This window comes from Triticum aestivum, chromosome 2D (assembly GCF_018294505.1).
Source record: "Triticum aestivum cultivar Chinese Spring chromosome 2D, IWGSC CS RefSeq v2.1, whole genome shotgun sequence".
Classification (NCBI taxonomy): Eukaryota; Viridiplantae; Streptophyta; class Magnoliopsida; order Poales; family Poaceae; genus Triticum; species Triticum aestivum.
The window spans coordinates 285557952-285630040 of record NC_057799.1 but is presented as its reverse complement, the minus strand read 5'-3'; the positions used below and the strand labels follow the sequence as shown (position 1 = coordinate 285630040).

The 72089-nt window shown below is 43.3% G+C and overlaps 2 protein-coding genes and 1 long non-coding RNA gene across 4 annotated transcripts; 2 read left to right on the top strand and 1 right to left on the bottom strand.

Moving 5' to 3' along the window:
- Window positions 1-21972: 21972 nt before the first annotated feature.
- LOC123049232 (uncharacterized) lies at window positions 21973-23195 on the top strand. Its single transcript, XR_006423500.1, has 3 exons — window positions 21973-22230; window positions 22310-22562; window positions 23135-23195. It is a non-coding gene; the product is annotated as an uncharacterized lncRNA (long non-coding RNA).
- Window positions 23196-34303: 11108 nt separating this feature from the next.
- LOC123052776 (uncharacterized) lies at window positions 34304-35884 on the top strand. The gene is made up of 2 exons (XM_044476115.1): window positions 34304-34799; window positions 35791-35884. The coding sequence occupies exons 1-2, from the start codon at window positions 34436-34438 to the stop codon at window positions 35805-35807; spliced, it is 381 nt and encodes a 126-aa protein (XP_044332050.1). The 5' UTR covers window positions 34304-34435; the 3' UTR covers window positions 35808-35884.
- A 3231-nt stretch (window positions 35885-39115) lies between these two features.
- On the bottom strand, window positions 39116-54072 carry LOC123052774 (splicing factor 3B subunit 3). Of its 2 annotated transcripts, none has more exons than XM_044476113.1 (15): window positions 53698-54072; window positions 52973-53107; window positions 52773-52852; window positions 51748-51831; window positions 50558-50646; window positions 50278-50416; window positions 48257-50168; window positions 45113-45423; window positions 41877-42192; window positions 41161-41316; window positions 40913-41051; window positions 40484-40560; window positions 40062-40183; window positions 39722-39830; window positions 39116-39614 (listed from the first exon to the last, which is right to left on the bottom strand). In XM_044476113.1, the coding sequence occupies exons 1-15, from the start codon at window positions 53938-53940 to the stop codon at window positions 39441-39443; spliced, it is 4086 nt and encodes a 1361-aa protein (XP_044332048.1). In that variant the 5' UTR covers window positions 53941-54072; the 3' UTR covers window positions 39116-39440. The 2 variants fall into 2 exon arrangements, with proteins under 2 accessions (XP_044332048.1, XP_044332049.1); XM_044476114.1 differs by having other exon boundaries at window positions 41877-42189; window positions 53698-54071.
- Window positions 54073-72089: the final 18017 nt, after the last annotated feature.

Sequence of the window (72089 nt, the reverse complement as noted above, 5' to 3'; positions counted from 1 at the left end):
TGTCAGTGCAGCCGAAGATTATGTCATCCACATAGATTTGGCACACAAACAGTTCATCATCATATGTCTTCATGAAGAGTGTGGGATCCAGGGAACCAGGTTTGAAGCCTTTGCTCTTCAGGAAGTCTTTGAGAGTGGCATACCAAGCGCGAGGGGCTTGTTTGAGGCCATACAGTGCCTTGTTGAGCTTGTATACCATGTCAGGATGCTTTGGGTCTTCAAAACCAGGTGGTTGTGCAACATACACTTCTTCTTCAATTTTGCCATTGAGAAAGGCACTCTTTACATCCATTTGATACAGAAGGATGTTGTGATGGTTGGCATAGGCTAGCAGTATGCGAATGGCTTCAAGCCTAGCCACCGGAGCAAATGTTTCATCGAAGTCAATCCCTTCTACTTGAGTGTAACCTTGAGCAACGAGACGAGCCTTGTTTCTGACGACTTGACCATGCTCATCTTGTTTGTTGCGATAGATCCATTTGGTGCCTATGATGTTGTGCTTGCGAGGATCAGGACGCTTTACTAGTTCCCAAACATTGTTCAGCTCGAACTGTTGAAGCTCTTCTTGCATAGCTTGAATCCATTCAGGTTCCATGAAGGCTTCATCAACTTTCTTGGGTTCAGATATAGAGACAAATGCAAAGTGCCCACAGAAATTTGCTAGCTGTGTTGCTCTTGAACGAGTGAGTGGACCAGGTGCATTGATGCTATCGATTATCTTCTCAATATGTACTTCATTTGCAACACGAGGATGAACTAGACGAAGATTTTGCTCTTGCTGATCATTGTCTTCATTTCAGCATTGACTTCAGGCTGAGCAGTGTCTTCGGGTTGATTAGGTGCAAAAATAATGATTTCTTCTTCAGCCTGTGCCTCTGAAGGTATGATTTCTCCAGTACCCATAAGCTTGATAGATTCACTTGGTGAGGCTTCATCTAGCACATTTGGCAGGTGCTCTCTTTGCGAGCCGTTAGTCTCATCGAACCGCACATCTACAGTTTCAACCACTTTATAGTGAAAGAGGTTGAAGACTCTGTAGGAGTGCGAATCCTTTCCGTAGCCAAGCATAAAACCTTCATGTGCTTTCGGTGCAAATTTTGAAGTGTGATGTGGATCCTTGATCCAGCAACTAGCACCAAATACTCTGAAGTAACTAACGTTTGGCTTCTTACCAGTTAGAAGCTCATAGGATGTCTTCTTTAGAAGCTTGTGAAGATAAACACGGTTGATGACGTGGCATGCAGTATCAATGGCTTCAGGCCAGAACTTTCTTGGAGTCTTGTACTCATCAAGCATCGTCCGTGCCATCTCAATGAGGGTTCTGTTCTTGCGCTCCACGATGCCATTCTGCTGAGGTGTGTATGGAGCTGAGAACTCATGTGTGATGCCCAATGTATCAAGATAAGTGTCGAGGCCGGTGTTCTTGAATTCTGTGCCATTGTCACTTCTGATGTGCTTGATCTTGATGCCATAGTTCGTCATGGCATGATTGGCGAATCGTCTGAAGACATCCTGCACTTCATTCTTGTAGAGGATTATGTGCACCCATGTATATCTTGAGTAATCATCAACAATGACGAAGCCCTAGAGGCAAGCAGTGGTAGTAAGGGTAGAGTAGTGAGTAGGGCCAAATAAGTCCATGTGAAGCAGCTCGAAGGGACGTGACGTCGTCATGATTGTCTTCGAGGGATGCTTGGCCCTAGTCATCTTTCCAGCTTCGCAGGCACCACATAGATGATCCTTCTTGAACTTGACGCCCTCGATGCCTACGACATGCTTCTTCTTCGCGAGAGTGTACAAGTTCCTCATGCCAGCATGCCCTAGCCTCCGATGCCAGAGCCAGCACTCTGAAGCTTTTGCTAGAAGACATACGGCCAACTGTGGTCCTGCTGAGAAATCTACCATGTACAAATCGTCTTTTCGATACCCTTCAAAGACTAGAGATTTGTCAGATTCCATAAGCACAAGGCAACGATATTTTCCAAATATCACAATCATGTTCAGATCACAAAGCATTGAGACAGACATTAAGTTGAAACCAAGGGATTCAACAAGCATCACTTTATCCATGTGCTGATCCTTTGAGATTGCAACTCTACCTAGACCCAATACCTTGCTTTTACCAGTGTCAGCAAATGTGATGTGACTCTTGTCAGATGGACGTAGGGTTGAATCCATGAGAAGACTTCGATCACCAGTCATGTGGTTAGTGCATCCACTGTCCATAATCCATTCTGAAGCCTTTGGTGTCATACCCTACAGTGCAGTTTGGGGGATAGGCTTCACCAAGGGTATTGTGAAGCATAAACATTTGACGAACAAGCGGATTATGAAAGTTCAGATCTTGGTTAGGGTAAATAGGATGTTTGTCAAGGAATCCTGGGACGAAATACATAGTAAGACCATTTGGCATTTTATCTTGCGTCCCACAAGATGTTTTAGGTCCCCAGCATAAGCATCAGAAGCCTTTGATTTCCGGCTGGAGACCTTTCCCTGCAAAAGAGAGTTAATTTTTCTTAACCACCCACATCTTCAGGGGTGGCTTAGAAGCAATGAGTCTAAGTGCAGCATCTGAGAACTTCGGCTTTGGAGCCCTAGCAAATAGCCTTGCAGGAGGTGAATAATACTCATAAGAATAAGCAGAAAAGTTCTTGGTCTTATGAACATAGCGGTTTGATGAAACACGCTCATATTCATAAGTCTGAGTATGGTTTCCCTGCAAAACATTGGCGTTAGGGTGACTCTGGTGAGTCCTCTGTCTGTATGAAGCCTTTGGACCATATGAAGCCTTTGGTCTGGGGTTTGTCTTCTTCCCAGGTGGTGTCATGATGACATTCACAGGAAGTTCTCAAGACAACTTTTGGGCACCCAGATCTTCTTCAAAGGTGGTCCATTCCTGCAGTTAGTACCAATATACCTGGCAAACACTTCACCATTCTGATTCTTAAACAGTTTATAGTTTGCATCAAAGGATTCATCAATGATAATCGGGTTAGCACAAGTGAAGCCAGATAAGGTAGATGGATCCACTGAAGGTCCCTTTGCAGCAACCCATGTGGTTTTGGGGTACTGCTCAGGCTTCCAGTAAGAACCATCAACATTCATTTTCCTCTCGAACCCAACACCCTCTTTCCTAGGGTTTCGGTTCAGAATCTGTTTCTTGAGGACATCACATAGTGTCTGATGCCCTTTGAGACTTTTGTACATTCCTGTTTCAAGCAATGTCTTCAACCTGGCATTCTCATCAGCAATAGTAGTGGTATCCTCAGCAGAGGGGTTAGTTACCACATCAGCAGTTGAAGATATTGCAACAGTAGCAGCAGTAGAACATTCAGCAACAGAGACAGCATTATCACGCTCAAGACATTTTAGACATGGTGGTTCAAACCTTCCTGAGCGGAACTGATCTGTTGAGCGCGAGTGACTCGTTCTCCTTTTGAAGATCTTCATGAGTCGCTCTCAAGTTCTCAAGTTCTTGCTTCCTTTGAAGATAATCATAGGAAAGCTTTTCATGAGTAGTTGAGAGCGTTTCATGACGACTTTCAAGTTCCTCGTACTTAACATGAAGATTTTTAATGTCTTCAATTAAGGACTGAGTTCGGGTCATTTCCGCGTCCAACAGGTCATCGCTTTTGTCTAGCAACTTTTGAATATGTTCCATAGCAGTTTGTTGTTCAGTTGCAATTTTAGCAAGTGTTTTGTAGCTAGGTTTAGATTCACATTCAGAGTCATCTTCACTTGATGTTTGAAAGTAAGCATCGCGTGAGTTTACCTTGGCACCACGTGCCATGAAGCAGTAGGTGGGAGCAGAGTCATCCTCATCATTAGCATCAGCGTTGGTGACGAGGCCATTGTCTTCAGTGTTGAAGATGGACTTGGCGACATAGGCTGAAGCTAGAGCCAGGCTTGCCACGCCTGAATCGGACTCCTCCTCAGACTCCACCTCCGCCTCCTCAGAAGCAGACTCCTCCTCTGAATCCATCTCCTTGCCAACAAACGCACGAGCCTTGCTTGATGAGCTCTTCTTGTGTGATGAAGACTTTGACGAAGACTTGAAGAAGACTTTGAGGATTTCTTCTTCTTCTTGTCATCAGAATCATATTCCTTGCTCTTCTTCTTCTTCTTGGTTTCATTGTCCCACTGTGGACACTCAGAGATGTAGTGACCAGGTTTCTTGCATTTGTGGCATGTTCTCTTCTTGTGGTCACGAGTGGAAGCTTCATCATTTCTTGAGCTGGATCTTGAAGACTTTCTGAAGCCTTTCTTCTTGGTGAACTTCTGGAACTTCTTCACAAGCATAGCAAGCTCCTTTCCAATGTCTTCAGGATCCTCAGAACTGCAGTCAGATTCTTCTTCAGATGAGGAAACAACCTTTGCCTTCAAAGCGCGAGTTCGGCCATAGTTGGGACCATAGATATCTCTTTTCTCAGATAACTGGAACTCATGTGTGTTGAGCCTCTCAAGTATGTCAGACGGATCGAGAGTCTTGAAGTCAGGGCATTCTTGAATCATCAGGGCCAGGGTGTCGAATGAGCTGTCAAGTGATCTCAGAAGCTTCTTGACGATTTCGTGCTTGGTGATCTCAGTGGCGCCGAGTGCGCGAAGCTCATTTGTGATATCAGTGAGGCGATCAAACGTGAGCTGGACATTCTCATTGTCGTTTCTCTTGAAGCGGTTGAAGAGGTTGCGAAGAACATCAATCCTTGAGTCTCTCTGGGTTGAGACGCCTTCGTTGACCTTGGACAGCCAGTCCCAGACTAGCTTCGCAGTTTCCAGAGCACTCACACGGCCATACTGTCCTTTGGTCAGATGACCACAGATGATGTTCTTGGCGGTCGAGTCCAGTTGAATGAACCTCTTGACATCAGCAGCGGTGACACCTTCACCGACCTTGGGAACGCCGTTCTTGACGACATACCAGAGGTCGACGTCAATGGCTTCAAGATGCATACGCATCTTATTCTTCCAGTAGGGGTAATCAGTGCCATCGAAGACAGGGCACGCAGCGGAGACCTTGATTATCCCTGCAGTCGACATAGCTAAAACTCCAGGTGGTTAAACCGAATCACACAGAACAAGGGAGCACCTTGCTCTGATACCAATTGAAAGTGCTAGTTATCGACTAGAGGGGGTGAATATGCGATTTTTATGATTGTCTTCAAAACACGGGGGCTTTGAAGACAAACAGTAGAAATGAACCTATTGATATGCAGCGGAAGGTAGACTACACTAGACAAGCCATAGTCAAGTAAGCAATGAAGTGAGAGAACGAAGACTATCAGCAGCTAGGTAGTATGGATCAGGATGGAAGATAGTATGAAGCCAAACAACAAACAGTCTTCACACAGTGAAGACAATCAGATCATGCAAGCAGGCAATGACTTCACGAAGACAAACTGTAAAGTAAAGAGATGGGAAGGATAGAACCAGTTGCTTGGTGGGGAGAAGGATTTGGTAGACCAGTTCCAGTTGTTGTGACAACTGTACGTCTGGTTAGGGAGGCTGAGATTTAACTCAGAAGACCGCATCTTCACCTTATTCCCCTTGAGCTAAGAACACACAGTCCTCGCCCAATCACTCTGGTAAGTCTTCAAGGTAGACTTCCAAACCTTCACAGACTTCGTTCACTGGCAATCCACAATGGCTCTTGGATGCTCAGAACGTGACGCCTAACCGGCTGGAGGATTCACAGTCCTCAAGTGTAACAAGTCTTCAGATCACGCGGACAGAAAGACTTCAGTGATGCCTAACACTCTTTGGCTCTGCGTGTTTTGGGCTTTGTCCTCACAAGGATCTCTCTCTCAAATGCTTCGGAGGTGGGTTGCTCTCAAACGACAAAAGTCGTGCACTAACTCTGAGCAGCCACCTATTTATGGTGTAGGGGGTGGGCTATTTATAGCCAGGAGGCAACCCGACCTGATTTGTCCGAAATGACCCTGGGTCACTAAGGAACTGACACGTGTCCAACGGTTAGATTTCAAACACACGCGGCAGCTTGACTTGGGCTATAAGTAAAGCTGACTCATCCAGCTCTGGATAAGATTTGCTCTCATTGTCTTCGCTCGAAGACATAGGATTTGGTTGAGCATCACATCACTCATACTGACTTTGTTCACTTGGACCCCACTTAATAGTACGGTGGTTCCTATGACTCAACAAAGAAGAAAACAAAAACTACGAAACAACTATGTCTTCGCCCTCATAGTCTTCACGTGAATGTCTTCTCATGTCATAATCTTCACTATGAATATCTTCAGAGACCACCATTGTCTTCAATATCTTCACACATTTTTAGGGGTCATCTCTGGTAGGTAAACCGAATCAATATGAGCCTAGTACCTGTGTTATCCTGCAATTCTCACAAACACATTAGTCCCTCAACCAAGTTTGTCGTCAATACTCCAAAACCAACTAGGGGTGGCACTAGATGCACTTACAGGTGTACCCAACAGTTTCCTTTGGGTATCCTATGAAGACACATTTCTCCGATTTGGGTTCGAGCTTATCAGGTTGAAGCTTTTTCACATAAGCATCGTAGCCCCGAACTTTAAGAAACGACAGCTTAGGTTTGTTGCCAAACCACAATTCATATGGTGTCGTCTCAATGGATTTAGATGCTGCCCTATTTAACGTGAATGCAGCCGTCTCTAAAGCATAACCCCAAAACGATAGTGGTAAATCGGTAAGAGACATCAGATCGCACCATATCTAATAAAGTACGGTTACGACGTTCGGACACACCATTACGCTGTGGTGTTCCAGGTGGCGTGAGTTGCGAAACTATTCCACATTGTTTCAAATGAAGACCAAACTCATAACTCAAATATTCTCCTCCACGATCGGATCATAGAAACTTTATTTTCTTGTTACGATGATTTTCCACTTCACTCTGAAATTCTTTGAAATTTTCAAATGTTTCAGACTTATGTTTCATCAAGTAGATATACCCATATCTGCTCAAATCATCTGTGAAGGTCAGAAAATAACGATACCCGCCGCGAGCCTCAACACTCATCGGATTGCATACGTCAGTATGTATTATTTCCAATAAGTCAGTTGCTCGCTCCATTGTTCTGGAGAACGGAGTTTTAGTCATCTTGCCCATGAGGCATGGTTTGCAAGCATCAAGTGATTCCAAAAGTCCATCTGCATGGAGTTTCTTCATGCGCTTTACACCATATGACCTAAACGGCAGTGCCACAAATAAGTTGCACTATCATTATTAACTTTGCATCTTTTGGCTTCAATATTATGAACATGTGTATCACTACAATCGAGATTCAACAAAAATAGACCACTCATCAAGGGTGCATGACCATAAAAGATATTACTCACATAAATAGAACAACCATTATTCTCTGATTTAAATGAATAATCATCTCGCATCAAACAAGATCCAGATATAATGTCCATGCTCAACGCTGGCACCAAATAACAATTATTTAGGTCTAAAACTAATCCCGACAGTAGATGTAGAGGTAGCGTGCCGACGGCGATCACATCGACTTTGGAGCCATTTCCCACGCGCATAGCCACCTCGTCCTTAGCCAATTTTTGTTTAATCTGTTGCCCCTGTTTCGAATTGCAAATATGAGCAACAGAACCAGTATCAAATACCCAGGCATTACTACGAGCATTAGTAAGGTACACATCAATAACATGTATATCAAATATACCTTTCACTTTGCCATCCTTCTTATCCTCCAAATACTTGGGGTAGTTCCGCTTCCAGTGACCAGTCCCTTTACAGTAGAAGCACTCAGTCTCAGGCTTAGGTCCAGACTTGGGTTTCTTGCCTTGAGCAGCAACTTGCTTGTTGTTCTTCTTGAAGTTCCCCTTCTTCCCTTTGCCCTTTTTCTTGAAACTAGTGGTCTTGTTAACCATCAACACTTGATGCTCCTTCTTGATTTCTACCTCCGCAGCCTTCAGCATCGCGCAGAGCTCGGGAATTGTCTTTTCCATCCCTTGCATGTTGTAGTTCATCACAAAGCCTTTATAGCTTGGTGGCAGTGATTGAACAACTCTGTCAATGAAACTATCATCAGGAAGATTAACTCCCAGCTGAGTCAAGTGGTTATGGTACCCAGACATTCTGAGTATGTGTTCACTGACAGAACTATTCTCCTCCATTTTGAAGCTGTAGAACTTGTTGGAGACTTCATATCTCTCAACTCGGGCATTTGCTTGAAATATTAACTTCAACTCCTGAAACATCTCATATACTCCATGACGTTCAAAACGTCTTTGAAGTCCCGATTCTAAGCTGTAAAGCATGGCACACTGAACTATCGAGTAGTCATCAGCTTTGCTCTGCCAGACGTTCATAACGTCCGCAGTAGCTCCTGTAGCGGGTCTCGCACCTAGCGGTGCTTCCAGGACGTAATTCTTCTATGCAGCAATGAGGATAATCCTCAAGTTATGGACCCAGTCCGTGTAGTTGCTACCATCATCTTTCAACTTAGCTTTCTCTAGGAATGCATTAAAATTCAAGGGAACGGTAGCACGGGCCATCAACAACATAGATTCAATGATGAACATCACTATGTTGATCATATCTACTATATGATTCACGTTCGACCTTTCGGTCTCAACGTTCCGAGGCCATATCTGCATATGCTAGGCTCATCAAGTTTAACCCGAGTATTATGCACGTGCAAAACTGGCTTGCACCCGTTGTATGTGAACGTAGAGCTTATCACACCGGATCATCACGTGGTGTCTCGACACGATGAACTGTAGCAACGGTGCATACTCAGGGAGAACACTTATACCTTGAAATTTAGTGAGGGATCATCTTATAATGCTACCGCCGTACTAAGCAAAATAAGATGCATAAAGGATAAACATCACATGCAATCAAAATATGTGACATGATATGGCCATCATCATCGTCTGCCTTTGATCTCCATCTCCAAAGCACAGTCATGATCTCCATAGTCACCAGCTTGACACCTTGATCTCCATCGTAGCGTCATTGTCGTCTCGCCAACTATTGCTTCCACGATTATCGCTACTGCTTAGTGATAAAGTAAAGCAATTACATGGCGATTGCATTTCATACAATAAAGTGACAATTATAAGGCTCCTGCCAGTTGCCGATAACTTTTACAAAACATGATCATCTCATACAACAATTTATATCTCATCACGTCTTGACCATATCACATCACAACATGCCCTACAAAAACAAGTTAGACGTCATCTACTTTGTTGTTGCAAGTTTTGTGTGGCTGCTACGGGCTTCTAGCAAGAACCATTCTTACCTACGCATCAAAACCACAACGATTTTTTGTCAAGTTTGCTGTTTTAACCTTCAACAAGGACCGGCCGTAGTCAAACTCGATTCAACTAAAGTTGGAGAAACAGACACCCGCCAGCCACCTGTGTGCGAAGCACGTCGGTAGAACCAGTCTCATGAACGCGGTCATGTAATGTTGGTCCGGGCCGGTTCATCCAACAATGCCGCCGAATCAAAGTAAGACATTGGTGGAAGCAGTATGACTATTATCGCCCACAACTCATTGTGTTCTACTCGTGCATATCATCTACGCATAGACCTGGCTCGGATGCCACTGTTGGGGAACGTAGCAATTCAAAAAAAATCCTACGATCACGTAAGATCTATCTAGGAGATGCATAGCAATCAGAGGGGAGAGTGTGTCCACGTACCCTCGTAGACCGAAAGCGGAAGCGTTATGTTAACGCGGTTGACGTAGTCGAACGTCTTCATGATCCAACTGATCCAAGTACCAAACGTACGGCACCTTCGTGTTCAGCACACGTTCAGCTCGATGACGTCCCTCGAGCTCTTGATCCAGTATAGGGTCGAGGGAGAGCTCCGTCAGCACGACGGTGTGGCGATGGTGTTGGTGATGTGATCCGTGCAGGGCTTCGCCTAAGCACTACGACGCTATGACCGGAGGAGTAAACTGTGGAGGGGGGCACCGCACACGGCTAAGACAAAGCTTAGTGTGCCTTTAGGATGCCCCCCCGCCCCCATATATAAAGGGGCGGAGGAGGAGGCCGGCGGCCTAGGAGGGGCGTGCCAAGGGGGGAGTCCTACTTGGACTCCTAGTCCAAGTAGGATTCGCACCCCCCTTCCTTCCTTCCAACGGAGTGGGAAAGGGGAAAGAGGTGGAGAGGGGGAAGGAAAGGGGGGGCGCGCCCCCCACCCCTTGTCCAATTCGGATTGGGCTTGGGGGGCGCGCCACCTCCTGTGGCTGCCTCCTCCTCTCCACTATGGCCCATGAGGCCCATTAACTTTCTCGGGGGGTTCCGGTAACCTCCCGGTACTCTGAAAAATCTCCAATCTTCTTTCGAACCATTACGGTATCCGTATATAACCTTCTAATATATGAATCTTTACCTCTCGACTATTTCGAGACTCCTCGTCATGTCTGTGATCTCATCCGGGACTCCCAACAAACTTCGGTCACCAAAACACATAACTCGTAATACAAATCGTCATCGAACGTTAAGCGTGCGGACCCTACGGGTTCGAGAACTATGTATACATGACCGAGACACATCTCCAGTCAATAACCAATAGCGTAACCTAGATGCTCATATTGGCTCCTACATATTCTACGAAGATCTTTATTGGTCAAACCGCATAACAACATACATTATTCCCTTTGTCATCGGTATGTTACTTGTCTGAGATTCGATCGTCGGTATTCTCATACCTAGTTCAATCTCGTTACCGGCAAGTCTCTTTACTCGTTCCGTAATGCATCATCCCGCAACTAACTCATTAGTCACATTGCTTGCAAGGCTTATAGTGATGTGCATTATCGAGAGGGCCCAGAGATACCTCTCCGATACACGGAGTGACAAATCCTAATCTTGATCTATGCCAACTCAACAAACACCTTCGGAAACACCTGTAGAGCATCTTTATAATCACCTAGTTACGTTGTGACATTTGACAGCACACAAAGTATTCCTCTGGTATTTGGGAGTTGCATAATCTCATAGTCAGAGGAATACGTATAAGTCATGAATAAAGCAATAGCAATAATACTAAACGATCATAATGCTAAGCTAACTGATGGGTCTTGTCCATCACATCATTCTCTAATGATGTGATCCCGTTCATCAAATGACAACACATGTCTATGGTCAGGAAACTTAACCATCTTTGATTAACGAGCTAGTCAAGTAGAGGCATACTAGGGACACTCTGTTTTGTCTATGTACTCACACATGTACTAAGTTTCCGGTTAATACAATTCTAGCATGAATAATAAACATTTATCATGATATAATGAAATATAAATAACAATTTTATTATTGCCTCTAGGGCATATTTCCTTCAGTATATGGGGGGTATAAGCCATGGTGAAGTTATAATAAAGTAGGTATAATGCAATAATAACATATGAATCGGTTTACAACAGTACCTAAAGTGGTGATTTGCTTTGTTATACTAATGGATCTCATGAGTTTCTATTGAGTTTTGTGTGCTGAAGTTTTCAAGTTTTGAGTGAGATCACGATGGATAAAGGAATAAGGAGTGGCAAGAGCCTAAGCCTGGGCTTGCCCGAGGCACCCCAAGGTAATATTCAAGGACTCCCAAGCATCTATGCTTGGGGATGCCTCAGAAGGCATCCCCTCTTTCTTCTACCAACTATCGGTAATATTACTTGGAGCTATATTTTTATTCATCACATGATATAAGTTTTGCTTGGAGTGTCATGTATTATATGAATCTTTGCTTTGTTTTCTTTTTAGTTTGTCACAATCATCTTTGCTGAACACACCTTTTTGAGAGGGACACATATTATTCATGATTTGTTAGACTACTCTATGTACTTCACTTATATATTTTGAGATAGGCAGTTGCTCTAGTGCTTCACTTATATCTTTTAGAGCACGGCGGTGGTTATATTTTAAAGAAATAGTTGCACTCTCATGCTTCACTTATATATTTTTGAGAGTTGATAATAGTAGTGGCAATTAGTACAAGTTATGAATTTAGTCCTAGTATGATAGGTATTCAAGAGGGATATAATAAAAACTTTCATGTAGATCACTAAATATGATAAGTTTGATTCCTTGTAATAGTTTTGCGATATAAAGGTGGTAATATTTGGGTTGTGCTAGTGAGTCATTGTCGTTTAGTAAGAATATTGGTGTTAAGGTTTGTGATTCCTGAAGCATGCAAGTATAGTCTCTTGTTATGCTATGAAGCTGGAGCATGATTTATTATTGAGAGCCTTACCTTTTCGTGAAGGTAGGGGGTGTCCGATGGTTAACTCCTACCAACCTCCCCCCCCCCCCCCTCGGAGCATGAGTAGTAGTACTTTGCTTCCAGAGCTAATAAATGTTTGCAATAAGTATGTAAGTTCTTTATGACTAATGTGAGTCCATGGATTATACGCACTCTCACCTTTCCGCAATTTGCTAGCCTCTTCATTACCGTTCATTGCCCTTTCTCACCTTGAGATGTGGTACAAACTTGACCGGTGCATCCAAACCCCGTGATATGATACACTCTATCACACATAAGCCTCCTTTTATCTTCCTCAAAAACAGCCACCATACCTACCTATTATGGCATTTCCATAGCCATTCTGAGATATATTGCCATGCAACTTTCACCGTTCTGTTTTTATGACACACATCATCATTGTCATATTGCTTTGCATGATCATATAGCTGATATAGTATTTGTGGCTCAGCTACCATTCATCATTTTTGTATACATGTTACGCTAGATCATTGCACATCCTGGTACACCGCCAGAGGCATTCATATAGAGTCATATTTCGTTCTAGTATCGAGTTGTAAGTAAATAGAAGTGTGATGATCATTATATTCATTATTAGAGCATTGTCCCAAGTGAGGAAAGGATGATGGAGACTATGATTCCCCCACAAGTCGGGATGGGACTCCGGACAAAAAATAAAAAAAGGCCAAAAAGTGCCCAAGGAAAAAAGAAAAAGAAATGAGAGAAAAAGAGAGAAGGGGCAATGTTACTATCCTTTCCACACTTGTGCTTCAAAGTAGCACCATGTTTTTCATATAGAGAGTCTCCTATGCTTTCATTTTCATATAACTAGTGGGAATTTTTCATTATAGAACTTGGCTTGTATATTCCAATGATGGGCTTCCTCAAATGCTCGAGGCCTTCATGAGCAAGCAAGTTGGATGCACACCAACTTAGTTTTCTTTCCGAGCTTTCATACACTTATAGCTCTTAGTGCATACGTTGCATGGCAATCCCTACTCCTTGCATTGACATCAATTGATGGGCATCTCCATAGCCCGTTGATTAGCCTCGTGGATGTGAGACTTTCCCCTTTTTTTGTCTTCTCCATATCAATCTCTACCACCATACTCTTCCACCCATAGTGCTATATCCATATCTTGCGCTCATGCATTGCGTGAGAGTTGAAAATGTTGAAGTGCGTTAAAAAGTATGAACCAATTTCTTGGCTAACACCAGGGTAGTGCATGATTTATACTGTGTGTTAAGAATATGGACGTGATTTTGTAGGGATAACGTTCTTTAGCATTGATATTTTGAAAGGCATGATTGTTTGTTGGTATGCCTTATTATTATCGTTTTTTATGTCAAATTATAGATGTTGCTTTGAATCATTCAGATCTTAATATTCATGCCACAAAAGAGAGATTACATGATGAACATGTTAGGTAGCATTCCACATCAAAAATTCTGTTTTTATCATTTACCTACTCGAAGTTGAGCTTGGGGATGCTTGATACGTCTCCAACATATCTATATTTTTTATTGTTCCATGCTAATCAATCTTAGATGTTTTATATGCAATTACATATCATTTTTTGGGACTAACCTATTAATTTTTTGCCAAGTGTTGGTTGCTATTTTTTGCTTGTTTTTGGTTTTCTAGGAAATCAGTACCAAACGACGTCCAAATGCCACAAAACTTTCTGACGATTTTTTCTGGACATAAGAGACCCTAGAAGTTTCGGGTGGAAGTCAGAAGGTGAAGGAGGTGGCCACGGGCCACCAGGGCGATCCCAGGGGAGGTAGGCATGCCCTGGTGCCTCGTGGGCCCACCTTTGCTCCGTTTGACCTAATTCTGCCTCTATAAATTCTCTAAAATCGTGAAACCAACGGAGAGCCACTCAAAACACTTTTTCCGCCATCGCAAACTTCTGTTCTCGCGAGATACCATCTGCGGGCCTTTTACGGCACTCTCCCGGAGGGGGAATCGATCACGGAGGGCTTCTACATCAACCTTGTTGCCCCTCTGATGATGTGTGAGTAGTTTACCATAGACCTGCGGGTCCATAGCTAGTAGCTAGATGGCTTCTTCTCTCTCTCTAGTCTTCAATACAATGTTCTCCTTGATATTCTTGGAGATCTATCGATGTAATCTTTTTGCGGTGTTTTGGTTGGGATCCAATGAATTGTGAGTTTATGATCAGATTATCCATGAATATTATCTGAGTCTTCTCTGAACTATTTTATGCATGATTATTATAGCTTTGCATTTCTTTCTGATCTATTGATTTGGTTTGTCCAACTAGATTGATTTATCTTCCAATGGGAGAGGTGCTTTGTGATGGGTTCAATCTTGCGATAATCTATATCCCAGTGACAAAAGGGGACAAGACACGTATTTGTATTGTTGTCACTAAGGATAAAATGATGGGGTTTATTCATATTGCTTGAGTTTACTTTGTCTACATCATGTCATCTTGTTTAAGGTGTTACTCCGTTCTTTATGAACTTAATACTCTAAATGCATGCTCGATAGCGGTCGATGTGTGGAGTAATAGTAGTAGATGTAGGCAGGAGCCGGTCTACTTGTCTCGGACATGATGCCTATATACATGATCATTGCCTTGGTTGTCATGATTATTCGCTTTTCTATCAATTGCCCAACAGTAATTTGTTTACCCACTGTATGTTATGTTCAAGAGGGAAGCCTCTAGCGAAAACTATGGCCCTCGGGTCTATTTTATCATATATTAAAATCCAAAAATACCTTGTTGAATTTTATTTACTTTATTTCATTTTGTATTTTTGTTCATCTATCTATCACTACGAGATTTGTTCCTTCCAATTAAACGCAAGGGATTGACAACCACTTGTTTGCTTTGGGTGCAAGTATTTGTTATTTTGTGTGTAGGTACTATTAATGAGGTGTTGCTTGGTTCTCCTAATGGATTGACAACCTTGGTTCTTAACTGAGGGAAATACTTATCTCTACTATACTGCATCATCCCCTCCTCTTCGAGAAGATCCCAACGTAGCTCACAAGTAGCAATACTTTCATGGTCTAAGGAGCAAAATCACACGTTAACACCCTATGTTGTTACCATTGATTATAGATGATGTTAACTTAATTCATAACATACAAGATCGGGTCGATTCAATATGACCATTCTCTATGTCATAACCTCAATGTTATTTTAGTACTATCGCTACTCTTAACGATATCCTAAGATCCGGAAAGAGTAAAATGCACTCTTGGTCATTAAGCTTGTCGCGTACACGCACTTTGGTCACTGTACTTAAGAATACGGTCAATATGGTCACTATATACACGTTAAGGTGATTATACGGTGACTGCCAGATCATATAGCTCCGTATTTTATCTATTTTGACCGGCCAAACAATCCACAGGGTGTCACTCACTCTCTCTATCATGTGGGTCCTACCTGTCAGTGGGTGGAAGAAAGAAATCGAGGGAAAATAAAATTACAAGCGAGTGGGGATTCAAACCGGACTCCTTGCGCTTATGGAAGAGGCAGGCAACCAGCTGCACGAGTCAAGCGTTCTGATTACTATGAGGAAACAATTCTTTTTATACGGCTCTACATCCCTGCATTCACGTGGCAGCCATTGGGTGCATTTTTTTGCGTGCGTGCCATTGGGATTTACTCCTAAATCATAATCGTTTCATGTGGTTTCAGTGGTTGGCCCTTTTGGGATTTAAAGCAGTGTTGGTAGTACTCTGTATTCGTACATATTTTTTATTTTTTCAAATCTACTCATACATAATACATAGGATTCACCGTCAAGATTGCATTATCACTTAAATTTCTTTTGTTTAGTATGGACGTACCTACTATTGTTTGAACATTAAGACTATGCATACGTTGGGAACAAACCACAAGGCAGGAAAAAAATCCCAATGGCCGAATGTTGACAACCTGAATGTTACAATCATAATCATAATCCCGAAATGCCCAACCACTGAAGCCACACGAAACAATTATGATTTAAATCTGAATTTCTCCTTAGCAAAAAAACACTCAACGGTTGTCACGTGAATTCAGAGACGGTATAAAAGTATATGTTCCTCTAGGTCATCACAACGTGAGGCAGGTGTAGCCGGTTAGCCTACTAGCACATAAGACTTGAGTTCTGGGGTTCGAATCCCCCCACTCGCGCAAATTTTATTTTCGCTCGACTTCTTTCTTCCACCCATTGATAGGTAGGGCCCACATGACAGAGAGAGAGAGAGTGAGCTAATGAGGCGCCGAGTGGGTTGGTTGACCGGTCAAAATGAATGCATACGGAGCTATATGGTCTGGCAGTGACCGTATAACCACGTGAACATGTATATAGTGACCATATTGATCGTATTCTTAAGTACAATGACCAAAGTGAATGTATAGGATACGTTCAATGACCATAAGTACAGGAGTTAGTCCTAGAAGCAAAACTAGGAACCTTTTGTTTAACTGTTTATCATTCCATGCGTGCATATGAGTTTTCCACTGAATCGCAGATTCCAGGATCATAGAAGTTATATCATAGAATATAAACACTATAATTGTGAATATATAAATATAATAATATGAATATTATAGCCTCTAGGGCATATTTCCAACAGATATTTACTTGCCACCAAATCTGATATTGATGATTTAGATTTTAGAAAATTTGTTTGCTATGCTTTTGTGTGCAAAGAGGCATTATTTTCATTCGAGGACGTGTGTCCATCTCTGCCTCTTGTTGTCACTAACATTTTGCAGGAGTTCATTGACATCTTTCCACAAGACGTGCCACCGGGATTACACCTATTCAAGGGATTAAGCATCAAATTGAGTTCATTCCCGGTGCATCACTGCCCAACCATGCGCCATACCATACCAATCCAGAGGAGATAAAGGAGATTATGTGTTACGTACAGGAGCTGCTCGACAATGGTTATATACACGAATCTCTTAGTGCTTGTGTTGTTCCTATTATACTAGTGCCGAAAAAGGATGGTACATCGCGTATGTGTGTTGATTGTAGATCCATTAATAATATTACAATTCGTTATCGTCATCCTATTCCTAGGCTTGATGAATTAAGTGGTTCTACCATATTCTCCAAAGTTGATTTGCATAGTGGATACCATCAAATTCGTATGAAATTGGGAGATGAATGGAAAACTGCATTTAAAACTAAGTTTGGCCTATATGAGTGGTTAGTCATGCCTTTTGGGTTAACTAATGCACCTAGTACTTTCATGAGATTAATGAACGAAGTTTTACATGCTTTCATTGGACGATTTGTGGTAGTCTATTTTGATGATATAATGATTTATAGCAGATCTTTGGAGGAACATTTGGAACATTTACGTGTTGTTTTTATTGCACTATGTGTTGCACGTTTGTTTGGTAACCTTGGGAAGTGCACCTTTTGCACCGACCGAGTCTCTTTTCTTGGCTATGTTGTTACTCCACAAGGAATTGAAGTTGATAAAGCCGAGATTGAAGCTATTAAGTGTTGGTCGCAGCCCAAAACGGTCACACAAGTGAGGAGTTTTCTTGGCCTCGATGGTTTCTATATGCATTTTGTGAGAGATTTCAGCACCATTGGTGCACCTCTCAGTGAGATTACAAAGAAGGATGTGCCTTTTGGTTGGGGTACCACACAGGAAGAAGCCTTCAGTGTATTGAAAGATAAGTTAACACATGCTCCTTCACTCCAACTTCATGATTTTAATAATACTTTTGAGCTTGAATGTGACGCTAGTGGAATTGTATTAGGTTATTACATGATGGTAAACCTGTTGCATACTTTTCTGAAAGGGTTTTTATCATTTATGCCACTAGTTGGGTCCCACTACTCAGTTTTTCCACTAGGAATTTCAATTGCTCAAAAATGCCATCTCTTCGTAGGCACATGCTCAAAAATGCCCGTGGACACCATTACTTTTAGCTCAAATGACGTTTGCCATGTTATAGTGACATAAATACCTATGGACCAACAACATGTCAACTCTCCCTCTATCTCACTACAATAAAGTGTTGGTCCCACTTGATCCCAACAGCGTTCTTATTTTCTTGTAAAATTATTTGCTTGCTTAGTCCTAACAAGTGGGCCCCACACTTATCATTGTGAGATAGAGAGAACTGGCATGTGGATCTAGTGGTATTTTGTCATATAACATGGTTAACGGGTTTGACCCGACAATAACGATGTCTAATGGCATTTTTAGCACACATATAATGGAATGAGCGTTTTTTAAATATCTAATGGCATTTTTTAGCAAGTATCTCACAGAACAATGGCATTATTGAGCAGTTGTAACTTCTAGTGGCAAAAGTGAGTAGTGGAACACAACTGGTGGCATAAATGATTAAAAAAACTATAGAGTTGAGTGGCCCTAGTCTGAATTATTCTACTTATGATAAGGAATTATATGCTCTTGTTTAGACGTTGGAAACATGGCTACATTATTTACGGCCCAAAGAATTTGTTATACATTCTGATCATGAATCTTTGAAACATATTAAAAGTCAAGCAAAACTGAACGATAGACACTCTAAATGGGTTAAATTCATTGAGACTTTCCCTTATGTCATTAAACACAAGAAGGGTAAAGAAAATGTTATTGATGATGCATTCTCTCGTCGCTATACTATGCTTTCACAACTTGACTTTAAAATATTTGATTTGGAGACCATCAAAGATCAATATGTGAATGATGCATAATTGTAAAGAAGGAAGAACTTGGAACAAGTTCGTCATCAATGACGGATTGTGTTTCGCGCTAACAAGTTATGCATTTCAGCTAGCTCTGATCATCTTTTGTTGTTGCAGGAGGTGCATGGAGGGGGTTAATGGGACACTTTGGCATGAAGAAGATGGAGGACTTACATGCTACACATTTCTTTTGGACAAAGATGAGATGGGATGTTGAGCGTTTTGTTGCTCGCTACACTACATGTCAAAAATCTAAGTCACGACTCAAATCCTCATGGTTTATATATGCATTTGCCTATACCTAGTGTTCCATGGGAGTATATATCTATGGACTTTGTTTTAGGTTTACCTCGAACAAAGAAGGGGAGGGATAGCATATTTGTTGTCGTGGATAGATTTTCGAAAATGGCACACTTTATACCATGTCATAAAAGCGATGATGCTGCTAATATTGCTAATTTGTTCTTTCATGAAATTATTCGCTTGCATGGTGTGCCAAATACAATTGTTTCAAATCGTGATACTAAATTTCTTAGTCACTTTTGGAGATGTTTATGGGCAAAGTTGGGGACTAGACTGCTTTTTAGTACTACATGTCACCTCCAAACTGATGGTCAAACTGAAGTAGTCAATAAAATATTGTCTACTATGCTTAGGGTTGTTTTGAAGAATAACCTGAAAATGTGCGAAGAAAGATTGCCTCATATTGAATTTGCTTATAATTGTTCGCTGCATTCTACTACTAAGATGTGCGCTTTTGAAATTGTGTATGGTTTCCTACCTCGTGCACCCATTGATTTGTTGCCTCTTCCATCTCCGAAGAAGGTTAATTTTGATGCTAAAGAACGTGTTGAATTGATCTTGAAAATGCATGAGTTGACTAAGGAAAATATTAAGCACATGAATGCTAAATACAAACTTGCTAGCGATAAGGGTAGAATACATATTGTGTTTGAACTAGGAGATCTTGTTTGGTTACATTTACGCAAAGATAGGTTTCCTGATTTGCACAAATCTAAGCTAATGCCATGTGATGATGGTCCATTTAAGGTGTTAGATAAAATAAATGATAATGCATATAAACTTGAGCTTCCTCCAGAGTTTGGGGTTGGTCCCACTTTTAACATTGCATATTTGAAGCCTTATGTGGGTGAGGAATATGAGCTTCCGTCGAGGATGGCTTCAATTCCAGAAGGGAAGGATGATGCGGACATCACTACTACAGTTAAACCCACAACTCCTGCTGCTACATATACTGGACCAATTACGAGAGCTCGCGCACGCTAACTAAATTACCAGGTACTTTCGTTTCTTGGTAATGATTCTAGTGTTCATGAGAATATGATGCTGCCTAAATTGGATACTTTTGTTTTGCTTATAAATGAAGGACCTAGCATGGACAAGAAGGATGGACATTGGAGCATGATCAAGCATGGAGATGATGGCGCGCACGAGGGGAACAAGAACAGAGTTTCTGGTGGAGTTTTCAGCACTTATGAGCCACCATGATGGCCCTGTTTGGATACTCTAACTTAGCTAGAGGTTAGAGTTAGTTTCTAGCTCATGACTAGCCCTAAAATAACTCTAGCCAAAGAGGTGTTTGGTAGACAGGGTTAGATTGACAATAAATGCACTTGATGGAGAGAGAAAAGTAATTTTTCAGTGGACCCCACAAGAAGTAGCTCCAATTAGCACCTCCTGGCTGGTGCGATAGGGAGAGAAAAGTGATTTTCCGGTGGGGCCCATGAGAACTAGCTCCGATTAGCACCTCTTGGGTGGGATAGTTTTTTGGGGTGGGTTAGATACAACTAGCTCCAATCTAGCCCTCATGTTTGGATACTTTAGGGCTATTTGAGCTCCAACTAGCTCAAACTAACTCTAACCCATGGATCAAAACAGGCCCGATGACATCCAAGGACATGGACGAAATATACAAGATGGCCTTTCATAAGTTTCGTCCATATCTTAATATAGGTGCGGCACCACCTTATTTTTTGGCCCAGCCCATGTAACGACTCAGGAGGTGTTTTAGTCCCACCTTGCCAAGGGTAGACGAAATCCCCTCTCTTTTCCCCAATAAATAAATCCCTTAAGGCACCGTTTAGACATGGGTTTTGTTTAGATTAAAGTTCACCATTGTGCAACGCGCGTACTTCGTTTGTGTACAACGACCAGGCTAAGACATATCAGAACCCCACTTTGATCAATAAAGCTTTCCTCTTAAATTCGCAATATCCAGATTGCAATCTCAGTTTCTTGCTTGTTCTTCATTGAAAATTTGTGTGTTTCTGCTTGAGCCGTACGAGATGAAATTTTCATATACGGCTCTTAGAGGGGGACTCGGGTTAGTTACCTATCTCAATAAAGTATATGATTGGTTTGAGGAACGTCTTGAGATTCAGGCAAGTGCAGATGATATAACTAGTGAATATGTTCCTCCCCGCGTCAACATATTTTATTGTGCTCCGGTGTAACATCCCAAATTTTCAAATTTGGTTTGTTAATAGTATCATTCTTTTACATCATGATTTCTATGCATATTTGAATTATCTGAATATTCCTATCATTATTGCAACTTAAGGCAAATTGTTGGAGTGGAGATAACATGACTTCTCCCCTGTTATAAAAAGTTCATAATGAGCAAAATATTATTTGGAGTCCACCTGATGTATTTCTGCAATTTTATGAACTCCAAATGATTTTTAGATTTGTTTTATACTGCTCTGTGTGTGTTCTTTATTGCATAAATATTTTTACAAAATTGCATGGCGCTGGAATTATATTATATATTAGCAGTAGTATTTTACTGTGTGTATTAGAATTTTTTTGGGGGAAGTAATCTGGTATTTAACTTTTTAGCCAAAACTTTTGCTCTGTAAAAATTATTTTTGCCAATTACTATTCACTGGACTGCACAGCACAGATGCAGCCCAAGTCCTTTTCCTCGCCCGCGCGCGCAGCCCACCAAGCAGGCCGGCCCGTTTTGGCTTAGCGAGCAGCCCAACACCACAGCGCACTTTTTTTTTTCTCTTTTCTTCTCTCTTCCGCTGACAGGGAAGGCCCGCATGTCATCCCCTTCCTCCACCCGTGTTCGTCATGGAGACCACTCCCGAACCAGATTCGATCGATTGGATCGATCTATCCCCGCCCCCCTAGACCATGGAATCCACCTACAAGTGATTGCCGAGTCCTCCTCTGCCGATTTTTCTCCAAAATCACAGTCTCCCGTGCCCTAGGTTGGTTTCGCGATCTCGCCGGAGTTCCACCGCTGTTGACCTCCGTCGTCGTCGTTTCCGTCGCCTACAGTGGGCCCCAGAACTTCCCCTTACTCCTGTTAATTTCGCCTTGATCTCCTCTATCGCCTTGACCCACTATCTCGCGCAGGGGAGTACCGAACCGAGCGCAAGAACCTCGATCCGAAGATCACAGCCACCGCCCGAGCTCCAGCCATCCTCTCCGTCAATCCCATTCGCCACCGACGCCGCTGAGGACTTCTGCGAGACCGCAGCAGAGCTCCGCGTCCCTTACGCTACCCGCCGGAGTATGGAGACCACCGGAGCAGGCGCCACCATCGCCACCCGAGCCGCCACGTCGCCGTTCTGTCCAAGTCCGGCGGCTTTCCTCTGTTCTTTCTCCGGTGAGCATCTCTCGTCCATCTGATCCCTCCTGGATGATCAAGATTAGATCTATTTTTTTCTTAAAGCCGAACCGTTTTCCTCTAAATAGCGACCATTCGTTGGTTAAGACTAGCAGCAAACACCCTACGGCCACTCACACCTTGCCACGTGGCACATCCACAGCCGCAGCAGTTCTTCGAAGAAATCTATTTTAACACAATTTATTTTGGCAGATTCCATATCAAATGTTCATTTAGGTATATCTAGAGATCTGTATGTCCAAATCCACCGATTCTTTTTCCTGTGTACTCACATTGATCAGGAGCATCTGGTAGAACCAAAATTTCACATTTTTGAACTTTTTAAATTTGAAATTGATCAAATTTGAATCTAACCTTCTGGAGGCCATATCTTTCAAACCGTTGATCCAAATTAATTGATTCTTTTTGCATTGTGATCCTACTAGCATGTAGATAATATATACCTACTGATATGTTCTGTTAATTAAGTTTTTATTTGAATTCTTTGATGTTGGTTTTATTGTGGGTTATGTGAGTACGGTTTATTTATCGGTGCCTTCGTTATCGTATAGATTGTCCGGAGTGTGAAGCGGATCAGAATTAAGCGTTAGAGTACTTCAACAACGTTCAAGGCAAGTTTCACTTTTGATTATGCTCATCCTATATTTCTGCTATGCATGTGTAGTTGTTGTGATATGTTATATGTTTGATTCTGTGTTGTCATGTTTTGGTATTGACTGTATTGCGTGATGGTGTGAGTAGCTTGCGATGGTAGATGTGGGTATGTGTCGAGTGATGCATGGAAGTGGTGAGTCTTTATAGTTGTAGGCTCGGGACTTTTTATCAGGTGAATGCGTCAATGGCTGAGCGCTCTATTGTCCCTAAAGAATGCGCCATGGCTGAGCGCACTTGAGGTTTCGGGGCTTAAATCAGGTGAATGCATTGATGGCTGGGCGCTCTATTGTCCCTAGAGAATGCACCACGACTGGGCGCACTTGAGACTTCTTGAAGATCTTTGTCATTCTTTTCTGCGGGTAATTGGTTGTGGTGTGTGAACCTTGATCAGTTAGTGGAGGTAGGTGAAGACATTCTTCCAGGAACCAACTTGAGTGTTTTGTTTGTCATACTTTGCTTGTGGATGTAGGTTAGCTTTATCATATTGTGTGATTTGCCAATACATTCAATGTATTGACCCTTGTGGCTGCAACTTATCATGTTGCAGGATTTCCAGATGATCAGTGAGATACAGTAGGGTCGCGAGTCTTCACTCAGCATTTTCGCCAGTGGGCATTGATGGGATTCATCGTTTATTATGCTACATTTCCGCTGTTATTAAGTTAGCCATGTGCTATTCAGTTTGTAATACTTTATAAATTCTGGATCATACGTTGTAGTAAATGATGCACTTGTTATTTGATATTCATATGTACTATGTGTGCTAGCGAGTCGATCCAGGGACTAGCACAGTGAGCACAGAGACATCGAATCTTATCAGATTCGGGTCGTTACATCCGGCGTGGTAAATAATCTCTCGGGGTTGGTTTAGCGATTGCTAAGGCGCGACATCTTCGCACGTTCATAGTCAGATCGTCAAAGTCGACTTCCACCAGAATGATAGCTACCATCTCATCGAAAGACGGGGCACCTTTGCCTCTATCACACTGCCTATGCTTCCTCAAAGCTTTGATCGGTGCCTCCAAAGCAAGGGCGAACTACCATCTATGCTCCCCGTAAACCATATGGATGTGCTCCGAAGTACCCCAGATAAGTGCCCCAGGAAATTTATAACCAACACGTGCTTCGACCTATGCCCCCCCCTCTTCAAGATGTATATGAAATTTAACGAGCTGGAGCCACGCCATAGGCACCGTGATATTACTAGTAACTTCATTTTTCTTAGTTGAAAGATGACATTTGATAGTGTTGGAAGCCCCCACCCATAATTACTCCATAAAACTCCATTACCCAAAATATAATTAGAACAAAGGGGGAGGGGGAAAATTCGTACCTACAGACAAACTTTGTTCTTACGCGCGCCTTTTTCATGTCAATTTTCTACCATTTTCACGTCAATTTTCTGCCGGTGTCATGCAAAAAAAAGGAAAAACAAAAAATCTAGATAGTAAGAAGGTTGAACTACAGAAAGTATGAACAAAAAACCTGAAAGGAAAAACAGAGAACAAAACCGCTTCGGCTGATTTGCCTGCGCGGGAGCGATCCGCGCGCGAAGTGTTCCTTGGTTCCCTTTCATAAGGGGTACCTCTTAACTAGTTGCTCTCCGGAACAGGAGCTCTCCACGAACGCGAGCAAGCGTAGGAAGCGCCATCACGTTTTATTGGGCCAACTTTGCACAAACAACAGTTTTGGACACCTCATGCGACCCATCATTTTGTGCATAGCTACATCAAAGAGCTACAAGCATGTAGACCAAAGAAGGGCACTGTCGTGCCCGCTACACCTACCGCAGTCGATAGGCGATTGTGGATCCCCCCTGAGTAAGGTTTTGCCAAGATCAAGGTTGATGGGGTCGTGGCCCAGAACAATAATGAAGGATCTTTTGGCGCTGTTCACAAGGACGATGCAGGTGCATACTTGGGAGCGTCGGTTTTCAAATGTTCGGGGATCTCAGACCCAGCAATACTGGAAGGTTGGGCTTGCCGTGAACCATATCTCTTTACTTGGATCTCTCCCTTCCACATGTGTTCGTGGTGGATGACTTGCAGGAAGTCACGGGAGGCAAACTATGCAAGCATTATCAAAGAGATTATAGCAACATCAAGGCAATTTGAAGATGCTCCTTCATCTTCGAAGTACGTGGCTCCATTATTGAGGCATATAGCCTCGCTAAGCACGCTCTAGGACTTTTGTTGGGGGGCAACACTAGGTATCAGACTACTAATGTTTTGCTTCCTATCAGATTAGTTGGAGACCGTTGGATGCAACCTCGATGAGTGGTGGATGAGGCATGGTTGCATGCAGCCCATCCGATGTGAAGGTTACCAATTGAATTCAATCACCATAATTACTGTAGTGGCGTTTGACTGTGTTGCATGCTCTTCCAATAATGGCTCGAAATTGCTAGTTTTTTGGAAACTAATTATTATAGATTTTAGGCAAATAAATTAGTTACCTTAGCACAATGATTTTCAAACATCGGGAAGCACACGTTGTTTCTATTATTTACCGACATTGCTTTCAACACAGCTGAAGTTTGCTTTTTATCTAAAGCACGGTGAATGAAATTTGCTTCCAAGTATATTCACAAACTTTATTTAATTATGTTGCTTTCATATATGATTTTCACTCTAGGACTCTATAATCACGTGCTTCCTTTCATTCCAGACTTGTTTCCATCGTAAGATAAACATGCTTGCAATGCTACAACCCATGCTTCATAATTTTTGCTACGAGGCATGTGTAGTTGTATTTTGAAGCACAAGTTTATGACGGTTAAAATATGTCACATGTAATATTGATGTATCTCATGCGTTGGTGAGCCATTGTTGAAGCATGAACAAATTAGTACGGACGCATTGCAGTGTTTGTATCTCATGCGTTGGTGAGCCATTATGCAAGACGTCATATGTACACATTGTGCAAGGCGTTGGATCCTCTGTCAAAATCCAACGGGAGCCAAGAGGCGTCTGATCGCCATTGTGGGATCAGACTTGTGATATAGAGAGTTTCCCTTAGTGGGACGACATATGTGGCTTCTTAATCCTCCGACATAAATTGAATCCCTATGAAGCTTGTTTATGATCATTAATAGTGTGGTTAGACTTAAAAACACTTGTGCAAGGACTCATTTTGAAGCTCCATGGAGGCATTAACTGACGCGGGTGGTAAGAGCATCTCTAGCAGACCCGTATATCCTACGGAACTGTAAAATAACCGTCAGTTTTCAGTTTCGAGCGGAAAAAGTAGCCCGAACAGACCCTTTATATACCTCCAACCTGTAAGTTATTTTAAGGGGTGCTGTAAAAAACTTGCCCTGATCCGCAAAACACAGTTTTCGCGTCCGCTTCTACGGTGCCCTGTATCGGGAAAAGCAGTTGGCGGGATCCCAACTTCCGCGTCTGCCGTCCGCGTCCGCCGTCTGTGCCGCCCCGGACGCCCCGCCCGTCCCTGGACGCCGGCAGCCCGTCTGCGTCCGCCGTCCGCACCGCCCGGTCCCCTAGCCGCCGGCCACCTGTCCGCGTCTCTGGCTGCGACGACGAAGGAGCTAGCTAGCTAGCTCGCTCCGATTCGAGCTGAGCTAGCTCGCTCGCTCCTAGATGGATTCGAGCAAAGCTAGCTAGCTAGCTCTCGATCGGTTCGAGCAGAGCTAGTTAGCTCCCTCTGGCTACCCCGATGGAGGAGCTAGCTAGATCCTGGATTGGCCACTTCGTGTGCTTCATATTTGGTCGCCTGTGGCTCCGTTTTTGACCACTTCGTGTGTTATTCATCGGTTTTGCGGGAGCAAGCTAACCAACCATGGACACAGACGAGAGGAAGAAGAAGACGTGGAGAAAGAATATAAGCGAATATTCCGTTTTACAGTTTAAATTTCAAGGGTCTGTTCTGCTGCAGCTAAAACCGACCCTTAAAACGCGTTTTCCGCAAACTGCAAACGCATTTTGCGGGATGCAAGGTCTGCTAGAGATGCTCTAAAAGTGCCCCCAGGCCCAGGCAGCAACCTCAGATTACGATGAAGTGGAATCTCAGGGTGGGGTGGGCAGCACGGCAGGAATTAAACACATTCAGCTGTGCAGAAGGGGCGATCGTTGGCGATAGACACGTCGATTTTACTGTGCCGAGAGAAAAAACGCGAGAGAAAAGAAAGGAAGAAAGGGATCGGTGTTTGTGCCGCTGAGTTAATACCTCCCCACGCACGCGACCTGCTCTCTCTGTCGTTCCCTCTCCCACACGCCTCCTCAAGCGACCCCACCTCGCGCTCCCGAAGCTGCGCCGACACCTCCTCCCCTTCTCTCAAGGCCTCTACAAGCATCCGCAAATCCTCCCTCTCCCCTAATCTCTTGTTTTTGCCTCTCAATCACGAATCAAGATCTGTCGTGGAATTAACACGTCAGATGTCCTAGGTGTAAGGACTTAGTCGTGAGGCCAGCGCATCTATGTAGTAGCTTTAGAGGGGTTGATTGGGATGAGAGACGCAGGGCGGATCAACGCACAAGACAAGGGTTTAGACAGCTTCGGGCCCCGGGAAACATCATCCGGTAACAACCCTACATGCTGTTTGTGGCTAGGTCTCATTATGCTTATGAGAGAGTCGCCGGTAAGCCGGCTCTTTGTGTCTAGCCCTAGAGATTGTTTCTTGTTGCTCGTCCCTCTTTGGGGTGCCCTGCCCCTCCTTATATAAGTTAGAGGGGCGGGTTACATGTGGAGTCCTAGCAGGACTAGGACTAGTCTATCTTCTCTTACAAGTTAATTACAAGTCTGGGTCTTGCTTCCTCGTAAAGGAAATATTCGTCATCACTTTCTTCTTAAGCCGGCCCATCATAAACGTGAGCCGGCCTTCTGGGCCTTGGGCCTAGTCTTCTATCTGACCCGCCGTCAGGGTCATCCGTGAGTCGTCAGGCTCCTGAGTCGTCTGGCAGTGAGCCGCCAGACCCGTGAGTCGCCAGTCCTCCGGCGGGTCACGGTGAAGCGCCAAGTCCGGCCGGGTCATACTTCCGGCCGGGTCATTCCGCGGGGTATATCCCCGACATTAGCCCCCAGTTTAATTTGGATTTATCCATGTTAAACTAATCTGCAATATAAACACAAGAACAAATTTGACAGGTTGTGTTCCGGGTTAAATATTCTTTGTAAGCCGGCACTTGATCATCCTTAAGCCCTTGTCATCTTCCTTCTTGATATGTATCCATAATCTCATAGCAAATCTCCTTTAGTAGATATGTTCAAACTTTGAATGCAAAAAACCCAGATACTTCTTTTAAGAAATCCGGGTCAACAGGCCAGCTTCAGAGTCAATTTGCTGACATTGGTCTCTTGTTGAGAAATATTGTAAGAGATAATCCACTTGAGTCGGCTTTCAATGCTCTGACTTGACAAAAATATTGGTCTTCAAATATTCAACTTATATTCATCCGGCTTAAAGATATAAAACTTGCCGGTTTATGAGTACCAAAATTGCCGGGTTATAAATAGATGATGCCAAGTCATAATTGTCGCCGACGCCGGTTTATGATTTTTGCAGATACCAGGTCAATCTGATTTACTCAAAACTGAGAATTTGAAGATATTTCTCCCTTATATCCATATTACCTGTAGCCCCCAAGGGCCGGTTTAATCAGCATGAATAAGCCGGGACTTATCACCATGGCTTTAAATAAAAACCAGTTGTGTAGCCCCCATGAGTCAGCTATAGTCATAGTAGTGTAGCCGGGTCATCCTAGAATTGTCTTGAATTTTTGACAGGAGCAATTAGTAGTCCCCAAGGGTCGGCTCATTACGATGTGATGAGTCGGGTCTTCAATGAAGTGATCAAAAATGACTTTGCATTAGCCCCCAAGTGCCATGGTGCATGCTGGCAGTGACATGGGACTTGCATATTTGATGTAATCTCAACTTGAATAATGTAGCCCCCAAGTGCCGGGTTATAAGCCTGCAGCGACTCGGGACTATTCCTATCATTGTAGAATAAATCATATCCATTGATAAAATAATAGCCATTGCGCTGAAGCGACTTTGAAAACCTCAATCATAATATTAGTTTCTGATAACCATAATAAAAATCCAGCCATGTTGGCTATTAAAGATTTCAAATACCTTATCTGTTGACAAGTAAATCCGGAGTTTAGATACCCGGCGGCTCTTGGCCGATGGCGATTTATTACGCCTCCATTGTAAGCCGGAAATTTTATAACCCGGCTATTTATAGCCTTTTGAGAAAATCAAGAATTGATAACCCTTTTGAGACACCAATGTCAATCTTTCGATGATGGGCTTGGACTTAAACATTTATATAAGTCATAGTTCTGCAAATCCTGCACAGAGTTTAAACAACATATGCCCTGACGACTTAACATCAAAAGCCAGGGCGGGTAACCACCCAAATGTAGTCTTATCCTGCACACAAGTAGATCACAAGACACCTTGGCGGTTTACCGCAGGGCGGGTCATAATATCTTACATATGACCACGGATGTGTAAAAAAGGAGTCACAGATAAGCCTGTTATGAATCATAACTTTGAAACATAACAATAATATCATACTTGTGATATTGAATTTGCATTTGTTGGTTTATATGACCTGTGATATTGAACTGTACAGCCGGCTTATGATACCTGTGCAGTAAGTGTGATAACCCAATCCTTAGAAGCCAATGCTTCCACATAGATGATGATTGTCATAAGCCGGCGACTTATCATCGAAAATCAAGCCGGGTTTAAATAGAAACCACTCATATACACTTTAGATGTGTTCAAAAGAGCTTCAAATAAAATCCCAAAAATTATTTGCAAAAAGAAACTTCAAAAAATCTTGAGGCTTCTGATTCGAATACGATCAGAAAACCGTCCCAAAGGGGTTAAGCTAAGATTCGAATACGATCATATAGCCCCTAGTGGCTTTGGCGTTGCCGATCAAGAGGGTACCGACAGCTATGTTCTCTTTGGTTCGAATACGACCTATGTTTGAACAGGAAGCCCCCAAATGACCTTGAGAGTTGTTTAACGACGCTGATTCGAATACGATCCACGTCGGTTCCCAAAGGGGGTTGAGCTATGGTTCAAATATGACCAAGAAACTCCCCAATGAGCTCGGCAGTGTGCCGATCAAAAGGGTATCGACAGCTATGTTCTCTTTGGTTCGAATACGACCTATGTTTGAACAGGAAGCCCCCTAGTGATCATGAGAATATTTAACGACTCTGATTCGAATACAATCAGGGTCATACCAAAAGGGTTAAGCTAAATTCGAATACGATCAGCTCCCAATGGTCATTAAAGCAGGGTACCTATATTTGAGTTGTGTTTTGTAACAGACTCTTTAGTCCTTTAATTTTTCCTGAGAACACGAACTTTTGCGAGGGATAAATTCTTTTTTGAACCGGAAATTCTTAAACCGGATATTGAGAGTTTTAAAGTTTTGTAATAGACAAATTTACCTTGAACCGGATTTTGAACCGGATTGAGAGCTTCAAAGCTTTGTGGCAGATAAATTTCTCTTGAACCGGATTTTAAACCGGAATCTTTATTTTGAACCGGCAATTTTCTGACGGCCTTTAAATTTTCATTAATATGGTAGCAGCCTCCGGAACCGGGTTATCATTCCCTCCAACGATCCGGGGTTCCCGAGTCATGTCACTGTAGCCCCCGAGTCTCAAGATGACTCGAGGAGTTGGCTTGAGATTCTCCATATTTAACCGTGATATAAACCGGCATAACTTGTATATCATTGGTGTTGATAGCACGATGTGTATCCACAGAAGGTTGAGGTGACTGCGGCGGGTTATCAATGATCCCGTATGAGCCGTGTCAGCAACTCGGCCAATGATTCCTTCCAACTGGCTGTTTGAAGTTTGACCAAACTGTAGTGACGGCGACTTGTGCGCATGTCCATTGAGCCATCTGGTGCAGACGGCGGTTGATAGTATATGATAATTGCCTCCATTTTGTTGAAAGAAAAACCGGGCTTCCCAAGTAGTGACTTGCTCATACTCAATAATCAGCTCACGCAGACGGGTGTGGCCCGGTATGTTGATATAGACCAGGCCGCGAGAAACGGATGGTAAAGACGACCGTTGCATCCGAGGCGGCATAGACAGATGAACCGGCCGTGGCGTTGTAAGCCGGCGTGGACGGGCGAATTAGCCACGTCATATTGATGTAAACCGGTCTGCAGAATGGCAGTTGCACATATATTCATCGAGCTTGATGGCATGATAAGATACTAGCGCATTTATAATGGTAGCGCGAGTTTATACATCCATGACACAGCCATAGCTTTTGCAGTGAACAATTGTCCTGCATAACAATATTGCAGACCAAGGCAAAGGTAAACTGTTCCTTGACAAAAATAATATGTGCTAAAAATATATTTTAGATGGATATCACCTGATGTGTTTAGGCCAAAAATAATCCGCCATGAAGTTAATGATCACTAGGTGAAACTGAAATCAATCACGGCCGAGCCGGCCGCGGTGTTGTAAGCCGGTGTGGACGAGCAAGTTGTCCTCTTTGTTGTAAACCGGCGCGGACGCGTGAACTGGCCGCGAGAGCGGACGGGCGAGTCGTCCGCGGCGCTGTAAGCCGGCGTGGTCGCGAGAAACGGCCACGGCGTTGTAAGCCGGCGCGGTCGTGAGAGACGGCCACGGCGTTGTAAGCCGGTGCGGGAGTCCGTTGAGTAACGACAACCACCTTTGCCAAGAGATGTTGGCATGCCTCCATCTCCGCGGTATAATATTACTTTGTAATAAATAATGGTCCTGCGAAAAAATACCACAGACCAAAGTAATTGTTCTCAAACAATTTAATATGTATTGATAAAATACATAGAAAAGATAGCACCTGGTACTTTCATCGGATGAACGTGGTCAATGATACTGAGTGTAGTCAGACACAAAGATAGTCCGTATAGATGTACGTCATCTACGTGCTTTTCCTTTGTCTTTTTCCCCTTTTCAAAGTAATGATTGCCTGCAGCAAGGGAGAGGCGCACGGTAGGGATCCGGCGGCGACTTAAAGTGAGGCCGGGGCGGCTTAATCCGGCGCAGCAGTGGGTAGAAGACAGGCATGGCCAGTGAAAGGCGCGGACGGCAAGGAATGACTCAAGGCCGGCCGATGCGGTGGCGCAGGGCGCTGCGTGGGTGACCCGGTAAGGCAGGATCCGGTTCAAGGCCGTGCCGGTCTAAGCACGCGCACGCGCAGGCATGCTCCATATCCGCAGTGTAACAATACTTTTGCAATGAATAATTTACCTACATGTAAAACACCACATGGCAGTGTAATGGCGCTCACAAGAAAAAATATATACTGATAAAATATATAGGAGAGATAACACCTGATTTATTTAGGCGATTGCTCCATATGTAGACCCGGCGCCTCATAGTATTTGACCAGATAGAGAGTGCGGCAATGCTCCGAAGCGCGGGCGGGTCACTCGGCGGCGGCTTGGCCATGATCAAGGCAGTGCAGGCCTGCAGCAGAGGCAGAGGCGGCGTGATCAAAGGATCAAGTACTTGGCAGGCCATGACCCACTCTTCCTTTGTAGAAACTCCACCAGTAAGGAGGATCGCTCCGTCCGTGCCGGAGACCGGCGGGTCAAGATGGCCATCAAACGCCACACAAAGTGGACTCTGACGAAAAAATCTTCTTGCCCTATTCCCTAGTATTCCCATCTCCAGTAGATTTGAATGAGCTTTTTCCTGCATCGCGGCTGGTCATCGAAATAAATAGCAGCCGGTCCCGCTTGATGCAAAGGGCTTCACGTGAGTAGCAATCCTAGTCCGAACAGGGCAGTGCTTTTTCAATTAATACAGCCTTGATTCCTGTGCTTATCAAGCAGTACTACTAGCAGTACCATGGTCAATTGAATAGTCTCCGGTGACGATTTTTCCATCAGGAGGGCGCAGATATTCCTTTCAATCGCTGCCTGTCTTTGTGCAGGGAGCAACTTCACAATAACGTGGCGACTTGAAACGGCAGCACGGGCGGCCGATGACATCAGTCCGTGGCCGATTGGTTTGAGACAGACTCAACTTGGACTAGTACTTTCCTCTGGTCTGACGGTTCAACCTCGTCTTCCCATAAAAATAACAGCGATGAAAACGCTTTTGATGTTGCCTGCCCTCACCGCTGTGGAATTTCCTTGGGACTCGTACCAGTGCAGTGCAAGTTTCTTTCGACTCGGACTCGGCGGATCTCCATGGTGCGTGCGGCGATCGCGTAACGCGTAAACCAAAAAATTTCTTAATCACAATCTCGTACCTGCTGCTCCAAGGTTTAATCATAATTCTGATTTCCCAACTATAAATCTGCCGGCTCTGTCCATAGTTGTCTGATGGCTCACACGGTTGTTCCATGCTGGCTTCTTTCATCTCATCAATTGCGAGCTTCTCGATCCCTGAAAGAAATCCCTCCAAGAACTAAACACCACCGTGCGCGAGCCCCACGGTGGGCGCCAACTGTCGTGGAATTAACACGTCAGATGTCCTAGGTGTAAGGACTTAGTCGTGAGGCCAGCGCATCTATGTAGTAGCTTTAGAGGGGTTGATTGGGATGAGAGACGCAGGGCGGATCAACGCACAAGACAAGGGTTTAGACAGCTTCGGGCCCCGGGAAACATCATCCGGTAACAACCCTACATGCTGTTTGTGGCTAGGTCTCATTATGCTTATGAGAGAGTCGCCGGTAAGCCGGCTCTTTGTGTCTAGCCCTAGAGATTGTTTCTTGTTGCTCGTCCCTCTTTGGGGTGCCCTGCCCCTCCTTATATAAGTTAGAGGGGCGGGTTACATGTGGAGTCCTAGCAGGACTAGGACTAGTCTATCTTCTCTTACAAGTTAATTACAAGTCTAGGTCTTGCTTCCTCGTAAAGGAAATATTCGTCATCCCTTTCTTCTTAAGCCGGCCCATCATAAACGTGAGCCGGCCTTCTGGGCCTTGGGCCTAGTCTTCTATCTGACCCGCCGTCGGGGTCATCCGTGAGTCGTCAGGCTCCTGAGTCGTCTGGCAGTGAGCCGCCAGACCCGTGAGTCGCCAGTCCTCCGGCGGGTCACGGTGAAGCGCCAAGTCCGGCCGGGTCATTCCGCGGGGTATATCCCCGACAGGATCCGTGGAGGTTTCCGACAAGTGCTACTCGATCTGCTATACGGCAGCGGCCGGGACTGCCGGTCGTGGGTCTGCGTCTCGCTGCTCATCCTCCGAGAGGCTGCATGCGGAGGGAACTCGCTAGTGCCGAGGTTCCGCGGAGTGCCAAGCGGGTGCTCTTCGCCAGCGGGGACGAGCATGACCTTCTCTTCCCCGGCTCTTCACCCCCAAGGGCAGCGACCCCAGGAAGATCCCTAGGTCGCCCTATAAGGCTACAACACGATGACGTGGATCGAAGCGCCGGTGCTCCAATCCAGTGGAGGGGTGGCGCCGGAGGTGCAGGCCCAAAGCACTACCCAAAAGGAGGCGCCCCAGATGAGCAACACACGTCGTGTTCCTCCCGCTCATGGAGGACGCGCTCTCGGTCGCCGGTGGTTTCGTTCTGTCTATGGCGATGGGTTGCTTCTTCTTCTCCGTTCGTGTGGTCAGGTTTGTTCTTCTTCCATCATGTTCCTTCTTTTGTCTCATCACAAGCACATGCCACGGAGGCTAAACTCTTTTGGCAACCGATTGAAAAATCAGCTGGAGGAGAGCTTCATTAGATCTGTCTACTCTTGTATTTTCAGTTACCTGTGTGACTGAAAAAGATATACTATATGTTACTATGCTATATTTCTTAAGTTATGTATAAAACCTCTACCTATATACTTGGATCACCGGATTGTTCAATTCTTTTTATGCAACAAAACTACAGAATTAGTACTTACCATTGTAGTGTCGTGTTCTGACAATGCGGCAAGATCTTATAAGTGGTTCTTAGAGGTCTACCGTCTACCTGCTGTACGTGATAAATTTGGCCTGGATTTAATTTTCCTTTTGTCTTTGTGATTGCTTTTCTCAAAATCGATCCAGCAATAATGATGCATAAAGAGCAAGTCATACAGTGTTGATTTACAGCTTTCTCCATTGTTAACCTCAGAATTAGAGTTCATGCCTAACATGTGATGCCTAGATGTTTAGAGGGCCGGCCGCGGCATGGTTGCCATTGTTCGTTCCCTACCCGCTTCATCGCGCGGTGATGACAGTTCCCCGACATACCTTGCTGTATGAAGGCTTCGAGCTTAGTAGAAAATGTTAATAACAACATTTACAGTGAGGCCGCATACTAAACTCAGTAGAAAATCTTTAATCTAACGGTATCTGCTAGGGTTTCCACTTGTGATGAATGCATTAGTCTGCGCTCTTTAGAGTACCAGTTTGTACCTTATGTAATTTCACCGTAATATATGAAGACTACGAGCCGAGTAAAAAGCTAGAAAATTGTTACTAACAGCCGTTTATAGTCAGGTTTCAAACTAATGCTTTTATTAGGCTTTCCAACTGTGATAAATGCATTAGTCTGCTCTCTTAGAAGTAAATCTAATCATGGAATCACTCAGGAATAATGATAGCTGGATTATTGTTCTTTTTTTGGTTCAAGGTTTCAGGAGCGGCTGAGATCCATGTTGAGAGAACATGAAGGTCCCTTATTTGATGCTCTCAGATCAAAATACCTTGAAAGGTATTGCGGCTCCTGTTTTTTACTTGCTAACTATGCGCTATTCTGACTTATTCTTATAATTTTGTATTTTTTGTTATAACTTATTGCTCCATACCAACAGTGTACGTACATATTTCACTATTGGTCCAACAATGTCTTTGCACGTATCAGTGTTGCTTTCCATCTTTAAAAGACTAAATAAAAAAGTTTGTAATTTGCTGATGTGGTAGGCTATGAGAACAGGTTGATGTGTTCATTAATTACATCGAATATACCACCAGTAGTGTCATTTTTGCTTACTAACAATAATATAATGGTCATGTAAAATTTGAGTCTTGCCCTGTTATATCATGGCCGATTAAAGTCATGTCTTCTCTTCTGCTTCACATATGGAGATAGATTAGTTAGTTAATGTTATGTGAGATACATCGTTGAACTAGATTATGTGTCTTCTTCACCTGCAGTATGCAAGTGCAGCTGAACATGTCTTCTATTCTGCTTCACATATGGGGGTGCTGCTAATAAATAGCGACAATGGAGCGTACTAGGTGACGAGAATCCAAGTCTTAATTTGGTTTGGAATGTATGATGCTATATGGCTATATGTTCCTTAAGCAATCTACTTCGATTGAATAGACTATGCTCGATTATGTAGTTTTGTTTTTCAACCATCAAGCATCTCTTTCTAACCGATTCTGCTCAAATTTGACAATCACACGGCAACTCCTAGCAAGCCTTTCATGGAAACATAGTGTTGGGTGTCCATGGGAGCTAATTAATTTATTTGGTTGATGCACATGGCCACTGGTTGCAGTCTTATGTTCGGAGTTGGTGCCTCCAGGTTTTGTATTTCTCGATTGATTCTTCATAGCCAGGAATCCAGTGTTTAAGGTAGACAGTTTTGTGTTCTATATATGTTCATAAGATACACTTGGCTAATACTCAAAAGTAGTTATACATACGTTTATGAAGATTTCATCGCAGCAAGCAAAAAAATATGCTATTGGCACTTCTACCAAATGTGCCTTACCAAATCCTTTGTGTGATTGCACTAGACGTTTTTGCACTTAGCATGGCAGGATTAGCCAGTTAAAACACATAAATACGAGATAAGGACCCCTAAAAAAGAACTAGATAAGGCACATCAGCTGTATGAAGCCAAATTTCAGTGTCAGCTCCGTCAAATTGAATATAAACTGGAAGTTTCCAAAATTATTATGTCATGTACATTCCAAAGTTTTAATATGTGTAAAGAAAATGACATTTTCATAGCATTACCTAATGAATTCAATGGTTTGCCTCATTTGTACAAAAATTTGGACCATTCTAGCTCATTGAAATAGTTTCTAATTTGGTTTGTTGATCATATTTTATTACTACAGTTTACTGGGCTATGTCCTCATGGATTTCAAGTTTCGTTGGAGATATGTTATCTGCCAATGTTAGAGGTGCTTCCATAGAAAAAGGTCTTCGTCTCAATTCATTCCCTTTGAAGGAAACTCCAAGTCGAGTCGTTCGCACCATGCCTAGGCTTCCTAAAAGCTGACTCATGTGTCTTAGAGATTTTTAGTAGTGAATTTAAGTGCATGGTTACTGATATGGCTATGGAATGCACGTGTTGTACAACAACTAAGTTTGTAGAGTGGATTCCTGTGCTCATAAAGGAAGTGGTGAAACCCAATACTCCCACCTTCCGTCTATATAGGGCCTAATGCATTTTTCAAGGCTAACTTTGACCAAATGTTAGAGCAATAATATATGACATGCAAGTTACACAAACTATATATACCGTCAAATTCGTACGTGAAAGGAGCTTCCAATGATATAATTTTCACATTATACATCTCATGTATTATTAATCTTATCAATAGTCAAAGACGGTCTTGAAAAACACATTAGGCCCTATATAGATAGAAGGAGGGAGTAAACAATATCATATGGATTACATCTTAAGAGGTGTACAATTGGCGTATATTTCGATTGTGCTCCTTTAGGCCATCTTTGATGCTCAGATTGTCCTTTCACTGACATTCACATATTCTGGTTGTTATTGTGTATGTGTAGCTATTGAGATAGGTCTCTTATATGAATGTTAGATGTCATTTCCAAATTCATGTTGTAACTATTTCTGCCTTGCTAAGCTGAGATCGGGGACAGTTGGTCATGTCTAAAGATCAGGACCTAACCAGCTTCATTTCTAAAGATCAGGACCCAACCAGCCATCCTAATATGAGTGTCGGATATTGGGAAGTTTCAAGAAGCCTAACATGCATAACATTAGGAGCCCCCCCCCCCCCCCCAATCTCCCGGACGAGATCAGGCAAGGCAGATGGGAAGCGGCGGCACCCCCTCTCCCCCGAGCTCTAGATCCATGGCACCATCAGCGAGGTAAGCAGCGGCACCTCCTCTTCCATCATTTTTTCACCATCTACAATTAAGGAGCTTTATTGGATTTGCTTGGGTTTGTATGAAAGGTTGACTGAAATTTTGAAGGACGTCCCATACACTTTAGTGCTTATATGTTTGTCTTATATTCTTATGGCTTGATCCCTACCCATAGCAATGTGACTTGACTCTGTTGTCTCTTAAAACGGAAAATGGATAATGCAAATTTGGTGACTAAACTTGGCAAAAAGCTCCCCACCGCTCTTCTCTACATGTATCGCCGTCTCGACATGCTGAAGATTGTCTTTCTCTCGTTGCTTTGCAGGGCATGTCTTAGAATCCACCATGAAGAACTGGTAGCCAAAGATCTCCACGGAACCGAGTGGCATTTTTTGGTGATTTTACAATTTGAGTATTCAGCTTGAAGCCCTTAAAATTCCAGTCATTGTGCTCTTATTGTTTTGGTGTAGCACTTCATGTCACAATCGAATGCTGAATTCTTCACTTCATGAGTATGTGTGGCCTCTCTCCCTCTGTCTGATTCTATATCATGTCTTTTAGTGTTGTGTTTTAGATGCCCTGATCTCCTTGTATTTGAGTGTCATTTATTTAGTTCCTTATTTGTAGTGCAACTTATTAAATGCCATGTCCATGTGTTACCAAAGATAGAAAACAGAAACTGGAATGGGCGACTGCCAACCTAGCACCGCACAACTTCCTCTCAGGAGGCGCCACAAGGTGGCGCCCCAAACCCTAGTGTCATTTTGAAGCTGCAACTGCATGGTGGGGTCACGACAGTGGTTGCACCAATATTGTTGATCTCATGTCATGTGAAGCGGCCAATTCTTTCAGCAAAATGAGAAGGCAGAGCTCCTTCCGGTTGCTTAAGAACACTTCTATTCAGGATGTCTCAACGTTCGTCAATTCTGAGGATGTTCTTTTGTCATATTTTATGTACAGAGACTTCGGTACTTCACAACGTCTATATAGTATTATAAATAGGGAGACGCAGGTCACGGCAGGGTATTGACTTTTACACGCTAACATCACCTCAGCACCAAATGTGTACTACCTTGGTCCGGCGGTATTATCTGCAGGTCACGGCAGGGTATTATCTGCAGTACCAAGGCACTAATCGATTTGTCAGCAGAATGGAAAACAGTATGTCCAGCGGTATGAGTGAACCAAGTTGGTTGCAGAAAACCTCAGTTCAGCGCATAGTGGACCCGCTCCAACATTCGCATGACCTGGAAAACTGAGATAGACCTGCGTGGTGCCTTTACTGAAGATCCATCATCAAGAACAGTTTGCTGTTGCTCACTGGTGAGCTCTAAGAATTGCACCAGCATGTCACCATCCAGAATTGAAGGCACTCCCGACTGTAAAATCAACGGCGCACGTCACTAAAGGCTTTCAGAACAACTTTATCACGTAGAATTAGCAGTATTTTGTACAATTGTTCAAAGAGTAAGGATAATTGTCCTACCGGGATACCACGTCGACGAAACTCTGCATGGTCATTTCCCAAGATTGGAGCAGTCAACGGGTGAAGTGAAAGTCTTTCTTGGACATCTTGCAACAGTTGATGCTCCTCACTGCATTATCAGTTCATAAGCTTCAGAAACTGGATCAGAACTATTAACAGGTGTGTATGAAATATCACTTCAAAAAGGTAGTTACACAGCTCTATGTTCGATGAGAAGACATTAAACAGAACTCCAGTGTAGTACAGTGGCAGGTTAATCAACTTAGCAACAGTGGCAGGTTAATGAACTTTAGATCATCTGTTCATGTGAAGGACATTGAGAAAACATGCCCAGAAGTACCTGGTGAGAGGAATCATAACAAAAACACTCCCCAGCAAAGTACTCGCCACAACGCAGTTATAAGCTGATTCCAACACTGGGTCTGTCTCATCACCAATAGGGAGCCGATACTTAAATGCAGCCTACGGTAGATTGCACAAACGAATTACAACATTCCATTAGTTCTAAATAGTTAGGAAAAGCTAACACTTAGTGTGATTTTTCCAAGTGAAGGAATAGAAACAGGATAAGCCATAACAAAGAAATAAAACCACAGTTAATGGGTGAGATCCTTAAGGACCTGTTGGGTAGGGGGGTTTACACCCAAAAAATCTTAGAATTAAATACCAGAATTCCTAAACAAATCCCTCCCAACCAAACACTCTTCGGTGTTCCCTCATGGTATAATTGAACTGATTAGCCCCTAAGCAATAAAAACTCACCTTCTGGATGCTCATAGCTATTTCGCCCATAAAAAATGAACATTGTACAGCTAAGTTCTTTTCTGGACTTTCAGAAACTGCCAAGACATATTTAAAAGATGTCAAAGTAAGTCTTAAAAGCAAAGTAAGAATGCGATAATTTAGGAAGCAGCTTTGAACAATGAGAAACAGGCACAAACAATGAGAAACAGGCATATACAAACGAGGAATCCTAAGCTTCTACTTTAGAACAATACCCACAGCAACATGTCCTCAACCAATTTACGTCAACCAATTTTCTGTGTGCTAAGCTAGGATGTGACTTAAATGTTTAGCACATACATAAGACAAGAAAGTGAACACGATAGGCTATGAATAACCACCACAAAAGTATAAGTGAAATACCGCTATCAGACTCATCTACATATACACAAATCGGCTATAGCGTACCTTCCAGTCCAGGGCAGGATAATACAGATATGCTACCACGACGATCTGACACAACAGCAGTTTCACAGTCTAAGAGGACAACATCACCCACCAATCGTTGAGCAGGATCAGCATAAATAAGTTCCAACTTCCTAAGATTCTGATATCAATAGAAAAAGAGAAGAGCAGGATCAGAAGCAATTATAAGAGCATTACTCCATAACAAGAAACATCATCTGTGAAGATGCAACATTTAAACTCAATGTTACCTCGTGATAAGAACAGAAGAGAACACCATCACGACAATCGCCCGCTGCAATCTGTGATCCATATGTCTTCAAACAAGTAATAGTAAATCGCGTTCTACTCACGGCATACTTCTTCATACGATGAGGATTTTCATTCACAAAACCAAATACAGAAAGCTATCAAGATAGAGAGAAAATGGGAAGAGTGTCAGGAATGATTCTCCACAATTGATGGTAGTCAAATTAAAACCAAGTTTGAGAAATTTAGCTTAGTAGTATATGAAATAACAACAGATAGGAGTTTGATTGCCAGCTGTTATCACAAAAACTGTTTTGTTGGGGAATATTAACTCTCCCATGGAATATCCCTACAGAAAAATTTAAAATGACACTGCCCTATCCTTTCTGTTCTTCCCCACCCAACCAACCCCCCACTTTCACTGGTCTAGTTGTCAAGCTGGTATTGTCACAAAAATGCCAGCTACTATGAGCGATGAGGCTACTCTGCCTCTGCACCCACCAACACGCACGTTGTCTCCAAATTGTGAGAGAGAGGGGGGGGACCAAGAACGAGAATAAATTGTGATAGTGGAAAGGACAGAACGAGTGTTATGGCTGTCACAAAACCGAGCTCCTTTGCAATGTTACTTTTCTAGTCTTGCTCATTGCTCTGTCGTTGAGCCAATTTCCAAGTAATTTATCAAAAAGTAGAGCCAAAGAAATAACTGATATCATACCGTATTACCAGCTGCTGCCAACACATATCGATCTAGATATGGATATACAGCAAGAACTGCACCAGTGAAGGTAACATGAGTCAGTGATCTCAGGTGTCCTGCTATTTGTTCAAATTGAATCTGATTGTAGCAAATATCATCAGGACTGCTGCACATGCTGTTGCTAGAGAAATCTTCATTTGCATATCCAACAATTTCAGGGAATGAGCCCGTATGAGAAGAGGAACTCAAATTAGAAGTCGGAATAAATGAACTGCACTCATGAGGACTTCCAAGAGTATCCAAACTTAGAACAATTAGGCGTCCTTTGATACTGCTTCATGAGGAGATAATGGTTACAGTTAAAAAACAGTTCAAAGTGACAAGTCATGGAAAAGGAAAAAATAGATTAAGTGCAGCAGCTACAATGATAGAACAGAAGAACAAATCAACATAGCATTAAGCCGCAATCAACTAAATAATGAATGATAAATTGGAACGAAGAACATGTACTAAGCGAGTAATTTGGAAAGGCACCCACATAAAATCATGGCAGGCAATGACCAGGCGAGAACCGACCTGGAATTACAGGCAACAAAATGGGAACTTGCAAAAAGGGCTACGTGTTTCCCTTTTTGTTTAAGAAAAATATTAAGTTTAAATACAAAATGCTTCAAATTTAACAAATTAAAGGTGGCTAGATCATCGATAGGGTGTCGTGTCATGTAGCTTCGATTATAAGGTGCCGTAATAGCAGCCTGGCTAGTGGAAATCATAGTTAAATCAGAACCTTATAGCCTCAAGAGTTGATATCTAATCAAATAATCGGTGCATTAACCAAATGAAATCTAACTTAATTTTAGATACATCAGCTAACCATTGTTGGCTGCTTCTTGAGCCCACACAACACTCAAGCTTGTAGCCTTTGGGAATAGAAAAAGATCAACGTCCATTACAACAGAATTACCTAAGTGCAGATATTTCGAACATGTAGGCATATGCACCGATTTAAAAATTCACAATTATGTACTGTAAGAAAGTCAGGGCATCGATAAAAATTATGCCAGACATATGAATATTTGTATCCATACAAATAATACATACAAAAATAGACAAAATATGGAAACGGTGCACACAAAGTTACGTATTTTGTACAGGTTACAAATGTGTATAGTTTTTTCAGAATTCTTTGCTCGTGCTCTCATATACACATTTGTGAATTTTCCAGATTTTGTTGATATACCCAAATAAAGAAAAATGCAGTGTGGGCATATCCACCCATGCTCACTTGCATATTTTCTAGAACTATATAATTGTAGTCTTGCACAGAATTATCAATTACAGGTGGTTGCCACCAGGAGTGGGATGCCTCACAAACAATCAAAAGATTAGTTGTAACTGGACTGTCCTTAGTCCTTACCCATGGTTGAACACCATCCATAATATCAGTAGCACATGTCTTAGACACCATCTACACTATGTTTGTCTTCCCTGGCAAGAGGCAGTTACTTCATCCTATCTATAAGATTTCACGTGTAGCTTTCATGATGCACCTTGCTTGTCTAGCATTTCAGAGAATTCTTTAGCCCCTAAGGGAAAAAAGAAAAGAAATTCACGTCCCGATGATTCCTCTTTATGTTCTTATAGTACAACACAAGAAACTAAGAATGAGGTTCAGTGCTTAAACATGGTATGCAAAAAAATCATTATAAGATCATTGCAAATGTAAGGTTTTTCATTGCTTGAATGTGCAAAATTATTGGGAATTTAGCTCCAAACCAAAGACGACTTGCTTTGCTGCATTTCTTCGGCCGTAGCTTCCAAAACTACGTGTCAGATGGTGAGGCAAGAGACGAATTCATCCCTACTTTACCTTTATCCCGCTCTTCTTTTTTACATCCACTTTCTTATTCACACTAGGAAATACTAGACAATGCACATGGGTTGTTACCTATGTTTTTAAGGCGTCGCCTAAGCGTCGCCTAGTCGTCGCGTAAGCGTCAAGGCGCCCCAGGATGGCAAGGCGTCTACCCTGCCTTAGACAGATATGAAGTGTACGGCTGTGGCTGCCCTAGTTGTGGCTGCTCCTGGGGCTTGGAGATGACGGCCCCGCTGTCTCCCGGCACCATGAAGAGGAGGGAGGACTGGAGGCTCCTGGCTGCCCTAGTTGTGGCTGCTCCTGGGGCTTGCTGCTGTGAGGGAGAAGGGTGGGGCCATGAAGAGGAGGGGGGACTGGAGGAGGGAGGACCAGAAGGGTGTGGCGCCGTGGTGGGAAAGAAGGGAAGGAGATAGTGGAATTAGGTCACGGGGGTGTATATGGCCACTAGATGGGCTTTTGGGCCACTGGGAGGTGCATAAGTAGTGGCCCATCTCTCAGCCATTGCTCTTTTTCTAGTATTAATATGTGCAGACCTATCGATAACTCTTTTCCTGCAATGTTTAAGGCGTCGCCTTGCCTCGCCTTACCGCCTCGCCTTGGCGCTTAGGCGTCAGAGCGGCCCTCCTCCGCCTTATGACGCTTTACCGCCTTAAAAACATAGGTTGTTACGAAACTATAAAATATGGGTTCAGTCACTGGCTTAGGAAGTCGTCAAAATATCGTATCCTGCAGCCTTTGCGCGCGGTTCACGATTAAAAAGAACGGAAATACAATGAAAAATCATGCAGCAGGCATTGGAGAACTGTAAGCGATCATTGCAAGACACAACATTTCGAATGTCGAAACATATGTGTAGGCATTAGTAAGTTGACTGCACGGCAGGAGGACAATGTCTATCGCCGCTTTGGAATTATAATTTATTCACTCTAATTTCTGTGGCTGGAAGAAATTGGTTGGGAAGAAACTGAAAATAAGAGCATTATTTTGAGTTGGAATCGTATTTCTGCATTTGTTATTTGTTGTAACATGAGTTGGTCGCGAGATCTTATGGGTTTCACCTCTAGCCTACCCCAACTTGTTTGGGACTAAAGGCTTTGCTGTTGTTGTTGTTGTTGTTGATCTCACATAAAAGTAGTAGTGTACTTGTTTTATTTGTGTTAGGTGCCACATGTGAGTGGAAGTACATTTATTTATTTGTTGATCTCACATAAAAATATGAGAAGGACTGCCAATGAGCAAACATACAGGCCAGAGGTAAACAGATCAATAATAACTGGAACACTGAAATTGCAAGTTGAATAAAGAAATATTGCTAATGGATCAAAGATATCTGACAGGACAGCAGCACTTAATTAGCAAGAATAGATGAGATGTTAACCTTTCTGCTTCGCCATTTGGCATCATTGGCCGGTCAGTAGATTTACTTGTCCCAACAATTAACACTTGCTCACTTCCTATTTTCGCAATCTGGATGCATTTTGCAGTTTCACCAAGTTCACACTTGAATCGGGAAAGCAAGATCCCATTATTAGGATCTATTTGGACAATATCTGAAGAACATGATGCACCAGTTAAACCAGTTCTCATAACCAACAGTGTTCTACTATCGCTGTGGTATAGCACTTTCCTTGGAGTCCCTCCAACTGAAAACTTTTGTGCATTTAATCTTTTGCCATGAACCATTTCAACCTGACAAAAAAACAGTTTAGACTAGAAAAACTGTAATGCACATGGCGCAAACACTTGTGGGACACATACGCATGTGCAAGTGAAAAAAATAAAAAAATCACAATAACAGCTACGGCAAAAGCCCCAAAGAAAAGTCTGCTAGTACAGTAACCTAACTGACAGCCTGGAACAGATAGATGTCTGCTAGTAATATTAGCACAGTAACCTAACAGGGCATGGTTCCGATGGGACAGGCAAAACTAAGAGGTCTGACTTGGCCAACATTACCTGTTTCAATATTTGAAACGTCTGATGTCACACACAAAAGAGGCGCATGCAGTATAAAGAAGTGATAACTGCTAAAGACCCAGGTTCCCTCCAGGTCTCCAACTACTAACTGACAAAACAGAGTTACGTTAGAATATTTTTAGCAGAAACTATTACCAAAGGTTGATATGGTCCAGCTTGCAAACTGGCTGCGAACCTGCAAAGAAAACTGAACTATGATCTGCCCTAGATACTGATTAGCGGACGCTGTTTTTGCCATGAAACAGTTCGGTGTCCTGGAAACAGCATTAAGCTAGATATTTTATTATTTATGTAAACCAGAAAATCATAAAGATAACAGAGATACTAATCAAGTACTTTGTAGTAATTCAAGAATTACTGATTTAACTAAGTGTTTGCGCAGGTGATAGTGAGACCAATACCTTATTAATTACGATAGGACTAGAACAAGGATCAGCATTTAGCCCATACATTTTTGCCATAGTGATGGAACGGGGTCGCAAAGGATATACAAGGAGATATCCCTTGGTGATGATGTGGTCCTAGTTGACAAGACTAGATTGGGCATCCATATGAAATTATAATTGTGGAGACAGACTTTAGAGTCCAAGGGTCTTTAGCAGGACCAAGACCGAGTATATGAGGTGTGACTTTAGTGGTGCTAGGGGTGAGGAGGGAGAGGTTAGCAAGGACATATAGTGCCTAAGAGGGACACTTCCCGATAATTGGGTTCAATGCTACAAAGCAACGGTGGTATCGATGAGGATGTTAGCCACAGGATCAAAGCAGCATGGATGAAGTGGCAGCAAGCATCTGGCATCCTGCGACAAGAAGGTCCCATAAAAGCTCAAAGATAAGTTCTACATGACGGCGATCAGACCTGCGATGCTATATGGAGCGGAGTGTTGGCCTACTAAGAGACAACACATCGAACAAATGAGTATCGCCGAAATGCAGATGCTAAGGTGGATTGTGGACATACAACAAAGGACCGAATTAGGAACGAGGGAATACGTGACAAGGCATCTCTAGCCTACCCCAACTTGCTTGGGACAAAAGGCTTTGTTGTTGTTTGTTTGTTTAACCAAGTGATAAATTAGGAACGAGGGAATACGTGACAAGGCATCTCTAGCCTACCCCAACTTGCTTGGGACAAAACGCTTTGTTGTTGTTTGTTTGTTTAACCAAGTGATATCTGCATACAGTACTTGCTGGCCAGCAAAACATAACTTGTCATGGGACTATATTTGGTTCTTTGGTTAGCCATGGAATTAGCCACCGCTGTAGTTGTTTGGGACGTGAGCAAAGACAGAAAAACACTGTTTCTTCACTCCCAATCCCAGGAAATTATCTCATGCAGGGCACGAAATGGGTGTAAGATAGAAAACAGGAGTCGGAGAGGGAAGAAGTATAGATCCCTCAATCTTGGCGTTCACTCCAGTTAAAGCATCTCCAACAGACTCTAATAATGTTCCCTTTCTCGGTATTGGGGGAGTTGGGCCAAAAAATCAGCTCCAACAGATTCCCTTTCCCCAAGAAGTTTTCGGTGAATCACCAATAAATAAACCCAACTCCCCCAATATAGAGGGAGAGTTGCTTCTCCCCCCATATTTCAGCCACCCGCCCTCCGACCAGACGCCGCCCACGCCGCCGCTGCCTGGACCTGCCCTGCCGCCACCGCCTCCAAACACCGGATCACTGCACCACCACCACACCACCTCCACCGACCACCGCACCACCATTCTGAGAGAGAGAGAGAGATCATTGACAAAGTGGGGCCCATATGACAGTTTGAATAGGGATGGGGTTATTTGGGATCTGCAAAAGCAAGCATCCCCAATGATCTGAAAAACTGTTATTGGGGATCTGTTGGTGATGCTCTTACAGCCTATCATGGAAATTTGCGTCATCTCCTGACACGGTCCCCAACACAAGAATTCTACCATTACATCTCTCTATTTATGTGTCAGGAAAAATTATTTGAAAAATGATTGGAATTTCTCATTGTCATAAATCTACAATCATTTCCATCTGTCAAATTTAACTACTTGTGTCTATACGAATGGTAAAAGGCAAGCCTGACGCAATGGTAGAGTGTCTCTACTTGTGTTCTGGAGGTCCTGGGTCAAAATTTCAGAAATAAACCCCATGCTAGACATTGATTGAAGAACAGAGGTAGTATACATTTTTCTACTTAATAGGCATCAAACAACAGCAGTAATTTCTAATCTGACAGTTGAACTTAATATGCACTATACAATCGTATTATCAATCTATCAATCTCAGTGACTTCCCCTGTTTTTGAGTCGAACGACTAGTCGCGACTAGTCAATGAGTCGTAACTGGAAGTCAACTCAAAACACCTCGACTAGTCGAGACTAGTCGATCGGCACGGCACGAATCGTCAAGAGTCGCTACCCCAGAATGACTTGACTCAAAAACCTTGTCTGACTACGTAACTCGAGATATGCATTATGAGCAATAACGCAATCACCCTGATCCCTCACAAGAGAAGGTGTGCACACATGTTTTGCTTTGTGGATTCAACCAGGTCCTAGTAACTTACCAAATGTAAACAGTTCTCTGCAACAAATAGCAGACCGCTGGGGCAATCCACAGAAGATACTGGAGTCACATGGGACGCAGGCAGAAATGAGATGGATGAATATGCCAAGCTGTGTCTACTAGCATATAATAGCCAAGACCTATCACTGAGAACAATAATATCAGAATTAGCTGAATCATGCAATGGTACCAAGCCTACAGGGGTAATTCCAATATGCCTTATAGCAACCAACTGAAGGAGAGCACTAAGAGAAGGTGCAAAAGACTCCTTGTAAAAGGAACCAGGGAGATACTGGTCTTTGCTTGTTCCTGACTCAAACCTGAGTAGCATGCCATTTCTTAGACCTGCGAGAATGTAGAACCTCTCAGATGCTACAAACCGAACATTTTCAGGTATACAGCCACTAACTGGAGCACCGAGCGCATTGTTCACTGATATAGACCCAATAGAGAGCAACCTAAATGCTTCATCAGGTTCCAATGAGATGACTTCCACAGAAGGTTTATGAGTTCCAATGACAGCAAACATGCGAACATCAACTTCAGCAGCAGAATTATTCCCTTCTCTCTTCCTAAAATCACCACCAAAAGCAGAACATGACGTTCTAAGTCTCGAGTCCTCCTCTGGAATGGATATGCAAGATACTTCATATTGCAATTGGACATGCTGTGTCTCATACAACTCGTACTGGAGTGAAGATAATGGTCTGACCCTGAGAATATATAGGCAACAAGGATTTGATGTAGCAACAGCAACAACATCATGTCCAACAGCACCAACACTGATAGTGACATCAGGATACCAGTCAACACAAACTGGAGAAGTTAAGGCGGCACCCTCAGGGTGAGCATGTGATGTAGGCAAACAAAGCTTTACACCTTTGCTGTGAATTTGCACAAGTAAACCATCAGCTATTAAACCACATGCCAAAGTGCAAACCTCAGGCTGAAATCCCACAGCATCACTGATGTCATTAAAACTCAGTCCAACTGATAGTATTCTTGTTTCCTCAACAAATGCCAATACAAGAAAAGAGTGATATGTATCAGTTCTCTTCATTCTCAATGTCCACAAACCAGTAACACCCTGATAAATAGGTTCAGTCCTCAGAAGTTTCTCCACATTGACACCATTCCTTATAACACGCAATGATCCCTCAGGGCACATTCCACAACATGAAAACAACTGATCCTGCTTCTCACCATGGTAGTCAGCAATTGCTAAATCCAATATTGGTCCTACATTCTGAACTGTACTTCTATGCACCAGTCTACCATGTTCAAGATGAAGGATCATTCCATCTCCCATCTCTACAAACCCTGCTATCATTCCTCTGTCCATCCATAAAAGAGGTTTACAAGGCAAACCCCTATGGACACGCTCAGGCAATACCTTCAATCCTTCCGTATCCCAATTAAATTCCAGAATATGAAATTCTCCATCATCCAAGCAAAAGATCAGCCTCGGTTGTCCTCGCATGGCATCCGGCTCCCAGCTCCATGAGCAAATAACCCTTGATTTCATGCTTCCTGGGTTATCAGCACCATCAATAGCCATGCAACTGTCGTCCATCATTATGTTATTTCCAGAATCTCTCAGTTCTAGCAAAGCACAAGCAGCAACATCGTCATCAACATCTAATCCTCGACATGAATCTTCAACACTGATTTGTTCTCCAACCAGACTGCCTGTCATGCTTATTCTAATGGTACAACAGATGTCCTTTGGGTCCCTAAGATCCACAATTAAAATATCACCAGCACGAAATAGAAGTCCAAAGCCATCCAGCTGAGGAATTTCAGCGATCTCAAGCGCCAAAGGTCCAGGTTCTGAGTAACCAGATAGGTACTGGATGCCACCATCGTTGGCAGCTAGTGCATACATTGACAAGTCATTCGCATCAGAGCCCTTCCTGAAACAAAGAAACTATGCCACTTGCACAACCATACTGGGGAACTGAATAGCAACTGATGGTACAAAAAAATCAAATAGCAGCTGCATGTAACGAGCCAAGAGCAAACCTGTTAATTATCATTGCCACAACTGGGTAATATTCATCCATCGAACAGCGAGTCCTCATGAAGCACATGCTCCAAACCGTACCGCGGATATCACTGGTCTTATATACAGCATGCACGATTTTTGCCTTCTCTACAATTTCTGGTGGATAAAAATATTTCTCAAATTATGACATGGAAGATCTTCAAATCTGGAATAATGTACTAGATTAGATTGGGCTTGAGCAACAGAAGTAGGAAAGGCACTATTTATATTTAATAGCCACCTTGTCAAAGAAATTACCTTTATTTGGACCATAAACATGCTGAGTCCTTCCAACACGCACAACAGCAAATGCATCCTCGTACGCACTAATAGCAACCCAAGCAGAGCTGATAACAAAAGACACAACAAATGTCAATAACTTGATGACAAGATCCATTTTCCAAGCGTTCAAAAGGTCGTGCAAACATCATCAACAACAACAACAACAAAGCCTTTAGTCCCAAACAAGTTGGGGTAGGCTAGAGGTGAAACCCATAAGATCTCGCAACCAACTCATGGCTCTGGCACATGGATAGCAAGCTTCCACGCATCCCTGTCCATAGCTAGCTCTTTGGTGATACTCCAATCCTTCAGGTCCCTCTTAACGGACTCCTCCCATGTCAAATTCGGTCTACCCCGCCCTCTCTTGACATTCTCCGCACGCATTAGCCGTCCGCTATGTACTGGAGCTTCTGGAGGCCTGCGCTGAATATGCCCAAACCATCTCAGACGATGTTGGACAAGCTTCTCTTCAATTGGTGCTAAAGGTCGTGCAAACATCATTTAGGAAAATTCATTCATGACTGCAGTCTACAGTATCATGTTCATATGCACATGAAAGCTTTGCACAATTAACAAAGCTTCCTAATGAACATATATATCGATAATCAGAATCAAAAGAGGACACCCGTAAAATGCCTCACAAGTCACTGAAGGACCATTTTACATAGTTCAAATATTTTCTTGGATTACATCCTCCAAATATAAGGTCCATAGGGGTTTGCCTATCAATATTGTAACCTGATAACCAGAACGTTGCATTAGGAATGCAGTAGTATTATTTCTGGAGTCAAAGAAGCGTCAACTATCAACCCTCAAGACACGAACAGGAAGTGTAGCGTCAAAAACTAAACAGATATTTCCTCGTGCCACATAATCAAATACTCCCACCTAATAGACAGACACCTGCAAAATAAAGCCTGTACTGCAGATAAAGACAAATAATAGGCCTAAAATCTTGCAAAGATGTTCTGTGCACAAGTGCACTATAATAAATTCCAGTGATTGAGTCAATTCATAACAGAAGACGTAAAGAAAATAATTGCTCTAAAGGAAGTTTGAGTGGTGTAAGGGTTAATATATCACTGACTGATAACAGAATACCAGAGCTCTGTTGTAAGAAGCATTCTGTGAACATAAGATTCAGCACAAGAAGAATTTTCACTCACTCGTGGTCTATAGCCAAAATTCTTCCCAGTTGATCCCTCATATTTCCTGGTTTAGATAACTCGATATTTCCAATTGGAATAAACCTACAAAAAATCCATGCCTATCAATAATAGTTATCTGAATAGTGGACAAACAATCTAAGCAACTCCAATCAATCTCAAACACAACGACATATGTGCAGAATGAAACTTCCATGCCTAAATACCACCAACTAAGTTCACGTTAGGTTTGATTAAGAACCAGCAGATAACATGCTTCCATAAATACTGAACCAGGTTAAAGGACAGACCCAGTGCATAGAAGCTCCCACACAAGGTGGGGTCTGGGAAGGGATTATGGAACCTAGTCTTACCCCTGCAAAGTCCAATGCAGAGAGGCTGGTTCAAACCCAGGACCTCTTGGCACAAGTGGGGAGGACTTCACCACTGCGCCAGGCCTGCCCTCAAATACTGAACCAGGTTATTAAATTTATTTACAGGAATCGCCTCACTCTGTTTATTTCGTCTGGAAAGTGTAGAGCTGGAAGCATCGAACCATTGTTATGAGCTTTGTTCCCACTTGCTACACTAGAAGCCCATAGGGGAATGTGTAAAAGTAACTTAAAAGTTTGCAACGATAGGCAACAAACCAAGGTACTTTGTAAAATTAGTAAAAGAGTATTGCAATCCGCTCAAATTCTTGCTACTGTTTGCAGTATAGTATGTACATGCTTCCAGATTCTGAAATTCTAGTTGCTATTTCTGCAGGTGAGTTGGATGCTGAAAGTGATATATTTCGCAAAAAAAAGGATGCTGAAAGTAATATGCATCCTATCCTATATACAAAAATACACATTCCCCCCTATCTCTAAATTGCATGCTATCTTCTAACTTCTTCAAGTCTCACAAGGACCCGGTTACCTATAATCAGAATACTGCTAGAGTACAACGTACTAATTTGCAACAAATTGTTTGCTGCATAATAAGGAGCTCAAATTTGCATCGAAGAAAAGAGCATTGATAAACTAACAAGGACCAGGACTGACCTATGCATCTGACAACAGAAGTAAAGAAGAGAAAGCTTTCCAGAATCAGAGAGTAGAACCAGAATTTCTTTCCCTTCAATCTGAAAAATACAGCAATTAAATATCATTCAACATGTTAACACCTCAAAAAGCAATTAAAACAAAGACGAGCACAAGAAGAGATGCAAAGTATTATGCTTTGTTGCGAAAATGAACAGAACCTCAGGCCAGATACCGAAGTGTTTAAAGCGCCAGTCCAAGACACCAACATCTTTTACAATCCCAAATGTATTTTGCTCGCAGATTGACTGTAAAACACCATCCTCACCAACCACAACTAATTCAAGTGAAGTTCCCTGCAGCAATAACCAACTTTTCAGTAAAATACAATTAATAATAAGCAAGAAGCAACAACAGCATCATGCACAAATAATACATCAGCCTTACAACAAGAGATTGATATGTACAGCAGTTCTTTTGTTGGATACACTTCCCTGTTGGTGACATATGTAGCGTTAAAAACATTTCTACGAGTGTCCGACCTTCTGATTCAGGTTTTACCATGACCATACTCCAAGTAGATTGAGAAATGGAGAAAGAAGACGCCACATTACCGAGATAAAATGTTTCAAATTATTACGCTGCTGAACCGAGACAGTGTTAGCCAACCCAATTGATTGAATAACCACGATCTGTTTGTGTCTACAAGTTCCCACAAAACCGGCGACAAATTCCTCACCTATTTACTTCTAGTGCTACGAGGGGAGCAATAAGCAAACCCGCCTGGATCCAGACCTCCAAACCCAAACTGTGCGGCACACAGGGGCACCCCTTCCCACTGGACTGACAAGGAAACCATGACCGAGCCTTTCACGTATCGAAGCTCTCCACTACAGCCCGTGATTAGGCAAGCAGGGTCGGGGAGGGGAGAGGAGGAGGAGCCGACCTTGCAGAGGACGAACTCCCAAAGGTGCTCCGAGCGGAAGTGGCCCCGGGCGACGTGCTGCACGGCGCTGCCATGGAGCACGCGCTTGGCGAGGTAGTGGGTGGCGCTTGCCCCACCCGAGACACCGGCGGAGAAGGCGGAGGCAGAGGTGGAGGGGCCCGATGAGGACGACGCCACCGCTGCTGCCGCAGCAACAGCAGCCGTCGTGGCAGAGGGGCCGTCGCCGGAGGCGGAGGACTCCATGCGCGCCGCTTCTGGAAGCTTCGGGGAGAGGAGAAACGCTTGCTAGGGTTTGGGAGGGAAGTGGGTGCGGTTGGCTCGTGCCCGACCGGCTGAGGAGAAGAGAGGAGGCGGCCCAGGGCCTTTCGGTTTCTCGCGTCCGATATTCACATGGTATAATAGGGAGTAATATATGTGGTAACATGCAACACTTCATTTATTAGGCTATAGACTTATCTTATATATTGATATGTATGATGTTACTCAGGCTAGCTATAGTGGGGTGACTTAGGTAGTAACTTAACAGATCGCAAGACAATTTTGCTTATGTGGCAAGTATTTAATGAAAAAAGAGGTGTTTGATTGGGAATCAATTATGGAGCGTCAGCGTTCTCGTGTTGACTGGCTTTGTGAGGGGGACAGAAACACGGAGTTTTTCCACGCCCGATCAGCTAGATATGTTACCACATGTCTCTCTTTCTTTATTTATTGCTTGTCACGTCATTTATTTTATCTAGATATGTGTGATGTTACTACCTATATTACTCCCATTGTGGGTAGTATAATTGTCAGGGCGCTGGTAGTCACGTGAAAGTTCGCCTTGACAGAGGTGTCGCCAATGGCGAATTTACGCGGTTATTTGATGGTTGTTACATGGAGAATGTCATCACCACTACCTTTGACCATTACGCAGTTCTGATCCAACTGTCACAAGATAACTACGTGCGGCGGTCTATATCTGTCCAACGGGGTTTTAAGTTTGAAGCTATGTGGCTGAGAGCTGATGACTACAAGGAAACCTCGGAGCGGGCTTGGGAGGATGGAAGAGACGGTTCTATGTCCTTACACTCTACCTGGTCAAATCTGAATCGTGTGGCTGATTGCCTACGTACTTGGAGCCGGGACTCCTTTGGGTGTGTTCGCAAGCAGATTCGACAGTTGAAACAGAGGCTAAATACGATTCGATCCTCTCCTGTTACAGAGGCCATGGGAGCGGACTATTGAAGGTTGCCTTTGCGAGCTATTTGATTGGGAAGAAATTATGGAGCGTCAGCGTTCTCGTGTTGACTGGCTTTGTGAGGGGGACAGAAACACAGAGTTTTTCCACACCCGGTCAGCTGCAAGACTTCGAGCTAATAGAATTTCTGCTCTCCTGCGGGATGATGGCTCAGTTTGTAACTCGCAGGGGAAGATCAAACGTATGGTATAAGGTTTCTATGATAAATTTTTCACGTCTGAACCTTGTGCTGCGATTGATGATGTTCTAGCCTCCATCCTTCGGAAGGTGTCGCGCGGACATGAATGAAGAATTGTGCAGACCCTACACTAATGAGGAAATCAAATCAGCTTTATTTCAGATGGGTCATATTAAGGCGTCCGACCCGGATGGATTTTCGGCTTTGTTTTATCAAACTCGCTGGGCTTTCCTAGAGGAAGACATTTGTCAGGCTGTTCGAGTGGAGGAACGGCCGATTCCGAAGGGGTTTTGTGATTCATTGATTGTGCTTATCCCTAAGGTTGCGAGGCCAAAACAATTGAAGAACTTCCATCCTATTATCTATGCAACGTCCTCTACAAAATTGCTTTGAAGGTTTTGGCTAACTGTCTCAACAAAAATCATGTCGGTGGTCATTTCTAATTATCAAAGTGTGTTTGTTCCAGGCAGACTTATCACGGATAATCCCTTGATTGCGTATGAATGCATGCATACTATTCGTCGTCAATGGGTGAAAAACCCATATTTTGCTCTGAAGATTGATATGATGAAGGCATACGATCGTGTTGAGTGGTGTTATCTTCATGGTTGTCTTTCGAAGCTTGGCTTTGCTCCGGCCTGGATTGACATCGTGATGTGTTGTGTCACTGATGTCCGGTATGCCGTCAGGGTTAATGGTGAACTTACTGAAGTTGTTGTTCCTTCACGTGGTATCCGCCAAGGTGATCCAATCAGCCCCTTCTTGTTCCTTCTTTGCACTGAAGGTTTGTCAAGTCTGTTACTACGGAATGAGAGATGTGGCGAGCTCCAAGGTATTCATAACGGGCGTCATGGCCCACCTATCTCACATCTTCTCTTCGCCGACGGCAGCATATTCTTTGCGAGAAGTGATCCACGGAATGTGGCAGAGGCCACACTGGACATGTACACAGTGGTTCTGGCCAACTCACCAATAAAGAGAAGTCTTCCATGTTCTTTGGAAACCATTGTGATGCAGCGGCTCGAGTCAAATCTCAATTGGGAATCAGTAGTGAAGCACTTTAGAAAACATATTTGGGAATGCCCGTTGAGGTTGGACAGTCGTCTGCGACCACTTTCAATATTTGGCCCGATAGGGCATGGCAGCGGATGCATGCTTGGTCGGATCGTCCCACATCCCGTGCGGGCAAGGAGGCGCTTTTTAAGTCTGTCATTCAAGCAATTCCAGTGCATGTCATGAGCTGCTTTCAGTTTCCAATCGCAACTTGTGGGAAATTTAGACAAATCATCGCGGACCATTGGTGGGGCTGCGAGGATGGGAAGAAAAAACTGCACTGGAGGTCATGGGAATGGCTAACCGCACATAAGTTTCTTGGGAAGATGGGATTTCGCGATATGGTCTAGTTCAATCAGGCCATGCTTGGACGGCAAGGCTGGCGTATTCTCACCTCACTGGAATCCCTCTACGCCCGTGTTCTCAAAAGCAGATACTTTCCTCACGGTGATTTCTGGCATGCTGTAGCACCTCGATCTGCCTCTTACACCTGGCGCAGTATATTATTTGGTCGTGAGCTACTGAAGTAGGGGGTACAATGGGGCATTGGCAATGGATCGGCTGTTCGTATTAATGATGACCACTGGATACCGCCCACGCCACCGGACCTACTTCAAACAGTGTCTCAGATACCGTCTACGGCTACGGTCAAGTGTCCTCTGGACGAGGACCAAGGTACCTGGTGTGAGGACATGGTTTGAGCGTTCTTCATTGAGAACATTGCCAATGAGATTCTGTTGCTCCTTGTTGGCCGACATGGTGATGATGATTACGTGAGATGGCATCACACGAGATTTGGGGAATACTCTATACGCTCAGCGTATTATTTGGCTCGGACTGCTCATTTCCAAAGGGTGCACAGTGCTTCTGGACATGGAATGGTGTCGGATGGCGCAGCTATTATGAAAACCTAGAAGTCTATTTGTTCTAACAAGGTTCCAAACAAGGTGAAGGTGATAGAGGCAAAGGTGTCCCGTCTTTCGATAAGATGGCGATTATCGTTTTCGAGGAGTAGACTTTGACGATCTCGACTACGAACGTGCGAGGACGTCGCGCCTTAACAATCGCTAAACCAACTCTGAGAGGTTATTGACCATGCCGGAGCATGATCAACCTGACCACGAGGGTCTATTTCCTGCAAGCAAACGAAGAACAAGCAAGAAACTGAGATTGCAATCTGGATATTGCGAATATAAGATGAAAGCATTATTGATCAAGGTGGGGTTCTATGACGTCTTCGTCTGGTCGTTGAACACAAACGAAGTATGCGAAGTTGCAGCTATGGTGATATTTTAATCTAAACAAAACCCAAAGTCTGAACGACGCCCTAAGGGCTATATATATGGAGGAAGAGGGGGGAATTCCGTGGCCCCTTGGAGGATGGGTCCGAAACCAACCCAAACTTTGTTTTCCCCACACATACGGACTCTAAAAATAGCCTATACTTTAGTATTTCGAAATTACATGGGCCTGGCCCAATAATAAGGTGACACAACACTTATCATATGAAGGAAATATGCCCTAGAGGCAATAATAAAGTTGTTATTTATATTTCCTTATATCATGATAAATGTTTATTATTCATATTAGAATTGTATTAACCGGAAACTTGATACATGTGTGAATACATAGACAAAACAAAGTGTCCCTAGTATGCCTCTACTAGACTAGCTCGTTAATCAAAGATGGTTAAGTTTCCTGACCACAGACATGTGTTGTCATTTGGTGAACGGGATCACATCATTAGAGAATGATGTGATGGATAAGACCCATCCGTTAGCTTAGCATAATGATCGTTTAGTTTTATTGCTATTGCTTTCTTCATGACTTATACATGTTCCTCTGACTATGAGATTATGCAACTCCCGAATACTGGAGGAACACCTTGTGTGCTATCAAACGTCACAACGTAACTGGGTGATTCTAAAGATGCTCTACAGGTGTCTCCGAAGGTGTTTGTTGAGTTGGCATAGATTGAGATTAGGATTTGTCACTCCGTGTATCGGAGAGGTATCTATAGGCCCTCTCGGTAATGCACATCACTATAAGCCTTGCAAGCAATGTGACTAATGAGTTAGTTGCGGGATGAAGCATTACGAAACGAGTAAAGAGACTTGCCGGTTGAGGGAGTCCTGAACTAAGGGGTCCTCGGGCATCCGACCTATTAGCCATGGGCCGGACTGATGGGCTATGAAGACATGAAGACCGAAGAATGCACCCGTGTCCGGATGGGACTCTCCTTGGCGTGGAAGGCAAACTTGGCGACCGAATATGTAGATTCCTTTCTTTGTAACCGACCTTGTGTAACCCTAGATCCTCCCGGTGTCTATATAAACCAGAGGACTTAGTCCGGAAGGAGGGAGACTCATTACCTTAGTCATACAGGCTAGACTTCTAGGGTTTAGCCATTACGATCTCGTGGTAGATCAACTCTTGTAATACTCATATTCATCAAGATCAATCAAGCATGAAGTAGGGTATTACCTCCATAGAGAGGGCCCGAACCTGGGTAAACATCGTGTCCCCTGTCTCCTGTTACCATCGACCTCAGACGCACAGTTCGGGACCCCCTACCCGAGATCCGCCGGTTTTGACACCGACACCGGTAACGAGATTGAACTAGGTATGAGGATACCGACGGTCGAATCTCGGGCAAGTAACATACCGATGACAAAGGGAACAATGTATGTTGTTATGCGGTTTGACCGATAAAGATCTTCGTAGAATATGTAGGAGCCAATATGAGAATCCAGGTTCCGCTATTAGTTATTGACCAGAGATGTGTCTCGGTCATGTCTACATAGTTCTTGAACCCGTAGGGTCCGCACGCTTAACGTTCGATGACGATTTATATTATGAGTTATGTGATTTGATGACCGAAGTTTGTTCGGAGTTGGCAGCTTCACGACATGGCAGGAAATGACATTGTGAAGGAGTTGGCAGCTTCATGACACCATTGGATTATAGATCAAGAACTCATAAGTATCAATGGTTAGTGTGCTGTCAATTTATCCCATTTTAGATTGGCAAAATAAGATCACTTGCTCTGTATAGTTTAATTTACATGGTATGAAGAAGGAACTTGGTTGTACAACTGAAAACTTAAATTGAGAAGGACAAACTTTTGTTTACGACCTGGAGTACATAATAAACTTTAAACATGCAATTTGATGCAAACACCAAAAATAAACAACTGTTGCAGTCATGCCTAACCAAATATACACAACAAAGTTTGAAGGCTTGAGAAGGACAAACTTACATTATTGGTGAAGGCAGGCTCTATAAAGCCCTTGTCCATGCTAATGGGGGGGGGGCAATTCAAGAAGTTTACCACAAAATCTTATTCATAAGCATTGCCTTTATTCTACATTTTGTTAAGAGTAAATATAGATGTGAAAATATAAGAAAAATGGAGAATATTTAAGATAAGATGAAGAGTGATGCTACATAACCAAGTAGCTATAAATGTAAGTACAGCGATACAGGCAAAAGGTACAGCCAAGAGCAATGCAGAGCTAAACTTCTTCAGTATCATCGGTGTTATCCAACCTTATGGTAAGAGTAAATATATATCTTATGTGTAGAAAATGGAGGGCAAAGGAAAATAAGTTGTAGAGTGATGGTACATGAACAACTACCTTTCAATATAAGTACACTGATAAAGGACAGCAGGTACTTACAAGAACAATGCAGAGCTAAAAAAATTCATTGGCATTGGATATATTCTACACTAATGTAACCATTCATACATATCAGATAATTTGGAGCGAACAATTGATAAGCAAGCTATCATGCATACTGCTGTCACATAATGAACCAGGTATGTATGCAAGTACAGTGATACAGGACAACAGGTACTAACAAGAGCAAAGCAGTGGGCAGCATATTTGCGATATCCTGTCGTTCTTTTCAAACCGGAATTCTTTTTCGAGCAGATTTCCTGCAAAAAATATCCGTAAGGCACATGCGGAAAAGTAGAAGTTCAAATTGTCATGCGATATCATAGACAGTACCTCGTCCTCGGAATGAGACCAGTGCATAACAAGGTTTTTCCATTCAATGTCTTCTAAATTTAGCACAGGAGACTTCACCAGAAATTCGTTTATAGACTTGCCATCAAAGTGTGATTTCCTCAGGTAACACCAATACTGCTGCAATGCTTCCTTGAAAAGCGCAAGCAAGCTTTGCTCGTCATGACTATCCAGATTGACCCTCGCCTACTTACAACAATGTAATGTAAATCATTGATGTGTTCAATCAGCAGAAAACAGGAAAATAATTACCATGAATAATAGCACTTTGTAGCGACCCGACCTCAAACGGTCAAGTCTCCGTGCGTCAGTGTCATCCCTGGATCGGTAATGCTGACACACACAATACTCGAAGGATTTATAACAGAGTAGCAATCACACACTTATTACATCGAATGTCTCAAAAGAGAACTTATTACAATAAATATGGCTTAAGGCCATCTAATACGATAACAGCGGAAGGCTTGGAAGATAAAGTGAGTCCACTCCAACGGCATAGCTGAGCTGCACGGCAACGACCTAACGAACCTTACTCCTCGTCTGAAAAGTCTGCAACATAATACGTGTGTGATTCCCTAACAACATTGAAAGCATTGTCTTTTAAACTGGGAATAACTGGAATGGGGTTCCAATCTGCAGGAATTGGTCGTCTCTGCAGTTGGGATAGGTCTTCGGCCGGTGGACTTGCTGTACTTTTTGCTGGAGTGGGATTTTTCTGTGGTACGGCTGGTGCTATGGCAACTGAAATCGGCATACCTTTTGCTGGAGTGCAGGTCCTGTGTGGTGGGGCTAGTGGTGTGGCCAGTGAAGTATGGGTACAGTCTGCTGGAGTCGGTCCTACGTTTTGTGTCACTGGTTGTACAGCCAATATAAGTGGGGTGTTGTCTGATTTCTCCGGCACAACCACGTTTTTCAAGGACTTTGCTGGTGCTCCTTCAGGTTCGGCAATCACCCTCTTCCTTTTTGATGTCTGATGCACAAGAACATCATTTGAGTGGAAAAACATGGTATGATGACAGATGGAATATGTATTGATAATGGATGGGCATGGCATCTCGACATATATGATGAGTAAACTAAGCAGATGGCGGTGCAACAAAGTAGAAGAAATGCAAGACAACATATGCAAGATACGCGCAATCAATAAAATCTTGCCAAATTAGAGCAGGCACCTTGATGGGTGAACATGACAGGCCATCTGCCTTTGACTCCTCGAGGTTAGAATAGTCATTAGGATCATATTCTGAACAAGAATCTACATGTGGGGAGCGTATGAGTTTCATTGCATCCAGAATGACACTCAATGCCTTGGTGCCAATTTTGTAAGTCATTGTAGTGTTCCACAATATTCTTTTGATGCGCGGATTCTGATATTCACTGTAATTACGTATAATATCTGAGAACCATGAAAACATAAATAGGTATGAGATTATCTTTGTAATGCAGAGGATATTCTAATATAGGGGTGCTCCTGTAAACACTTGTGTGCTATCATTGGATTCTGATGAGAGAGCTCATGTGTGCTGTAATATGGTGCGTGCATTTATATAATCTGGCACAAGTACACAAAAAATAGGCTCCAGAAGTAAGGATAGTTGGCAGATGATAGGTTCAAAATATACTGTATAGAGAGTTTATTGCCAAACCATGATAACAAGAGCACACAACAACTAAGCAGATCATAGTGTACATAAAAGGGGTACACCATAACCACGATATATAAATCGGGAAAGTGGAACTGGCTTGAAAATACGGTGTTGTATTGCCGCTAGTAATTGAAAGCCTATCGATCAAGTACATGCCAGCTCTATCAGCTGTTGACTGCAGATGTCCCTACTCCCCTTCCTGACAAGGAACATACTGTACGTACTAAATACAGAATAACAAAAAAGGAACATGTTAAAGAACAGAAGAGGAAGCATATTCTTGAGGTTCCACTTAATTGCATACAATGTTGGTTGCCCACTCATGATGAATCACAGCGCCCAAAGAAATGCAATTCCATGTTGTCTCTCTATATGTGGCAATTTTGAACAAGAGTCATTAGGATCATATTCTGAACAAGAGTCAACAGGTGGGGAGCGTATGAGTTTCATTGCATCTAGAATGGCACTCAATGCCTTGGTGCCAATTTTGTAAGTCATTGCGGTGTTTAGCTTCAAGAGTGGACTGCTGCTAGTGCGACACAAAGCAGCTACACAGATCATAGTGTAGATATAACGGGAAAACCATAAGCATCAGAGTAAAATCAGCAAAGTGGAACTTGCTGGAATATATGTGCTAGTATTGCCGGTACGGCTAGAAAGGCTTCGGATACCAGCTCTCTTCAACTGAAGGTGCGGTACTGTTAATATCAGTGTAACTCTCAAAAGCGACACAGCTCCCCGCATTTTCTTGCTATTCTTATAGGATTCAAGTGGGCAGGCCACTACAAATCCTATTCCCATGTTTACAAAATCCTACGAATCAAAGAGGCCCGACGAGTTCAAAGTGTCCATACCAACCGACCGTATAGACCTCTACACTACAAATGTCCCTGCTCATCTTCACTACAAGGAACATACTGTACTACTATCATACTCCCCCCGTTCCAAAATATAAGTCTTGGTAGAGATTTCCACTATGGATCACATACAGATGTATCCAGATACATTTTAGAGTGTAGATTCACTCATTTTGCTCCATATGTAGTCCATGGTGGAATCTATACAAAGACTTGTATTTAGGAACGGAGAGAGTACTTATTAAAGAAGAACGGAAGAGGAACATGGTAACGAAGAGCAAGCAGATTTTGGATAATAAAATGTTCGTTGCGCAGTGCCCACACATGATGAACCAGAGCGCATTAAGAAAGCAACTCCCTGTTGTCTCTCTATATGTAGTGCACGTGCTTTTTCGAAATTAAAGTAGGAACATTAGCTGACCAATTAAATGTTATCTGTTTTAGTAATATCAGCATCATATCAGATTCGTACTTGAGCAACAAGTTTGGAATTATGAGTGGCACGTTGTTTAGCTTGATGGATTCAGGAGCAGTGCTAACAGGTACGATGATGGTACTGAATATAAAGGCATGTCTGCATTTGGGTCAGTCGACCATTTTAGGTGGTTGGATGAAGATCCTACGTCTCCTAACCCTTCTTCTTCCTCGTCTCTGATTCTTCCCATACAGAACACCGCACGGGCCGCCGGCCGGACCATCGGCCCCCACCGCCTGTGTTCCTCCGCCACCCCCGGCCCTACCCGCGTCGAGTTTTCTTCGTTTGGCGAGGCCCAACCACCGCCCCCCCAACCAAAGTCCCCACCCGAGCCCCTTCGTTCGCACCGGCGAACTCCGGCGAGCTCTGAAAAATCGACTGACCCAATTTTGAAATTTAGTCTACTATGATTTAACTAGTGTGGAATATAAAAGGGGAAAACCATAAGCATTGGGAGTATAGTGTTGAGCGTGCCATGGCGGATCTGAAGGTGCAAACCGGACAAAGGAAACTTCGCAACCAATGTTTGCTCTCAACTAGCAAGTAAGTGATGGACAAGAAATCAGAGTAAAGCAGTGGCGATCTATTTTCTTGCTGCGATAAATAAGTTGAGCAGATACGAAAGAGTACCGCCTCTGGTGCAGCGCCGTGTATGCATCTGCTAAGAATTTGACGGTGCTGTGGTAGCGATGGCTGTCAGTGGCGTGGAAGCAGATCTAGGAGGGTAGACGGTGGCGGCGGGGCGCGGTGGACGAGACAGTCGTAGGAGCGGCGCCGGCAAGGTGGACGACGGCGGGGATGAAGCGAGAGGACGGGATGCAAGGATCCCAGTCCGAAGCCGTGGATGAGAGAGGTCGATCTCTTGTAATGGATGGCAGCGTCGGGGTATCAGCTCCGACATGGTGGAGGAGGACGACGGTGGATGGGGTGGCGGACGGAGGAGGCTGGGGTGCAGAGGGTGTTTTGGAGCCCACGGAGTACGAATGGGGAAATGGAGGTGGAGAGGAAGGGGGGACCATGTCTTCAGGGCGCGCTTGTCTCAAATGCGAGGAAATTTACAAACTTAGCCCCCGTTTCAAATTTCCTACATCACAGCAATATTAGTCGGTTGGGGATAGGACGGTAATCTCGCATACACCGAATATTTGCCGAGGAGAGTATTTTTTGGCGCCCGCCGTGTATGTATCGGGGAGGGAGTCGATTTCGGCCGAGGACACACTGTGTTTTGGCGCCCACCGTGTATGAATCCGGGTGAGAGGCGGTTATGTCACGTTCGAGTGAAATTATAAACCTACCCCTATCGAAACCTATAGAAATCAAGCAGATAGGCTTTGCGTGGCAGGGATAGGCAGTAGTAATTTCCATCTCGCAGATTCTGGTTTCAGGCGGTTACTGCGACTTTCCCCGCTTCGTTCAAATTTTGTAGAGTGCACGTTTACCGTGCCAACTCAATTCGAATCCCGTTTGTATTCTATTTTTTTCCGGGTGGGATCCATTTTCGATTGGAATAAAATTCTATATACATCATTTTTTATATATACTTTCAAAAGCACAACACCCTTTATACATAAATATGGTTTACAAATGGCATGATCTCAGATTCATAAGGTTGTTGTTGGAAATATGCCCTAGAGGCAATAATAAAATGGTTATTATTGTATTTCCTTGTTCATGATAATTGTCTATTGTTCATGCTATAATTGTATTAACTGGAAACCGTAATACATGTGTGAATACATAGACCACAACATGTCCCTATTAAGCCTCTAGTTGACTAGCTCGTTGATCAATAGATGTTATGGTTTCCTGACCATGGACATTGGATGTCATTGATAATGGGATCACATCATTAGGAGAATGATGTGATGGACAAGACCCAATCCTAAGCATAGCACAAGATCGTGTAGTTCGTTTGCTAAAGAGCTTTTCTAATGTCAAGAATCGTTTCCTTAGACCATGAGATTGTGCAACTCCCAGATACCGTAGGAATGCTTTGGGTGTACCAAACGTCACAACGTAACTGGGTGGCTATAAAGGTGCATTACATGTATCTCCGAAAGTGTCTGTTGGGTTGGCACGAATCGAGACTGGGATTTGTCACTCCGTATGACGGAGAGGTATCTCTGGGCCCACTCGGTAATGCATCATCATAATGAGCTCAATGTGACTAAGTAGTTAGTCACGGGATCATGCATTACGGAACGAGTAAAGTGACTTGCCGGTAACGAGATTGAACGAGGTATTGGGATACCGACGATCGAATCTCGGGCAAGTAACATACCGATTGACAAAGGGAATTGTATACGGGATTGATTGAATCCCCGACATCGTGGTTCATCCGATGAGATCATCGTGGAACATGTGGGAGCCAATATGGGTATCCAGATCCCGCTATTGGTTATTGGCCGGAGAGATGTCTCGGTCATGTCTGCATGGTTCCCGAACCCGTAGGGTCTACACACTTAAGGTTCGGTGACGCTAGAGTTGTTATGGGAAATAGTATGTGGTTACCGAAGGTTGTTCGGAGTCCCGGATAGGATCCCGGACGTCACGAGGAGTTCCGGAATGGTCCGGAGGTAAAGATTTATATATGGGAAGTCATCATACGGTCACCGGAAGTATTCGGGGGTATGCCGGTATTGTACCGGGGCCACCGAAGGGGTTCCGGGGTCCACCGGGAGGGTCCACCTGCCCCGGAGGGCCTTATGGGCTGTAGGTGGAAGGGAACCAGCCCTAAGTGGGCTGGGCACCAACCTCCCCCTAGGGCCCATGCGCCTAGGGTTGGGGGAAACCCTGGAGGGGGCGCCCCCCTTGACTTGGGGGGCAAGCCACCCTCCCTGGCCGCCGCCCCTCCCACCAGATGGGATCTAAGGGGCCGGCCCCCTCTCCCTTGCCCCTATATATAGTGGAGGGGTGGGAGGGCAGCCGCACCCCTGGCCTGGCGCAGCCCTCTCCTCCTCAACTCCTCCTCCTCCGTAGTGCTTAGCGAAGCTCTGCCGGAGAACCACGAGCTCCATTGCCACCACGCCGTCGTGCTGCTGGAGTTCTCCCTCAACTTCTCCTCTCCCCTTGCTGGATCAAGAAGGAGGAGACGTCCCCGGGCTGTACGTGTGTTGAACGCGGAGGCGCCGTCCGTTCGGCGCTAGATCGGATCTTCCGCGATTTGAATCGCTGCGAGTACGACTCCATCAACCGCGTTCTTGTAACGCTTCCGCTTAGCGATCTTCAAGGGTATGAAGATGCACTCCCTCTCTCTCGTTGCTAGCATCTCCTAGATTGATCTTGGTGACACGTAGGAAAATTTTGAATTATTGCTACGTTCCCCAACAGTGGCATCATGAGCTAGGTCTATGCGTAGATTCTATGCACGAGTAGAACACAAAGTAGTTGTGGGCGATGATTTGTTCAATTTGCTTACCGTTACTAGTCTTATCTTGATTCGGCGGCATTGTGGGATGAAGCGGCCCGGACCGACCTTACACGTACTCTTACGTGAGACAGGTTCCACCGACTGACATGCACTTGATGCATAAGGTGGCTAGCGGGTGTCTGTCTCTCCCACTTTAGTCGGATCGGATTCGATGAAGAGGGTCCTTATGAAGGGTAAATAGCAATTGGCATATCACCGTTGTGGCTTTTGCGCAGGTAAGAAACGTTCTTGCTAGAAACCCATAGCAGCCACGTAAAACATGCAACAACAATTAGAGGATGTCTAACTTGTTTTTGCAGGGTATGCTATGTGATGTGATATGGCCAAAAGGATGTGATGAATTATATATGTGATGTATGAGATTGATCATGTTCTTGTAATAGGAATCATGACTTGCATGTCGATGAGTATGACAACCGGCAGGAGCCATAGGAGTTGTCTTAATTTATTGTATGACCTGCGTGTCAATGAAAACGCCATGTAATTGCTTTACTTTATTGCTAACCGTTAGCCATAGTAGTAGAAATAATAGTTGGCGAGACAACTTCATGAAGACATGATGATGGAGATCATGGTGTCATGCCGGTGACGAAGGTGATCATGCTGCGCCACGAAGATGGAGATCAAAGGCGCAAGATGATATTGGCCATATCATGTCACTTTATGATTTGCATGTGATGTTTGTCATGTTTACATCTTATTTGCTTAGAAAGACGGTAGCATAAATAAGATGATCCCTCACTAAAATTTCAAGAGACGTGTTCCCCTTAACTGTGCACCGTTGCGAAGGTTCGTTGTTTCGAAGCACCACGTGATGATCGGATGTGATAGATTCTAACGTTCGCATACAATGGGTGTAAGCCAGATTTACACATGCGAAACACTTAGGTTGACTTGACGAGCCTAGCATGTACAGACATGGCCTCGGAACACAAGAGACCGAAAGGTCGAACATGAGTCGTATAGTAGATACGATCAACATGGAGATGTTCACCGATGATGACTAGTCCGTCTCACGTGATGATCGGACACGACCTAGTTGACTTGGATCATGTATCACTTAGATGACTAGAGTGATGTCTATCTGAGTGGGAGTTCATTAAATAATTTGATTAGATGAACTTAATTATCATGAACATAGTCAAAAGGTCTTTGCAAATTATGTCGTAGCTTACGCTTTAGTTCTACTAAGATATGTTCCTAGAGAAAATTTAGTTGAAAGTTGATAGTAGCAATTATGCGGACTGGGTCCGTAAACTGAGGATTGTCCTCATTGCTGCACAGAAAGCTTATGTCCTTAATGCACCGCTCGGTGTGCTGAACCTCGAGCGTCGTTTGTGGATGTTGCGAACATCTGACATACACGTTTTGATGACTACGTGATAGTTCAGTGCGTAATGTTGAACGGTTTAGAATTGAGGCACCGAAGACATTTTGAAACGTCGCGGAACATATGAGATGTTCCAAGAGCTGAAATTGGGATTTTAGGCTCGTGCCCACGTCAAGAGGTATGAGACCTCTGACAAGTTTCTTAAGCCTGCAAACTAAGGGAGAAAAGCTCAACCGTTGAGCATGTGCTCAGATTGTCTGAGTACTACAATCGCTTGAATCGAGTGGGAGTTAATCTTCCAGATGAGATAGTGATGGTTCTCCAAAGTCACTGCCACCAAGCTACTAGAGCTTCGTGATGAACTATAACAAATCAGGGATAGATATGATGATCCTTGAGCTATTCGCGATGTTTGACACCACGAAAGTAGAAATCAAGTAGGAGCATCAATTGTTGATGGTTAGTAAAACCACTAGTTTCAAGAAGGGCAAGGGAAAGAAGGGATACTTCATGAAACGGCAAATCAGTTGCTGCTCTAGTGAAGAAACCCAAGGTTGAACCCAAACCCGAGACTAAATGCTTCTGTAATGAGGGGAACGGTCACTGAAGCAGAACTACCCTAGATACTTGGTAGATGAGAAGGTAGGCAAGGTCGACAGAAGTATATTGGATATACATTATATTAATGTGTACTTTACTAGTACTCCTAGTAGCACCAGGGTATTAGATACCGGTTCGGTTGCTAAGTGTTGGTAACTCGAAATAAAAGGCTACGGAATAAACGGAGACTAGCTAAAGGTGAGATGACGATATGTGTTGGAAGTGTTTCCAAGGTTGATGTGATCAAGCATCGCATGCTCCCTCTACCATCGAGATTGGTGTTAAACCTAAATAATTTTTATTTGGTGTTTGCGTTGAGCATAGACATGATTGGATTATGTTTATCGCAATACGGTTATTCATTTAAGGAGAATAATGGTTACTCTGTCTATTTGAATAATACCTTCAATGGTCTTGCACCTAAAATGAATGGTTTATTGAATCTCGATCGTAGTTATACACATGTTCATGCCAAAAGATATAAGATAGTAATGATAGTACCACATACTTGTGGCACTGCCACTTGAGTCATATTGGTATAAAACGCATGAAGAAGCTCCATGTTGATGGATCTTTGGACTCACTCGTTTTTGAAAATATTGAGACATGCGAACCATGTCTATTAGTATGAAGAAAGTCCATACAAATGGATCGTTTGGACTCACTTGATTTTGAATCACTTGAGACATGCAAATCATACCACATGGGCAAGATGACTGAAAGGCCTCGTTTTCAGTAAGATGGAACAAGAAAGCAACTTGTTGGAAGTAATACATTTTGATGTGCGCAGTCCAATGAGTGCTGAGGCATGCAGTGGATATCGTTATGTTCTTACTTCACAGATGATTTGAGTAGATGCTGAGTGTATTTGCTTGATGAAACACAAGTCTGAATTATTGAAAGGTCCAAGTAATTTCAGAGTGAAGTTGAAGATCGTCGTGACAAGAGGATAAAATGTCCGTGATATGTTCACAGAGATGAATATCTGAGTTACGAGTTTGGCACACAATTAAGAAATTGTGGAAATTGTTTCACGACTAATACCGCCTGGAACACTATAGTGTGATGGTGTGTCCGAACATCATAACTGCACCCTATTGGATATAGTGCATACCATGATGTCTCTTATCGAATTACACTATCGTTTATGGGTTAGGCATTAGAGACAACCGCATTCACTTTAAATAGGGCACCACGCAATTCCGTTGAGACGACACCGTATGAACTATGGTTTAGAGAAACCTAAGCTGTCGTTTCTTAAAAGTTTGGGGCTGCGACGCTTATGTGGAAAAGTTTCAGGCTGATAAGCTCGAACCCAAAGCGGATAAATGCATCTTCATAGAATACCCAAAACAGTTGGGTATACCTCCTATTTCAGATCCGGAAGCAAAGTGATTGTTTCTAGAAACAGGTCCTTTCTCGAGGAAAAGTTTCTCTCGAAAGAATTGAGTGGGAGGATGGTGGAGACTTGATGAGGTTATTGAACCATGACTTCAACTAGTGTGTAGCAGGGCACAGGAAGTTGTTCCTGTGGCACCTACACCAATTGAAGTGGAAGCTTATGATAGTGATCATGAAACTTCGGATCAAGTCACTACCAAACCTCGTAGGACGACAAGGATGCATGCTACTTCAGAGTGGTACGTAATCCTGTCTTGGAAGTCATGTTGCTAGACAACAATGAACCTACGAGCTATGGAGAAGCGATGATGGGCCCGGATTCCGACGAATGGCTCGAGGCCATAAAATCCGAGAGAGGATCCATGTATAAAAACAAAGTATAGACTTTGGAAGAACTACTTGATGGTCGTAAGGCTGTTGGGTGCAGATGGATTTTAAAAGGAAGACAGACAATGATGGTAAGTGTCACCATTAAGAAAGCTCGACTTGTCGTTAAGATGTTTTCCGGCAAGTTCAAGGAGTTGACTGCGATGAGACTTTCTCACTCGTAGCGATGCTAAGAGTCTGTTGGAATTATATTAGCAGTTACTGCATTATTTATGAAATCTTGCAGATAGGATGTCAAAACATTGTTTCCTCGACGATTTTCTTGAGGAAAGGTTGTATGTGATACAACCAGAAGGTTTTGTCAATCCTGAAAGATGCTAACAAGTATGCAAAGCTCCAGCAATCCTTCTAAGGACTGGAGTAAGCATCTCGGAGTTGGAATGTACGCTTTGATGAGATGATCAAAGATTTTGGGTTTATACAAAGTTTATGAGAAACTTATATTTCCAAAGAAGTGAGTGGGAGCACTATAGAATTTTTGATGAGTATATGTTGTTAACATATTGTTGATCAGAAATGATGTAGAATTTCTGGAAAGCATCCAGGGTTATTTGAAAAGTGTTTTTCAATGGAAAACCTGGATTAAGCTACTTGAACATTGAGCATCAAGATCTATAAGGATAGATCAAAAACGCTTAATAGTACTTTCAAATGAATACATACCGTGACAAGATTTTGAAGGAGTTCAAAATAGATCAGCAAAGAAGGAGTTCTTGGCTGTGTTACAAGGTGTGAGTATTGAGTAAGACTCAAGACCTGACCACGGCAGAAGAGAGAGAAAGGACGAAGGTCGTCCCCTCTGCTTTAGACGTAGGCTCTACAATATGCTATGCTGTGTACCGCACCTGAAGTGTGCCTTGCCATGAGTTAGTCAAGGGGTACAATAGTGATCCAGGAAGGGATCACATGACAGCGGTCGAACTTATCCTTAGTATCTAGTGGACTAAGGAATTTTCTCGATTATGGAGGTGGAAAAGGAGTTCGTCGTAAAGGGTTACGTCGATGCAAACTTTGACACTAATCCGGATGACTCTGAGTAGTAAACCGGATTCGTATAGTAGAGCAGTTATTTGGAATAGCTCCAAGTAGCGCGTGGTAGCTGCATCTACAAGATGACATAGAGATTTGTAAAGCACACACGGATCTGAATGTTGCAGACCCGTTGACTAATAACCTCTCTCACAAGAGAGATATGAACAAACCCCATGGGTGTTGGATTCATTACAATCACATAGTGATGTGAACTAGATTATTGACTCTAGTGCAAGTGGGAGACTGTTGGAAATATGCCCTAGAGGCAATAATAAAATGGTTATTATTGTATTTCCTTGTTCATGATAATTGTCTATTGTTCATGCTATAATTGTATTAACTGGAAACCGTAATACATGTGTGAATACATAGACCACAACATGTCCCTAGTAAGCCTCTAGTTGACTAGCTCGTTGATCAATAGATGGTTATGGTTTCCTGACCATGGACATTGGATGTCATTGATAACGGGATCACATCATTAGGAGAATGATGTGATGGACAAGACCCAATCCTAAGCATAGCACAAGATCGTGTAGTTCGTTTGCTAAGAGCTTTTCTAATGTCAAGTATCGTTTCCTTAGACCATGAGATTGTGCAACTCCCGGATACCGTAGGAATGCTTTGGGTGTACCAAACGTCACAACGTAACTGGGTGGCTATAAAGGTGCATTACAGGTATCTCCGAAAGTGTCTGTTGGGTTGGCACGAATCGAGACTGGGATTTGTCACTCC

Bases quoted from the DNA above. Each gene is read 5' to 3' on its own strand.
- LOC123052776 (XM_044476115.1), top strand. From the start codon at position 34,436: ATGCGGAGGGAACTCGCTAGTGCCGAGGTTCCGCGGAGTGCCAAGCGG.
- LOC123052774 (XM_044476113.1), bottom strand. From the start codon at position 53,940: ATGGAGTCCTCCGCCTCCGGCGACGGCCCCTCTGCCACGACGGCTGCT. The intron at 50,169-50,277 runs GTTTGCTCTTGG...TCTTTGTTTCAG, and splicing joins GTGGCAATGATAATTAACAG to GAAGGGCTCTGATGCGAATG. The intron at 41,317-41,876 runs GTATGATATCAG...CTATCTTGATAG, and splicing joins TGGCAGCAGCTGGTAATACG to CTTTCTGTATTTGGTTTTGT.